This window comes from Rhamphochromis sp. 'chilingali', assembly GCF_963969265.1.
Source record: "Rhamphochromis sp. 'chilingali' genome assembly, chromosome: 13".
Taxonomy (NCBI): Eukaryota; Metazoa; Chordata; class Actinopteri; order Cichliformes; family Cichlidae; genus Rhamphochromis; species Rhamphochromis sp. 'chilingali'.
In genome coordinates, this window is record NC_137940.1 from 11,227,381 (window position 1) to 11,299,469 (window position 72,089).

The 72,089-nt window shown below is 42.1% G+C and overlaps 3 long non-coding RNA genes and 1 pseudogene across 4 annotated transcripts; all 4 read left to right on the forward strand.

Moving 5' to 3' along the window:
- Positions 1-29,813: 29,813 nt before the first annotated feature.
- LOC308408978 lies at positions 29,814-30,751 on the forward strand (annotated as a pseudogene). Its single transcript has one exon. The product of its transcript is annotated as an uncharacterized misc_RNA (transcript).
- Positions 30,752-39,711: 8,960 nt separating this feature from the next.
- On the forward strand, positions 39,712-40,336 carry LOC308408844. Its single transcript, XR_013973856.1, has 3 exons — positions 39,712-39,879; positions 39,968-40,088; positions 40,167-40,336. It is a non-coding gene; the product is annotated as an uncharacterized lncRNA (long non-coding RNA).
- A 2,530-nt stretch (positions 40,337-42,866) lies between these two features.
- On the forward strand, positions 42,867-43,386 carry LOC308409314. The gene is made up of 3 exons (XR_013974002.1): positions 42,867-43,026; positions 43,109-43,174; positions 43,325-43,386. It is a non-coding gene; the product is annotated as an uncharacterized lncRNA (long non-coding RNA).
- A 339-nt stretch (positions 43,387-43,725) lies between these two features.
- Positions 43,726-44,698, forward strand: LOC308409080. Its single transcript, XR_013973932.1, has 3 exons — positions 43,726-43,829; positions 43,915-43,985; positions 44,513-44,698. It is a non-coding gene; the product is annotated as an uncharacterized lncRNA (long non-coding RNA).
- Positions 44,699-72,089: the final 27,391 nt, after the last annotated feature.

Below are 72,089 nucleotides of genomic sequence, written 5' to 3' on the forward strand. Positions count from 1 at the left end.
TGTGTGTGTGTGTGTGTGTGAGAGAGAGAGAGAGAGGGGCCGGAAAAAGGCCCCTTTTTGGTCATTTCTTGGACATTCTGGCTTTTACTTGAAGACAAAGCTCAATATTCACACTGTGAAGAGGTTTTCAGTGTAAAATGAAAAATTCAATCTTAACACTTACCCATCATTCCTCCTAATATCTAAAGGATCATTTGGAGGAATCTGTGCGATAACTGAGCAACAGCAGGCCTCCTCTGAGAAATCGGCCACATGGCAGTCCGTTTCCCTCTGTCACTCTGATTTGTGAAATATGAATGTCCATTTCATATTTATCTTCTTCTGTGGTAGTGGCAGGCTGTTCAGGGAAGCTGCAGGAATGGGCTGAGCTGGGAGGTCCGGGGGAATAAACTTTAATTATACATGCCAGTGTCAGGGATACAGAGTGGCGAACGGATGGAGTGATTGATTCGCCGTCAACAGGGAGGGGGGAGGAGGAGGGTGATGGAGGTATCCGCGGCGACAAGCAGCAGGTCCTTCATCACTTGAGAGGCAGCCGGCATTAAGGCAGCTGTCAGAGACTTTGATTTGGAGTGGGAATTACAACACACACACACACACACACACACACACACACACACACACACACACACACACACACACACACACACACCCTTACATAACACACATTCTCAGACAATACCCCAGTTGGTTTACTATATATGATACACACACACACGCACACACACACTGAGGCTGTCCCCGCAGGCAGATGCTGCAGCAGCTCCTTGACGTGACACCACATGAATAATTTGTGCGCAGTAGTTCAGGCTGGAGGTGAAACAGAAACGCAAGGCTGAAAAATCCCACGCTTCCCAAACACATCTCATGTAATGCTGATGGTGCCATGAAAGGAGCGCAGGCCTGACATCTCACCTGCAGGCTGAAACCTGAAGCACAGGGAAAAAAAGTGTTCACATTTGAACCAACATCTAGAAAAAAAAAAAGACCAAAGCAGCCGAAGGCAGAGTAAGTAAACTGTCACTGCTGGGCTGCCTATTTCTGATTGGATACACCCGCTTCAGGAAAAAGCAAAGTTAATATTCCTGCTCTTGTCACATAGATGCCCTCAATGCCCCCAAATGCTTTTAAAATATAAACACTGAGTCTGCATGAAAAATTTTAATTTAGTGGCTCTATTAGTGATAGCGTGGTGCAGCCAATGGGACCAATCCACCAAAGTTAGCAGGCCTACACATCAGCTGACTCTTTTTAAAAGCAATATGTTCAAAATTGGAAGGAATAGTAGCGCATTTATGCTGAGCATCCCCAACCTCTTGGCAAAGAAGTTACCATATCATTAAAAAAAAATCAGTCCAGTTGTACTGGAGGCCGCAGCTTTAAGTGGACGTAAGAGACAACATGTAATAAGGCCAATTTCCATTATGGAACTGTCATTTATTTAATGTTGTTTGTGAAGCTGGATTGAAGAAATAACTGGTTTAAGATTTTAGAGTATAAGTAGTACCACCTTGTATTATTAGAATGCTAACAGTTAGTTAGCATTAGTTTATGTTAGCTAACTAGAGACACTTTTGCACTGCCCCTATCTGCAGCTATGAGTGTATGATCAAACCGAGAATGTACTGTTCACGTTTCATTCTTCGCCGTTGGCTAGCTGCACTGAAACGGAGAAATCCACCACTTAGCTGTAATGTTAGTGTTTGCTATATCAGGGTTGAGGGGTTTCTTTTTCTTTTTCCAAGCACACACAGACAGTTTCTATGATGACAAGTTCCTACACATGCATCACAAACACACCACAAACTTAACTAAGAATCTTGCCAAAGCACGATCAGGAATCCTGATTAAATTGATGTGTGCCTGAGCCTCCAAGGAAGATTACTCTTCTTTTCTTTGGTAAAAACATTCTTACCACAAAATATCCATTTTCTCACTGAGTGGATTACTTCATGCTAGACATGAGGAAAAGTGAAGCCCAAATGTGAGCGAAGGAGAATGTAATGTGGAGATTTTCCCCCTGTGGATGTGCTCAGGGATAACGGGTGCCACTGATATTCCGTATTTGGATGCCTTACCTTTGCTCCTGATACATTCATCTGCACATCACTGTGTGTGAATGAGACATGTTGTACAAAGTGCTTTGAGTCCTCAAGTAGAGTAGAAAAGCACTACATAAGAATCAGCCCATTTACACTTGTCAGGGACCAAGCAGTAAAGCATAAAGGATACAGGTGGTTTTAATTCAAAAAAGGGGTTTTATTGACCCAAAAATATGAAAACATATTTAACAAAGCCAAAACTTAAACAGGCAGACCAATAAAAGAGGTCAACTCACTAGACTAAACTCAAGAGAATAATTAACAGAACCTCAAACAAACATATGACCAACTGACCTGCTGAAATGACACACAGGGGGCTTAAATACTGGTTTAGCTAAACCAAATGACACACACGGGGGAAAACAAGATGGCTGCCATATTACCAACTAATACAAAACATTTAAACAAACATGAAACACCCCCCAGGCAATGAAGCATGTGGTGCAATCCAATTAGGCTGTCAGTAGTACTTCAGGTCTCCCAGCCCTTTGCCACACCTTTTGCCAGACAGGAGGACACCAACCCCCAGGTAACTCAAACAAAGATGTATTAATATAACATAAAACAGAACTTTGACCTTGCAAGGTTAATATGTGTGCACGCCATATAAACATTGGAAGGTGTGATGGAAAAATGAATACATTTAATAAAGAAACGATATTGAACAATAAATAGAATATTTTAAAGTAGTGACTGTAAATTAAACTAAAGTGAATCAACGGGTGGTGAGGTGTGGAGCTTACCATGTGTGGCATGCCATCACAACGCTTTTACTTCAATAAAGAGTTGATATGTGTGCCACCGCACAGCTGAAACTGTTTTTGTTGATCTTTACTGTGAGCATGCGCAATGTGCAGCAATGTGATTGGCCGTATCACCCCTGTCCCCAAAGAGCAGAAGTCTCTCTGCTGCTGTGGAAGTCGCCCACTGCTGCCAGATATAAAGGATCCAGAATCTTCATCTTTTATATACAGTCTTTGGGTTTAGGCCAAGGGTAGCCCACCTATAAAAACAGCACAGGGCACTGGTTCAACAGACACAACCACTCATGTAATTTAACAGCCAGCACCAGGAAGCCCAGATGTAGTGTGCACTGTAGTAAGCTCCCGTTGTATTTATACTAACATCGCTGTACATGAGCTGAAAATACAAACTATATATAGAGTAACATTGCACTGTACTGCGATAGTGGGGCAGTCTCTGTAATAGAATTATCTTTCCTTTACACTTGCTTGTTCACTTATGTTGGTACTTTTTCATCTGGAAAGTGGAGCTGAAATGAGCTGAAATTTACTCCTTCTCTTTCCCCACCTCCAACATATTGAACGATGCTATCAGAGCAGAAGTGACAGCTCGGCTCTGCTTTATTTACTTTACTCGCTGTGGTCAGAATGTGAAGCTCCTCATATTCAGGCTGATGAGAGTCTGCAGATCAGCGTGTCATCAATCAGCCGGGCCGAGCAAACATTAGCACAGAGTGAATGAGAGTCGCCTCATTTGCAAAGTGAATGCACTCGTGTATTTATCCTGACATGGTTTATGATTACCAACCCTACCAATACACCCACCTCCTCCCCCCCCCGAGATTGATGAAAGAATAATGAAACTCAGGAGGCAGCAGTTAGATAAAAAACAGACTCAAGAATCAAGTTTGGTGAAATTAAAGCTCAACGGCGTTATTAAAACCTTTCAGCAGGAGGAAACTTTGCTTCAGCGGTGAGCCACCACTGAACTGCTAATTAATAGACAACCCTGCATACTTTAGTATACTGTGGAGTGTACCATATTCACAATACAGTATGTACACTGTGCACTACGTGGGATAGCTTATAAAATTATTTCACAATTTAGCACACAGTGTCAAAAATATATGGTTGTATGTTTTGGTTTGGAGCATTTTTCAGTATGTAAGAAAAAAAAGATGAAAAAAAACGACGCAAAGGAAAAGAAAATCTAAAGGAAAGGAAGAAATTTCAATAATAACAATATAAATTTGCTGGAAAAAGTCTCTGAGATTGAAACTGTAAATTTCTAAAATTATAAAGTCAAAACTTTCAGAGTGGAAAAAAAGCCTCAAAACTCTGCAGCCATATTTAGAAACAGGGAAACACGTAGCTAAAAAGCATTTTATTTTTACCATTTTGGAGAGACATTGTTGAGGCATGTTGCTTTCCCTGCTCTTTGTTTATGTTGGGGTCTGTATGTATTTAAAAAAATGAAGATTACTATTTTATAGAGCAAAGTTGTCAAGAATGAAGCTTTAACCATGTAATGCATCAACAAATAAAGAGGGGAAATTAGTGACCACTCAGGAGGCAGTGATGTCACTTTGAGGTCAAAAAAGACAAATTTGCAAGAATCAGTACACTAAGCAAAATGAACATATATAAAACTACAGAAAAATGTTTCTGTAAACAGTTTCTTTAACTCCACATTTTACCAACTGTAGTTTGGAATCTTAGTGTCCTGTTACACATATGAGGTCTCTGCAGATATGAGCCATTGACAGCGATCTCCCATCACTAACCTCCATGCATCTGCAGCAGAACAAATGCAAAACAACGTAAAACACACATAAAACATAAAATATAATGTTAGAGATGAATAAGATTAACTTGGTGAAGTAACTTTGTCTTTAAAGTTTGTAAGATCAGATCGGAACCTCTGCAGCACACTTCAAACACACCTTAGAAGAAATGATTTCAGAACCAGAAAGAAAAATGAAGAAATAAACAAAGAAAACATTCATATGCAACCCAACAATGTGAAGCAATACTCACGTGACCCAACCTGGAAACTAAATTATGAAATAAAGTTTCTTTCTTTGATCTGTCATGACCTGGGACTGTAGGGCACAGTCTAATTAATTTGTCTCTGTGCCAGACACCTGTACATACCTCAAAATATTCTTGTTCAGTGACAGCGTGGAGTCAGAAGTGAAATGGATTTCTTTCCATTCCTGGTTTTGGTAAGGTTTCATACTTTGGGGAAGTCTTCTGTTTGGCTTGGTGAGACTGTGGACACACTACGGAGAGTAGAAGTGAGGGGGGTATGAAGCCTAGCTTAAGGTGTGTATTGTTTTCTCCTTGACATTATGCTGGTGTTGTATAATTGTGTTTGTATTTGAAAGCATAAAAGGTGCAAGTCAGGTCAGGACATTTGGGTGAATCCCTGCAGTGAGATCAGTTTCCAGCTACACAATGGAGCACTGCATGCTCAGAAATAAAAAGGGAAACTGTGATTGACTTGTTTGATTTAAGAAGAAGCGTTTCAGCTCTAAACTGTCATCAACATTATCAACAATCCATAGATGAAGCTTTAGCGAAAATTAAATCTGAGAGATTTTCTGTAACATTTAACCTTTGTTTGTCCTCGGGGAATTGCACTTTTTCCAATTATCTCCTTTTCTAAGCCAATCAGTTACTCGCTGTTCTTTAAATGTCATTTCAACTATTACTATTGACACCTGAACCAATCAATCAGCACACGCTCTCTCTGTTACTAATCTAAATAAATATTATCATTGATCAAATTGATTTGTATGTAGTGAGTGCTCTCACTTCTTTTAAGCATCAGCACACCTTGATCTATCTAGCCACTTTCTTAACCAATTTTTCCAAATTAGGATCATGGCAGGGCTGCTGACATAGTGCAAAATGTATGCAATACCCTGGAAAATAAACTGTCACAGAGCTAAAACATGAAGACCAACAACTATCCACACACCTCTGATCAATTTAGCTTTTCCACAGAGGAAGGCCTCACCTGGGTGGCAGGTTTTAACCCAAGACCTCTGTGCTGTATACACTGATGGCAAATCAGAACTTCTGTAGTCAAAAAACTAGTAGCTGTGAGATTTAGGCATGCCAAACACACTGAGTGGCCTGCACAGAGCCTGAGCCTCCATCTGTTCTGATACTCCTGTGGTGAACCGCAGAACCTGGCAGCCAGCCCTCGTGACCCAGCATCGCTGTGGTTGGTCTGGTGTCTAGATTTATGTCATGTTGGAGTTTACATAACACACAAACGCACAAAAAAAACCTGAAATAAGCTTCCTTGAAAGGGTGGCTGAACGCTGAGCAGAGAGAGGGTGGGGAGCTGGAGTTTGGAGGAGAATCGCTACTCCTCAGTTGCTGTTGGGGCCATCTGACAAGGATGCCTCTTGGGTAAGGTGTACTGGGCATATCCCACTGGGAGGAGGCCCCAGGGCACAGCCAGGGGCATGCTGGAGAGATTATATCTCTCAGATGGCTTAGGAACAACTCGGTGTACACCAGGAAGAACTGGGGGGAGGACAAGAGGTCCAAGCAGATGAGGTCTGCTAGCTATTATGGATATGGTTACAACCATTACAACGTGTTTATTAGCAATAACTTTCATCAGAAGTTAAACTGTAGTGGAAACGGATAAGAAAATATTGTTTAAAGTCAATACAATGTGACGCATCATCTTTGTAACAGTCATATTCTGACTTTAAAGCAAACGTAACATTCACCAGGAAGGTCTGCAAAAAGAAACCACTCTGATTGGTTACAGTCACGTTTGGCTTTCACACATGGATGTTTTTCTCCACATACTTTTGGATGTGTGTCATACTCCTTGAACATATATGCATATGTGTCTCAAGTACACTCCAGCTCATACAGGCAAAAATGATCGAAAGTGAACTTCACGAAGCCTTCTCCTGCATATTTAATAGGAAGACATGAAGGACACGACTCTTCCTGCATGTGGTACAATGTAGTATCGCCCTTTAATTATTGACTCAATTATTGACTATTTATAGTAAATCTAACTCTTTGATTCTGGTAGTTTCCTTTTGTTTGGATTTATGAATCAAATATGCAGCATCTGCTGCCAATATTGGCTTCAATAAAAATGTTCTCTCATCCTCGCAGGATGTCTCTGCTGCATCTGAGGCTCAGATCTTGCCTCTGCAGGTAGTAATGGAAGTATTGAATATTGATGTTTTTATTATTCAAGGACATGTGGACATGCAAGTCTGTGTTTGTAAGACTAGTAGCTCTTTTGTTGAGAATTGATAGACTGTGAACCTGGAATTAGTCTCCCAGCCATAGGAGACACTCTGAATTATTAGTGTACTGCATTTCAAATGATAGCCTTTTTTTCCTGTGTACATTCAAATGTATAGTGTTCATATATTGAGGTTGGGCACTTTGCATTGAGAAGAGAGGGGGCTTGTAAATTGCCTGGGAGAAAGTGATTCCCTCCTTTGATTTTACCGCTCTCCTGCTGTGTTTATTTTTTTAATAGATTGTCTCCACACGAAAACGTTAAAAATATATCTCCTGGTTTTGAAAGTGACATTCAGGATGGTTCATAGGAAAAAAGATATTTGACTTTGGTGGGACTGAGACAAATATTTCTGCTTAGTTAAAACAGACGCAGGAAACATCGGCTTTAACGATGCAGAAACAGGTCAGGGTGGACGGACTGATTGACAAATGTGTCGGCAAACGTGTCCAAACCATACATCACGACAGGTCTCACTAACACCTTTGTTCCTCTGTCATGTTTGACTCAATCCTTGGCTACCATCAGTATCACTATGACCACAGCAGGAAGTCACGTGACATCACAGAGTCACAAATCCCTGAAGGGAGCAGGTGTGAGCGGATGGATGCGTCGAGAAAACATCATGTTTTGACAGCCTGTCCATCCACCCTGACCTCCTCCATATACAGACCAGTCACTTAGCAGTTCACCACAGCTCTCTTCCTTTAGTCAAATCAAATCAAATCACTTTTTTATTGTCACATCACATGTGCAGGCACACTGGCACAGCACATGCGAGTGAAATTCTTGTGTGCGAGCCCCACAAGCAACAGAGATGTGCAAACACAACAACACAAACGAGCAAAATACAAGAATGGCCAACCTGAAACTAGTGATGACGGCTTCAAGGATGACTGAAGTAGACCAACACTAACATCCTCCACTGTCACACCAGCTCTCTGCATGTCCTCTTTCACAACATCCATGAATCTTCTCTGAGGTCTTCTCTGTTCCTCTTACCTGGCAGCTCCATTTTCATCATACTTTATCCAGTATATCCACTCTCCCTCCTCTGCACATGTCCACATCTCAACCTGAGCAGTTTGGCAATCTTCAGATTGTCCTCCTGTCTGCTTATCATCATCACTGTGTCCAAACCATACATCACAACAGGTCTCACTACCACCGTTCAAACTTATCTTTTCCTGACTGATTTCGACTTCTGTGGTGAACTTTTGTGGAGCCTATTTTGCTTGTGTCTGGTGTATTGTGTGGTAATATATGTGATCGTGTCCTAGTGCTTTATATGTGGTACTAGATGGTGCTAGGTCTTCCTAGATCCCCACTCTATGCTGTGGTCATTTTTTTCCTCAGAAGCAAACATGGTCTTTCCATTTCTTTGCCAAAACCGTTGGAATGTACAATCTCCCACCAGAAATGTTTTAAGAGTCCCGTGAGTCTCTATATTAAGGCTATTATTATCATTCTCTCACAAATCTGTTAAAAACTTCAGTAAAAAAGTAGCTGGAAATGCTATGGGACAAAAAGGCCAAACACAAAAGGTTATGTTTCAGAGGCATTTTCAATTATGATGTACCTATAACATAGATTTAACACAGAAGAATAAACCCAGTTAATCTTGCAGGTATCATTTATTGTGTTTACGCTCAGACTGCTAATTTAAAACCTACATATAATGTCCTAATGTTAATCACATATGGATATTCCCCCACCTGCTGACTCCCACTGTAACCCATTACCCATTATTCGTTTTACTGTTTAGCTGTGGAGCCAAAATCACCCTTCTGTTGTGTATTTGTAGGCAACCGAAGGTTTCTTAGAATTATCTTTCATGGCACGTGTCTTACATAACAGAGTCAAACAATTAGAATTTAGATTGAAATATGTGTATTCTCATGTACTAATATGATTTTATTCTTATATTAATATTGTGTAAAAACAGAAAATAAAAAAAATACCTTCTTGAAGGACAATTCTACTTAGTTTGAGTACATGTTAGAGTACTTTCTCACTTTCACCTGAGTAAAAATGTTGCTTCACTTCAACTTTTACTGCAGTATATGTACTTCTACTTAAGTAAGGTTTTGCTACCTCTGACTATAACACAGAAATAGGTGAAAATAACCTGGATGAAAAAACAGTTTAAAGACAGGTTTTTGAATTCTTTTGCAGTAATGTTTTAGGTACAAAGGTTTCATCTTTAGTTTAAGACCTAACTGACTCATTTTGGAGGCCTTCACAGAAGAAGTGAGAACTTTGGAATAAGGGAATCTGCACCAACCATTTCCAAATCTCTTTGCTCACATCCAGGTTTCTTTTGCTAACTTCCCTTTCTTGTTGTCACTCTAAAAAACAACCACTGTCTTTTTATGCCTATTTTTTCTTCTTATTGTTGCCTTTTCTCTCCCTGCAGTACATTATCACAGCACAATAACAGAAATGCTGTTGGAAGTGGAACAAATTGCTGTCTTAATGGGATTATTTTGAAAATGGCGCACAAATGTTGTTTTCTGTCACCTTTTCTTCCCCACGTCCTTCCTTGGATTGTCATTTAAATTCATCCAGGCAACAAACTTTATCCCACCTTGTGTTTTTGTTCCTTCTGCTGATAGACTTCAGGCACGTGTGTGTGCGCCGACATGTTTGTATGAGGACGGTGTGCGTTTGGCAGCGAGGCGCATTGCTTAAGGACGTCTCCAAACTGATTTTTCAGAGAGAACGTGAAAATAAAATCCATTAAGAAGTAAATAAGTTATTTTTTTCTCAGCCCCCCAGCAGACAGCCGTGCCTAAACCCGTTGCCAAGCCCTCTTAATCTCTTAATAAGCTTATAAAAGTGAAAATTTGTCTGTACATGCAGTAGCTGCGGATAATTACATGTCTCGTCACATTGTGGAGCCGCCCTGAAATCTGCCCCGAATCGACTCGACGCTGGTTAGAGCTTTAAATCACGGCAGAATGGATTTCAGAGAGTTCAATTTGTGTTTAGAGGAGAGGCTAAAGAGTAAATCAACCTCTGAGGCCTCACAAGCTTCTCTTCATGTTGCATCTTTCTTTTCTTCCTTCTTCCTTTCATGCTTCTCGTTTTCCCTTTTCACCTGTAATGATTATTCAAAGTAGCTACTTTTAATCCCCTTCTCCTGATTGCACTACTTTCCTGTTTACTTGCCTGTTCTCATGTCTTTAACATCTCCCATCCTCTTGTTTCTCTCCTCGTTTTCATTTGGGTTTCCCTGCCTTCTTATTTCCTTAGCCTCCCGGTTTCCTCCTGCACATAATTGCCTCCTCGTTTCCTTACCTAGCTCATTTTTTCCATTCCTTTCACTAGCACCTGCGTGTGAAATCTGAGGTGAGGACCCTCTCAAAATCTGAAACATTTTAGGAGGCCTCAGATATGCGCCCAATTATTTTCTGTTTATCTGCACAACTAGTTTTATTTTTTTATGCAGATTTTGAAACAGCTGCTATCTGTTATCTGCCCAAATGTAACGCAAGCTCAAAATGTCAGTGAGGAAACAAACCATACTCTCAGCAAACGATGGTTTCACTGCCAAAAGCAAAAAAAGCAAAAATAAGAAAAAGTTAAGGGCTGCACAGAAAATGCCAACAGCAGTGAGCAAGCAGCTAATGAAGATTGTGCCGGTGCTTCAGCTTCCCACTTAATTCTTGGAGGATCTGTAGCAGAAGGTTGCAGCTGAAGGAGTGTGTTGACGTGACCTGCCCTAGCACCAAACACAAAAACAAATGGAAGGGTGCTGGATTTTGCAATGGAGAGCTTCATGTCATGTCAAATTAAGAGAGCGAGCAAAACGTAAATGTTATCTGCTTCCCCAGAAAGAACTTGAGACACACCTGGCAGAAAATGAATAAACACATGTGCTGTTATCCATCAAGATTGTGTTGGTGTGAGTTGCACAGTTTTGGGAGATATTAGCTGTAGAGATGTCTTCCTTCTCATAAGTATAATGAAACTGGATGGTGCTTGCCTTGTGGTATAACATCTAACCCATGAAAAACAAGTCAGCTGATGGGGACACCAGTAATTTTATATCCAGTCACACTGTCATGCCCCTCACATCACATTTCCTTCTTCACAGTCCAAAAATACATAAAGACATGGCTACTAAGCATTAAGTTCAATTGGAATCAAGAGAAAGGTAGGCTTCAACAGTCAATATCTCCAAAATTAGGCAACTTAAAACAATCTGGTTTAATGAATAGTACAGCTGGCAAGAAGAAAAATGTGTAAATTTGATTTAAGGGTTAAAGGTCCATTAATGTTTGTAAAGAATGTCACTTTATGGTTGAGAAAACAGCGATTGAAAGTTAATGATAAGATCCTGTTTACCAATTCAGCTGATGTGGCCTGTGTGAAACGTGGCCTATAAACATCATCTTGTAACAACAAGTCCTAGTCTGCTTGATTAGAATCCAAAACATTTACTAGTTGTTTTGTTAAAAAGAATATTACCATCACAAGTCTTTTTTTAAAAGGACTTTGCCATAATCTGACACATAGCTTATCTACATCTGATCTGTTTAAACTTGTTATCGGATTTAATATTTCTTGAACAATCAAGATTGTAGCCCAGGATTTCACACTGGATTAAATAATATATGTAGTTAATTAGAAAATATTGCTACATTTTTTGTTACAGATTATGCATTTCTACTGTCTATGCTTCTCTGTAATTAAAGTGCTTGGGAACACAGGCAGTCTATACACAGATATTGTCACTATGCTTTTCTGTCAGTTCCAGTTTTGTTGTCTGTGCTACATAGTCAGAAAAAAAAAGAAATTGAAAACATTTCACAGTTTGTCTTGTACTTCAAAAACGCATATCATTCTTACAGAAGTGGTGAGTGTTGCCAAAACAGCATTTGAATGAACTTGCTCTCCATCAACAGGACAGGTGGGTACAGAGAATTTAATATCCAGCTGATAAAATCAGCTTCAGGTAGATTAATTATCTGAAATAATAATATTTTTAGACTGAGAAACTTGAGTTTACAAAAATGTCAAAGTGGCCCGGGCCCCCCTCAGGTTCTGATGCCCCTTAGTACAATTTTGTGTAGCCTGCCAGTGTGACAGTTCACGTTATAGTATATATAAAGCAACAAAGCAAAACAGAACTTCTCTTCAATTTTAACCTATATTCTAGCCAACATAGATAACTAAATATTTCAGTCATTAACAGCTGGTGTCAATAAATGCTAACTCAGTTTAAAAATATTGATTATTACAAAATACTCAACATAAACCACCTTTATCTGAGTAAATACTGTACATTAAAACTCCTAATACATTAAATAAAATAATAATAATAAAAATTTCGACATCAGTTTTTCCTCTTAAAAATATAAGGCAGAAACTGGCCTTCTCTTTCAGCCAGTTACTTAGACAAACTAGCCTGTTCACATTTTCAGAGCTCAAGGCAGCTCTCTTTTTTGTTACTATGTGACATGTGATGTCTGCAGGACAGACAACTGTGGGTGGCTCCCTGCTCGATTGGACCACCACTGCAGCGGACAGTCTTTCTCGCTGATGGTGGATTCTGTTCTGTACAAACTCAGGGCCCTGTTACACAGGGCTTCCTCGTCTGAATCAGAGTCTGAAGACAATGAAGAGAGGAGGAGGCTCTTTGTCTTTGCTGGCTCCTTTGTGGTGGCATCTTTACACTGTTCCTGCAGCAGGGCCTCAAGGCTGGTTCAAAACTCTTCTTGCTCTCCCCTTAAAAGACACTTTATATCCTTAAAGCGTGGGTCAAGCACAGTATCTATCTTGAAACACTGATGGTTGAGTGTACATTGGGATAGGTCCTTTGTGAAGACAGTCTTAAATTTCACCATGTAGTTTGAGTCATCACCTCCATGGTGTCATGCAGGTGGCAGAAAGCAGGTAAAACCACTGAACATGAGACGTATGTCTCACCTCCAAGAAGCTCAGTCACAAACCTGTAGTAGACAGTTAAAGAAAGGAATTATTAATATATACAATAACTATCAACTGTAGAGCTTTTTGAAGAAACAGGAACAATAAGTTAAAAAATTGTTTTATGTACCTGCATGGCTGAAGGACAATCGCCAGCTTTTGGAGTTTTATCAGCTCTGATGGAGTTAAAATGACTAGCTTGTGCTTTTGTTTGTCTAAAGCAGCAAAAACTTCTTCAGTAGAAAAGAAACCATATGCAGCGTTGAATTCCAAGGTGTGGAAACATCCTGTATGAGTGGCTCTGTTGGCCCAGTCTTGTTTGCTCCTGGTGTAGTTCCTCCATATTAGCAGGGCTGTGTTTAAACTGACCCACTATCTTGTGACATTTTGCTAATCCATCACTAAACACTATCAGCAACAGTGACAGTGATGGTTCTTTACAAGATGTGAGAAACACAAGGCATGTGTTGAAATGGGAGGTGTCTTACTGCAGCCACCATGGTTCGTGCACTGTCTGTTCCAATTGTGGTGACCTTATGTTGAATTCTCCATTCCACTGCCACAGAGAGAAACTGGTCAGAGCAGTTTTCGCCATAGTTTCTGGTGTTTGTCTTCTGCACAGTCAGGACTGTAGATTCCATGTCCCATCAGTGACATCAACAATATGTGCAGTGACTCCCATGTAATTAGAATTACTAATTGAGTCCAATGATTGCCAGTAAGAGCCACAAAGTCTGCTTTCTGTAATGCATCTAATTTTTCTTGCTTTTCGGTGTCATAAAGCTGTTGAATTTTACTTGAAATAGTCTTTTGGCACAGCAGTAGGAAAGTTGGATCACCTGACGCTAACTGTAGTACATTTTCTAACCCCCATCTTCTACCACTGATAGTGGTCTACAGTCCAGAGCAATCCATTTGGCCAGAGAATTTGTGAGTTTGCCCGATGTTGATTTACTAATTTTGGTCCTAAAGTCAGTCGTGCCATCAAGATTGGGCTGCTGACACCTTTTTTTGATACTCAAACTGTGACTGCTAGCACTAACAGCTCCCACAGTTTCTGTGCTCGCTGCAACATGTTTTGCATTTAGATGGTACCGTAAGTTTGAAGTGCTTCAGTGGTATGCAAACTCCTTTTTGTACAGTTTGCACAAAACCACGCTTTTATCAAGGCTTCTTTCAGGTAGTCTTTTGAAATGAAATTTGCCTCCAATCAAACCTAGCATCGTGCTTTCTTCTGATTCTTCCATTTTTGTAACACTGATGTGTGCATCAGTGTGATTGCTGTATTGACAAAAGTTCCCCTTTGCTTGGAATGCAAAGAGTGATTAAATGTGTTATTATTATTTTTTGCGTTATTTTTTTCAGATTACTGAATCGTAATTAATGCGTGGGAGTGTCATACATATGAACAGTATTAACAGAGAAAAAATATATAAAATGTACAAATATACAAACCAGTGTAAAAAAGTTAATATGTAATAAATAGTGTTATGTATGTACAGTTGGGTTGTTGCACATAGAATTTGGTATTGCACAGTGGTGGTTCATAGAGAAAATGGGAAAAATTGGGTGGGGGGTCTGTGTTATCGGTGCATGTGTGAGTTCAGGGTGGTTATGGCCTTTGGGAAGAAACTGTTTTTGGGTCTGTGGGGTTTTGTGCTGATGCACCTGTAGCGCTTCCCTGAGGGAAGCAGGCTGAACATGTTGAAACCAGGGTGGGAACTGTTATTGATGATGTTTGCTGCTCTGCTGAGGCAGTGGGAGGAATAAATGTCCATCGGGGGGGGAGAGGGCAGCCGATGATCTTTTACGACAACTGAGATGTTCTCTGTCCAGGAGATGTCAGCAGAGATGAGGACACCAAGGAACCAGAAGGAGAGAAGCCATCTGTCCCACTTTAGATGGAACAGCTGTCATAGAAATCTGGCCAAAATGTGACTATCCAGAGTTGAGATCAGGAGGCAGAGTTGCTGCCTTAAACACATATCTGCATCTTCTCTCCTCTCTCCATCACCCCAAAATCTCACCCGCTTAGTGATGGTGTCTGCTCCCAGAGCATCAAAAAACAAGCTAAAATGAGGCTTCCACTTTGGTGGTTTCATCTCAGCTTTTTGCAGATGATGTGATTCTGTTGGCTTCATCAGGTGGTGGCCTCCAGCTCACACTGGAGTAGTGAACAGCTGAATGTGAAGCAGCACCTATGAGAATTACCACTGAAGCTAAGCTTATAAAACACCCAGCACGCCCCTGCGGGCGGTTTATCCTTCAAGCTCGGGTCCTCTACGAGAGGCCTGGGAGCTTGAGGGTCCTGCGCAGTATCTTAGCTGTTCCCAGGACTGCGCTCTTCTGGACAGAGATCTCCAATGTTATTCCCGGGATCTGCTGGAGCCACTCGCCTAGCTTGGGAGTCACCGCACCTAGTGCTCCGATTACCACGGGGACCACCGTTACCTTCACCCTCCACATCCTCTCGAGCTCTTCTCTGAGCCCTTGGTATTTCTCCAGCTTCTCGTGTTCCTTCTTCCTGATATTGCTGTCATTCGGAACCGCTACATCGATCACTACGGCCGTCTTCTTCTGTTTGTCTACCACCACTATGTCCGGTTGGTTAGCCACCACCATTTTGTCCGTCTGTATCTGGAAGTCCCACAGGATCTTAGCTCAGTCATTCTCCACCACCCTTGGGGGCATCTCCCATTTTGACCTCGGGACTTCCAGATTATACTCGGCACAGATGTTCCTGTACACTATGCCGGCCACTTGGCTATGGCGTTCCATGTATGCCTTGCCTGCTAGCATCTTGCACCCTGCTGTTATGTGCTGGATTGTCTCTGGGGCATCTTTACACAGCCTGCACCTGGGGTCTTGCCTGGTGTGATAGACCCCAGGCTCTATGGATCTTGTGCTCAGAGCTTGTTCTTGTGCTGCCATGATTAGTGCCTCTGTGCTGTCTTTCAGTCCAGCTTTGTCCAGCCACTTGTAGGATTTCTGGATATCAGCCACCTCCTCTATCTGCCGGTGGTACATACCGTGCAGGGGCCTGTCCTTCCATGATGGTTCCTCGTCTCCCTCCTATTTCTTGGGTTTCTGCTGCCTGAAGTATTGAGCACTCGGTCAGTTGGGGCCATCTTCCCAATGTATTCTTGGATGTTTGTTGTCTCATCCTGGACTGTGGTGCTGACACTCACCAGTCCCCGGCCCCCTTCCTTCCGCTTAGCGTACAGCCTCAGGGTGCTGGACTTGGGGTGAAACCCTCCATGCATTGTAAGGAGCTTTCTTGTCTTTATGTCAGTGGCTTCTATCTCCTCCTTTGGCCAGCCTATTACCCCAGCAGGGTACCTGATCACGGGCAGGGCGTACGTGTTGATGGCCCGGATCTTGTTCTTACCGTTCAGCTGACTCCTCAGGACTTGCCTGACCCTCTGCCGGTACTTGGTGGTTGCAGCTTTTCTAGCGGCCTCTTCATAGTTCCCATTCGCCTGCAGGATCCCCAGGTACTTGTAACTGTCCTCTATGTCTGCAATGTTGCCTTCTGGTAGTTCAATCCCCTCAGTTCTGACTTTCTTCCCTCTCTTTGTTACCATCCGACTACACTTCTCCAGTCCGAATGACATTCCAATGTCATTGCTGTATAGCCTGGTAGTGTGGATCAGTGAATCGATGTCTCGTTCACTCTTGGCATACAGCTTGATGTCATCCATGTACAGGAGGTGGCTGACAACTGCTCCATTCCGTAGTCGGTATCCGTAGCCAGTCTTGTTAATGATCTCACTGAGGGGGTTCAGGCCTATGCAGAACAGCAGTGGGGACAGAGCATCTCCTTGGTAGATCCCGCACTTGATGGTGACTTGTGCTATGGGCTTGGAGTTGGCCTCTAGTGTTGTACGCCACATCCCCATTGAGTTCCTGATGAAGGCTCTTAGGGTCCCATTGATCTTGTACAATTCTAAGCATTCCAGTATCCAGCTGTGGGGCATTGAGTCATAGGCCTTCTTGTAATCAATCCAGGCAGTGCACAGGTTGGTCAGTCTGGTCTTGCAGTCTCGGCTGACTGTTCTGTCTACCAGTAGCTGATGTTTTGCGCCTCTGGTATTCTTGCCAATCCCTTTCTGTGTCCCGCTCATATATTGACCCATGTGCCTGTTCATCTTATTCGATATGATGCCTGACAGGAGCTTCCATGTAGTACTGAGGCAGGTTATTGGTTGGTAGTTGGAGGGGACCGGTCCCTTCTTGGGGTCCTTGGGGATCAGGATCGTTCGACCTTCGGTTAGCCATTCCGGGTGTCTCTCGTTAACTAGCAGCTGGTTCATTTGTGCTGCCAGACGCTCGTGGAGTGCAGTCAGCTTCTTTAGCCAGTAGGCGTGAACTATGTCGGGCCCTGGTGCTGTCCAACTCTTCATACTGGAGACCCTTTCTTGGATATCTGCCACTGTGATGGTTACTGGACCCTGTTCAGGGAGGTCGCTGTGGTCTGCCCTCAGATCCACTAGCCACTGAGCATTGCCACCCGGGATCCAGGTTTCAAGCTTGGCCATGATCCTATTTTTCAGGTCAGTTCCTCTCACACTCAACGATCCTTCTCCTATTGCACTTGGGGCTATGTACCCAATCTCGGGTGGGTGTGATGATATCTCCCCTCTGACCTGGCGTCCTGACTCCTCCTTGCCGTAGCATTTGTGTTGTACCTCGTCAATCTCTAGCTGTGAGAGCAGTCCCAACATTCGAAAGAAGGGACTGCTACCGGCAGATAGAGGAGGTGGCTGATATCCAGAAATCCTACCAGTGGCTGGACAAAGCTGGACTGAAAGACAGCACAGAGGCACTAATCATGGCAGCACAAGAACAAGCTCTGAGCACAAGATCCATAGAGGCTGGGGTCTATCACACCAGGCAAGACCCCAGGTGCAGGCTGTGTAAAGATGCCCCAGAGACAATCCAGCACATAACAGCAGGGTGCAAGATGCTAGCAGGCAAGGCATACATGGAACGCCATAACCAAGTGGCCGGCATAGTGTACAGGAACATCTGTGCCGAGTATAATTTGGAAGTCCCGAGGTCAAAATGGGAGATGCCCCCAAGGGTGGTGGAGAATGACTGAGCTAAGATCCTGTGGGACTTCCAGATACAGACGGACAAAATGGTGGTGGCTAACCAACCGGACATAGTGGTGGTAGACAAACAGAAGAAGACGGCCGTAGTGATCGATGTAGCGGTTCCGAATGACAGCAATATCAGGAAGAAGGAACACGAGAAGCTGGAGAAATACCAAGGGCTCAGAGAAGAGCTCGAGAGGATGCGGAGGGTGAAGGTAACGGTGGTCCCCGTGGTAATCAGAGCACTAGGTGCGGTGACTCCCAAGCTAGGCGAGTGGCTCCAGCAGATCCCGGGAATAACATCGGAGATCTCTGTCCAGAAGAGCGCAGTCCTGGGAATAGCTAAGATACTGTGCAGGACCCTCAAGCTCCCAGGCCTCTGGTAGAGGACCCGAGCTTGAAGGATAAACCGCCCGCAGGGGCGTGCTGGGTGTTTTTTTTATATATATTTAAATGTGTTTTGTTTTTATTTGTTTTGGGAGGGGTTCATTATTATTTTTTTCTCCGTTTCTCTCTTCAGACCTTCAACAGCTTGTCTGTGGGAAAGAGGAGGCTCTGACAGACCAGCAGGTCTGTAAACAGGAGAGGAGCTCCAGTGCAGACCAGGAGGACCCAGAACCTCCACAGATGAAACAGGAACAAGAGGAACTCTGTAGTAGTCAAGATGGAGAGCAGCTGGAACTGAAGCAGGAGGCAGGCGCCATCAGAATTGATGAGGAGCGGCTCAGACCGCTGGCGACCTTCTGGAAACCCGAGATAAAGCTGCACAGAATAGGTCTGCAAAACTGTTTTGATTCACAGGAAGAAATAAAGGTCCAACTTCAATAAGCGGCATGAATGCATTTCTTTTCTGTTAAATTTAACACTGAGTCTACATTGTCTAAGTCAAAAAAGACACTGAAGTCTGAAAACTAATTAAGCTGTGAGCTCAGTGATTTTTTTTGTGTTAAACTGTTGTTGCTCGTTTTCCAACTGATATTAAGTTGATGTCTGTGAAGGTTCTCAAACATCCAGGTTATTGTGGTCTAAGGAGCTTGGAATAAAAGCAGAATTGGAATTCTTTAAGTTGAAGACGTTTCATTAGAGAAGCATCTTCAGTTCTAAGAGCAATTGGTGAAGAGTCACAGATTTAAGCCCTATGGGAGTGTCCCCCAAGAGGGTCATGGACCCCCTAATGATCCTTTACATAATCACACGAGCCAAGGTGTGAAAACAGGTGTAGGTCACAATCAGCCAAGGTTTTGAGCTCATTGTGAAACCTAGCCCTATCCTATCACCCCTCACCGTCATTTGTTCCTGAATTTCTTTTGAGGATCTTTTGGTCTACTCTGCTTTGTCAGGCAGGTCCTGTTCAAGAGATTTCTTGATTGAGAACAGGCGTGGCAGTAATCAGGCCTGTGTGTATCAGTGTGCCTGTGCCACTGATACATTGATACACATGTTAAAAAATACAGGTTGTGCGCACCAAACAAGCCAGACAGGAAGTGATGCTACAATTATTCCTAACTTCCATCCATCCATTCGCTTCCGCTTATCCTTTTCAGGGTCGCGGGGGCGCTGGAGCCTATCCCAGCTGTCATAGGGCAAGAGGCGGGGTACACCCTGGACAGGTCGCCAGTCTGTCGCAGGGCCAACACACAGGGACAGACAACCATTCGCACTCACATTCACTCGCACATTCACACCTAGTGACAATTTTGATTATCCGATTAACCTATCCCCACAAGCTGCATGTCTTTGGACGGTGGGAGGAAGCCGGAGTACCCGGAGGGAACCCACGCAAACACGGGGAGAACATGCAAACTCCACACAGAAAGACCCCGGCCTGATGGTGGAATTGAACTCAGGACCTTCTTGCTGTGCGGCAACAGTGCTAACCACCGTGCCACCATGCTGCCCTATTCCGAACTTGTGTTTCTGAATATGAACATTTCTGAACAAACAGTTATTTCATTGCACTGCTAATGTTCTTACATAAAATGCAAAATCACAATGTAAATGCGTTCCAGTTCTGCAACAATGTGCGTGCCAGAAATATGTGGCGCTTATTAATGGTGATTAATAAGGTCAGTGAAATTCTGCTGTAAGAGTGAACCAGGAAGCTCTGGTACTCTGCTTATAACTGCTGGCAATTCTCTAGCTTTATGCTCTCCAAATAAATTAACAGACATAGTGGTACCTTTATTTTAATCCTGGTTCAAAAATGTTGTGCTGGATTTGGACACAAATCCAAATCCAACAACTGGTACACGTCCAGCAAATAAGTGTCCAACCTGCAGCGTATTTATTTAGTTACAGGTCAAAAAACTCCATGTGCTTACAGGTAGGAGAGCACTAACAGTTAGTAATGTTACACATTTATACATTTTCTATATTGTTTCGTCATCATCCCATGACCCCTCAACCTGAATGTAGGGAATAGACCAGCAAAATTTAGTGTAACTTACAAACATGCATTAGGCTACAAAAGAAACAAAAGATTTTTCTCTGTGTTTGGGCCTTTCGTCCACACGTAAACAGCGTTTTCGATCACTGAAAACTGAGATGTTTAAAAACTCCTGCCAGGGTGGAGATTTTCAAATACTTTGTTTTTGCATTTACATGTAGACGAGGAAAACGGAGATTTAATCACGCAACGTCAAAGGTGTGCACCATTTCTGACGTCACGCTGTGCGCCACGTTATTGTTTACGTGAGATAAATTTCTGCAATGGCAGATGTAGACAAAATACAGTTACTGTCCCTCCATTTAGAAAGACAGAGGCGTCAGAGTGAACTTCTACATTCAACACCGACACTCTCACAACTCCCGACGCCAACGTCATCATCGGTTTTGAATAAATTAATTATTTACATTTGAGATGATGAAGGCACTTAAAAAGTAGCACAAAATTAGCTGCCTTCGCAGAAAAACAGAAAAGAAAAGAAAAAGGAAAACTTTTCAGAAGTACTTAAGGTTTGCATAAAACCCCGCTCACTCTTTCCCTCCCAGGCTTCTAGACTTCTGATTGGCCAACATCTCTACACGGTTAGGATTTGGCGTGTTCTTGACAGCGTTTGACTGTGTTTTTGGCGTTTACCGTATTTTCACGACCATAAGACGCACTGTACTAAAAGGCGCAGTCTCAGTTATGTGTGCCATTACTGTATTTAACACACACATAAGGCGCACTGGATCATAGGGCGCATACAAGTACCGTATGCGTATTTAAAAATAAAGCGGGAGCAAACCTGAGTTCGGTACCTTACTCACATTTTTATTACCAGTAATCGTCATCATCAACAACACACAAGCATACAAGTGTGCGTATTTAAAAATAAAGCAGGAGCAAAACGAAGTTTGGTACTCACATTTTTATCATCAATCAAACCCATCGAAGTCCTCATCCTCTGTGTCTGAATTGAACAGCTGCGCTAAATCTCCATCAAACATGCCAGGTTCACTTTCTTCACTGTCAGAGTCACTTTCCGTGCCGTGCGGCTCCTCGGAAATGATGCCGGCTTTTGCGAAAGCTCGAACAACAGTGCCAGCAGACATGTTAGCCCAAGCATCTACAATCCATTCGCAAATTGTGGCGTAACTCGCCCGGGGCTGCCTTCCACTCTTGGTGAAACTGTGGTCTCCATCGGTCATCCATCGCTCCCAGGCCGCTCGCAGCCTTACTTTGAACGGGCAGTTCACACCGATGCCCAGCGGTTGGAGTTCCTTTGTCAGGCCTCCCGGAATGACAGCAAGCTCACAGTTCATTTGTTTCACTAGTTTTTTCACATCGGCTGTGAGATGGGCACGCATAGAGTCACAGATTAAGAGCGATGGTGATGCGTGGAAAAAACCACCTGGTCTCCTTACATACACCTCCCTCAGCCACTCTTTCATCATTTCCTCATCCATCCAGCCCTTTTCATTTGCCTTAATGATGATTCCTGCTGGAAACTTCTCTTTAGGCAAAGTCTTTCGCTTAAAAATCACCATAGGCGGCAGTTTCTGTCCATTAGCATGGCAGCCAAGCACAACAGTAAAAGAAGACTTTTCGTGCCCCGTTGTGCGTATCGCTAGCGTGCTGGTCCCCTTCTTCTCCACAGTGTGACTCACCGGGATGTCAAAAGTGAGCGGGACCTCGTCCATGTTTGTGATGTGGCTGGGCTGGATGTTTTTGTCGCCGATGTGTTTGCTGCAGTAGGAGCGGAAGATGGCCAGCTTTTCCTTATAATCCGCTGGAAGTTGCTGCGCTACCGTAGTCCTGGTTTCATAAAAAGTGAACGTGAAACTGCTTTTAGCCGAATGGTGACCGTCGAAACGCTTCTCCCGCTCGTTCTTTGCTCAATGATCCAACTTTCCTCCAACTCGGGCCACCTCGCCTTATGTCCGCGGAAACTCAGCTGCGTTTTCTTGACCTGCCAGAGCTTATTTTCTAGCTTCCTCCATTTGCGAACCATCGATTCGTTAATCTTAAATTGTCTCGCCGCTGCTCGATTTCCATGTTCCTCCGCGTAGCTGATGGCCTTCAGTTTAAACTGTGCTTCATAAGCATGTCTCTTTGCCATTTTCAGGGTTGCGCCCACACTTCACCCTTTAGCGTTCTCATGGTGTTCTCTACTACGTCCTCCTTACAACACACAGGGCGCACTGCGCTATAGGGCGCGCCGTACTTTTTGAAGAAAATCTAAGACTTTTAAGTGCGCCTTATGGTCGTGAAAATACGGTACATGTGGACAGATATTTTTTTCAAACTGAAAAAGGAAAGTCTCCGTTTTCAAAAATACGTACATGTGGATGTAGCCTAAAAAAGGTGCAGGAGGAACTCTGCAGCAGTCAGGATGGAGAGAAGCTGGGACTGAAGCTGGAGTCTGACGGTATCTGGGCTGATGGAGAGTGGCTCAAACTCCTGGCGACCATCTGGAAACCTGAGACAGACCTGCACATAATATGTCTGTTCACTCACATGTGCTGTACCAATGTACCTGCACATGTGATGTGACAATAAAAGTGATTTGATTTGATTTGATTTGATAAAACTGTGATGATTCACAGGAAGAAATGAAGGTCTAACTGTTTCAGATGTGGTGGAAATTTATTTACAGATGTATTGATCACATATTTAAATCATATCGCTTTAGTAATTGTAAAATTACATTGTCACCAGTTGTGTGCATGGAGGATGGTATCACACATATGCACACACACTGTGGGGCCATTGTAAGTTCATGGGAGATGTTAAGCATATAATGAGGCTCCTTCTGTTTATCAGGGATGTAAATCTCTAGGTCATAGGTGTCAAACTCTGGCACGCGGGCCAAATTTGGCCCGCAGCCTAATTATATTTGGCCTGCGAAGCCATACCAAATTACTATTAGAGCTGGCCTACTGGTATTATACAGCTAATATATATATTGTTTTGTATTAAGCTTTGCTTGTTCCATATTCAGTTTTCCAGCAAAACTTATTTGAGTCCATAAGAAAAGATTCATTCTTATATCTGGAGGAAGATTTTTTTTTCAATAAATATTAATGTTAGCCCGCGACTTTGTTCCAGTTTTGAATTTTGGCCCACTGTGTATTTGAGTTTGACACCCCTGCTCTAGGTGATGCCTAAGCGGAAAACAAGGTCATAATTCTTTCTCTCTCACTCTGAAGAAAAGGTTTCTGGGATGAGTTGAGCTGAAGGTACAGACTCATGTGATGTGTTGAGGAAATTTCATTGTCTGTGAGTTTGGTCAAGATATAAAAGGATCAGGGCAGTGGCCCTCCTCAGAGACCACTTGGGCGTTTGGCTAGAGTGTTTCTCTCCACATTGCAATGTGTTGATTAAACACACTTAAAATGATGCCCACAAAGTGTTTGCAGGTTATTTTTAAAAACTTCCGTGACAATATGGCGCTGCGAACAGGGTCCCACTCATGAAGCTTCGCTGTGTGACGGGTCCACGGGGGCTGATCACACCAGCCAAACTACGGCACAGCACTGTGTTTGAAAGAAAAGAAACTGGGAACCGCGGAAACCCAAGAACCTTTAACTGCAAAGAATCTGCAAACGGTGAGCTGTTTTTGATTTGAGGAGGGTTTTCAACCAGACTGACCGGAAAATCCTCACTTCCTTGCTGCTGAAATAGTTGGGTGCAGGGTCCTAGACACACAACGAGTTGGGCGTTCTAGTGTATGGTCTTTAGCACGTTTGCACCAGTGAAAAAAGGCACTTTTTGTTCGTACAATGGAAGCTGGGCCCAGCATAATGGCTAGTGGAGCCGCAGGGGGCGTCCCTAGAGGTGGTCCGGGTGAAAACCCAATTTTTAATTCTATGGTCAAAAAGGTTTGGAATTGAATGCATGGAGTATTTTTTGTGAGAGAAAGGGAAATGTCAACAAAGAAAAGAGTCAGGCTGGCTGATGTGCGTGGGATGAATGATGGAAAGAGATGTGTTAAAATGTGGAAAAAGTAGTTTTTGCTGATTTAGAGAGGGCAAGTGTTAATGAGCAGAAAAAAACACTACCATACACCTTGTGTCACTGAAGAATGCGAGTTTGATTGATGACCAGTGTTGGTCAAGTTACTTGAAAAAAGTAATCAGTAACTAATTACTGATTACTTCCCCCCAAAAGTAATCCAGTTACTTTACTGATTACTTATTTTCAAAAGTAATTAATTACTTAGTTACTTTTTAAAAACATGATTTACAACCTGAATAGGTAATAAAGCGATAGATCTCTCAGCCCAATTCTACTTTTTCTACATAATCCATCATACAAAATGTAATCAAATGGAAAAGTCCCTTTTTAAAACTTGTTTTATTAGTTTTAATCTTTTAACTTTATGCATCAAGCAAAAATTTAATTATATGCAACATTCACTGACTGGAAGAAATTTGCTTAACATTTTAACTTATTTTCTGCACATTCCAGCACATAAAATATTTTTTTTTTTTGTGTTTACACTCACTCTTTCAAATATATGCAAGTAAAACACAGCAGAAAATAAATAACATCAAAGACTAGCGGTCCTGTTGCTCTATTTTCACCTGTAAAGCAGGAGTAGGGTAGGCGGAGGTTTGCCCTGGTGCAGGTGTGCCGCAGCGGTCAGTGGAAGAATCTGCGAGTTTCTAAGTGCACTTGGTGCTTGCCTGGAAGTTTAGGGGTTTTTTTCGCTGTAAAGAGAAGTTTTCTTCCCACGCACAACGGACGCTAATGTTTTTGTCACTTTTTATGGACTTAAACTCAAAATAAGGTCAGTACTTCCACGCTTTAAACGCTGCATGCTCATACTCTCTCCTGCATTTGATATATGATCCATTGTTGATCTGCACACAGCTTTTGTCACGACCATTGCACTTGCTTACGTCACTGTCATGAGACATTCTGGCAAAAAAATCACGGTTTTAGTAACACAGTAACGCAGCGTTCCTACGGGAAAGTAACGGTAATCTAATTACCGTTTTTGCAATAGTAATCCCTTACTTTACTCGTTACCTGAAAAAAGTAATCAGGTTACAGTAACGCGTTACAAATAACGCGTTACTGCCCATCTCTGTTGATGACCCCAGCCTTGACCTTTTGACCCTACCGGAAGTACTCTGGAAGTGACTAATTGATTCCAGATGTGTGTAATATGATCCATAAGCGCGACGAATTGCATCCGGTGAGGGGAGGGGGGTACTCCGGAAGTGTCTAATCGATTCCATATGTGTGACTAATCGCATCCGGTGGGAAAAAAAGAGGGGTGGTTCCTGGGGGGATAATTCTGATCAGAAAGGGAGGGCTATGGTTCTTGGGGCATGGAGAGTTCAGGGGGGTAACGCAGCAGATTTCTGATGAGTCATAGAGAGACAGAGCGGCAGGTAGTTTTTCACAGACAGACTCATAGTTTGAATTCTGTTTAAATGCTTCAGTATTATGACAATGATCTTGATATCCTTTTTCTCAGTAAAGAGCTATTTCTTTTTTCAATAGCGACTTTATTTTGCTTTCTTACGTTAATCTTATTACAGGCGCAATAAAATAAAAACCTTTAAGATTATCCGACTAGTAACGGATTGCATTTATATAGCGCTTGGTGGAGGCAAGCTACATCCTTGTGTGTGTTAAAAAAAATAATATCCCTTAGTGAAAAGAGCACCGCGCACATATTCAGAACTCGGTCCTACTTAAACAATTAAAACACCCCGATGAGGTATTTTGGTTTTGTGCAGCCACTCTTTCTCAGACCAAAGTAAAGAGTTTTTCTTCATTTCTTTGAGCTACTTTTACAACGGGTTTTCTCAATAGACAGAAAAACAAAAACCCTAAAAGAAAATGGCCTTGTTTTACGCACATCAAGAAGGAGTCAGACGACAGTCCCGGTCAATGCTTCCTCCGTCGGGGTACCATAAACGTTTGAGAAAAAAACAGTGAATTTATTATTTTTGTAAGAGTGAGAGAGGGCGAGAGTGAGCAAATTGATCAAACTTTTCTAAAAAATGTTATACCAATCCGGGTCGGGAGGGGCGATATAGCATGGACCGGCTGGATGACTACGCAGGATGGAAGCATAACCAGAAGCGTGGCAGGGACTTTCCCTTTGACCTTCATCCTGCTCCATGATCAACCGTTAAATGTTTCCTCAATATTGCTGTAATGTAACAACAAAGTTAGTTTTTTTTTTAAGATCAGACAGGTCCCAAAACATTCCTTACACATTCCCACAGTCACTGAATTAGCATCTGTGGCACAAATAAGCTTCAGGGACTGACTTGTTTTTTAGAACCGACCTTTGACACTCTAATGTTGGCTTAATTTTTACCCAAAGAGAAATTTGACCCTAATAAAAAAAAAAAAAACACGATACTGTGGTAACCACTTACCTCAACTTTGATGTTTTTTTCACAGCTATTTATTTTGAAAAAAGTAAACATGTTACAAGGACAGTTTCGACACAATGAACATTGCAGAGTACACGAATGGGAAGTAGGAATTCCTCCTCTCTATACTTACACTCCTCCCTAACAAATGCCAAGTCATCATTTCCATATTGTGTGTCCCACTTTTCGAGTTTCATTGAAGTGTATCCAAGTGCACAAGATGTAAAACAATGTATTAGTTTTTTAAGCCATTCACCGAGTCCCCGTCAAGATGCCATTCATTTAAGAGACTAATCATTTTTTGAATTTAAATTGTGCTAACTTCAACGCAGTAACATGAAAAATAAAACATATTAGAACTCATTTTTGTCGGACACAAGAACAACTCGAGCATATTTTTCGGGAGCTGAACTATGGCTTACAAGTTTGCTGTTCCCCTGGGGACCAGTGCGAGGTTGTGCGGCAGATCCCGGCGTGGAGGGTCCAGACACTCCCACAGCGCAGACTTTGCTATCTGCACAGATCGTTTCTGGTGTGGCTTATGCAAAAGAGACACTACAGCGTGTTTCTCTGCTCCCGGTAAGCATGTCTGTTGTAGCCTGCGCTTTATAAATATCTCTTTGATTATTCAAACAGTGTTTAAAATGTGACTCGTTTGTTATCCAAAAACTTTTTATCTATGTTACTGATTTTAAATATACATATATATTTCAAGTTTTTAGCTCAGACTCTTGAGCATATTCATATAGCAAAATCCACATAACCAGTGTGCACCCTAATGTAGATCTTTGAACTGTATGTTAATCAGTACATGAAGCGTACCTCTGAAAAGAGTCCATCATTTGTGAATTCACTGATTTGTTTTTTTTAACTGCAGTTTTCACAAACTGTGGATGATGAAATCCTCTTTATTTTAGAAAATGTCTTTAAACTATCGCTGTTCCTACTTACTGAGTTCCCGAGCTATTTCTTTACTATGTGAATAAACTATTTGAACAAGGAAGGATGTAAAGACACATTGAAGCAAAGGCGAAAAATTTGGAATGAAATTTATGTGACTGTTCTTCTGAAATCCAAGAGCTGCTGCAATCCTCTGCATTAATGATCTCTCTGTTTCTCTCTTTCTGCGTGTGTGTGTGTGTGTGTGTGTGTGTGTGTGTGTGTGTGTGTGTGTGTGTGTGTGTGTGTGTGTGTGCTCACAGAGGGGAGGTCACGGCAGGAGTTCCCTGAGTTGACACGTATGAACCATAAAGTCAGTTTGGACTGAGGAGCAGTTCTTGTTTATCCAATGCATGCACAAGAATCCAAATCTCTGTATCACAATGATTTCATTAAAGCCTTATTATTTTATGGGGGCAATAAAAAAGGAGGATCACATAAGCAATGGGAGACAGAAGTCTTGACACGTGCTTATAACTTAAAACACAAAGAACCCAGTTACAGCTGGTATGGTTTATGGAATAAACCAGACTTTCACAGTCTGCATCTTTACAGGGTTTTTTGTGCTTTTGTTCACTCCTAGTGTGATTAAAAAACAACAACCCACAGAGCCCACTAACTATTAGCTGCTTTTCCCCCTAAACAGTCAGTTGACTGAGAGAAATGCAATCCATTATTGTGAACGCTGAAGGAGATGTAGTCAAACTTATATTTCCTTAACTTACATCCTATGTTCGGTTTAAATCCGGCATCCCTTTGATGGAAAATTGGTTAAACCATTGCTCAACTTCTCTGAATGACGGCAGATAATTCTGATGAAAAGGAAACTGAGCCCGTAAGCACTTTGCAGCTGAGTCGAGGGCTCGTGGAAATAAGGTCAGGAGGTGTCCGGCGTGAGTGCGCGTGCGGCCTGACATTCCATTTGGGACGTCTGACAGACACATTAGTGCAACTCAGGGTGTGAGCAGCAACTCCTGTATACTAAACATAAGAAAAGTAATGTGTAGTGCTTCTTTTTTTTAAAACCGAGATTCCAGGGCTCATGCTTATATGGTTTTCTTTTATCCAAAAACAGGTTAGTTTAGCGATCGTGTAACTGTGTCCTTGACCTTTTTACCGGTTTGAGGAGTTGGATCCCTGGTCCAGATATTTGGGATGGTTCCAAATGCAAACAAAAGGATATTTTCCACGGTATTTCTTAAATGTGCATAAATGAGATTGGATGATGTCCAATAAAAGTAATAAACAATAAACGTAAATCTGTTTTTTTTTAACTTTGCAGACTCATTTACAGTGAAAGCGATTGTTACGCCCCAGTCTAGGGGTACAGGAACACAACATAAGTTTGAAAAGATTGCCCCGCCCTGGTCCCCAAAACCATACACAGAGGGAAAACCGATTTCTTAGTGAACGGTGGTTTATTTTTCTACAATGCAAAATGAAGCTCCGGGGTGAACAAAGGCCAAAATAACAAACAAAACAAGCTAAGTCAGGAGGAGGTGCTATCTAAAACTCTATGTGAAATCAAAATTCAAACAAAAGACAAGCGCTACACCTAACTCCCTAACTGAGATAAATAAACAGGAGAAAACAGTGTAAGGGAAAACAATAAGGCAGCTCACCCCTTCTGTTCCAGTGCTATTTACAATGAAAACTAATGTAAACACTATATACAGAACTCAGAAAGTTGCAAAAGTCACAGGCACAAATGTCACAGGTTTTGGAGGCCAGGGTCAGGTCTGCTGCTGCTGTCAGTGGCTGCCCTGGGACAACTGCTGGTGAGGGATTTTGAATGAGACCACATGACCAGGGGACCAATCAGCAGCTGTCAGCTCATCCACTCAGGGACCTGCAAAGACTTAAAGACACAGACAAAGAAAGAGCCACCAAAACAGATTATGGCCAGGGCCATAACAACGATAAAAAAAGATCGTGGCTTTAATGAGATTATGAACAAAATGCATTACATTTTGTTTTTTGCTACATTAACAACTTTTCCAACTCTGATTCTCTCCAGGACCAACACGGACATCAGTTCAGACAGCACATGCAACATGTTCAAGCTTGCACGGAGGCCTTTCAATAAATATAAGAAGATGGTTAAGGTGAGAGATTACTATTCTGTCTTTTACATCAGTACAAAGGGAGGACTAAATGCCAAAAAAGAGAAGTTTTTTAAAAAATGACGCTTTAAAACAGTTCAAGTATCTTTGTGTTTACGGGGAGAAGGGAATAACTGCAGCCGAGGCTCTGAAAAGAGACGGTCGCTTCGTCGATGACCTGGGCTACTTTCAGCTGGTTAACATCAACGGCGAACGTAAGACTGAGTGCACAGACATAATTGATTGTCTGGACAATAAGAAATTCCAGATGCTTTCCACAGGGAGCAGATACGGAAATAAAAGATATAGCCATCCCAGGGCAGCAGAAACCTCCACACGCATCAAATAATGCAAAGCGCCGCGGTGGAATGAAATCAGTCTTAGATGTAGCACAGCAGAATGGATTCAGTCTAAAAATGGCAATCAAAGAAACGGGCACCACTTCCCCTGCCAGTGGCGGACTCCCTCAGACGTCGGTGCGTTGGTGGTTCTTTGTGTCCGGGGATGGGCGTCCAGGTACACACCGGCTCACTCCTTGGCGGCCGCTTATCGGGGCCTGGAGCCTGGGGCTTGCTTGGGCCACTTCGGAGGTGGGGTGCCCCCGGCCTCTCGGCCTGGGGCTCGGTCACTCAGGTACGGCTGGCTGCCGGCGGAGCTCACGGGCGCGTCACTGCAACTCCCCCTGGCTTCTGCTCCGCAGCTGCTGAGTGAGCCCTCATCTGGGACTCTCCTCAGCTCTTTCTGGGACAGTGGCGCGGCTGCCCCTCTGTTGGTCTTCCTTGGTCTCTTGTGTTCTGGGGGCCTCTGGATGTCTGGAGTTTTGATCTCCTCCATACCTGCTTCATGCCCTGGAGGACGGGGCTGTGGCCCCCCCACACCCTCTAGCAGATCATTACATGAAGGAACCTTTTAAAAAACAAAAAACAAGCGCGTCCATGCTCACAGGTGTACACACGGGTGATCACACCCACAAACTACACCCTTTTTGGCTCCTACCTCAAAGCACACTGTGTTCTGTTGATCTTATGTGCTGCACAATAATGTTTAATATTTAGTATTTACTGTCATATTCCCATATATCATTGTGATGTTGTTTATTCTATTACTCTTGTTCTCTTCTGCTTGCTTTCTTTTTTCTTTCTCAGCAGGTGATCCAGGTGATTGATATATGCATTTTTTTTTCTCTGCCCGTTCTGTTGGTTTTTGGTTTTTGCCCTTCTCCCCCGTCCCTCTTCTCAGCTGTTTCTCTTTCCCTCTTTCTTTCTCCCCTTCTTTCCCCCAGTCAAGTCTGTCCCATGTTCAGTAAGTAAAAATAAAATAAACAATAAAAGGTGAATCAAATGGACCATTATGGCAAGGCTGGGATGGTCAATTTGGTAAAGTAAATCCGTTGGGCATCTTTCTTTGCCTTTAGACAACAATTCTGATGGCAAAAGAGCCAAACGGGACAGGCAAAAAGAAAAAAAAAAAAAGAAAAAAAAGAAACGGGCAGCAGTATTGACCGTAAGGAGGTTTACGATCTACTTTGTCAGCAGTATCCGCGTCTGAAACGATGAATGGAGAGTAGATTCCCTAAAAATTCTTTTCAGGAAGCACTGAAATTCAGGAAGGAGACCTTTGGAAAGAGCCGACAGTCTTTTACTGAAATTCGCAGTGTTATGTTGCTGCTCGAACTGAGCGAGTCAGTTTGTCTCATAACTGGTTCCTTCATAAAGCAAGGCACAGGCTTTGTGCTATTTGACAACTTTGTCTTGACCAACGCCCACTTATTCGACTACTGGGTTAAATCAAACACACCTAACTGGCGTGAATTTGTAAACCTTAATAATTCTTGTCATTCTTTATCATGTTTCTGGTAAGTTACAATATTTCTGCTAAGTTCTGCTATGCTATTGCATTTCTGCCAAGTATTGTGTTTCCTCTAAGATATTGCAGTTCTGCTAAGTTATTACATTTTAGCAAAGTTCCTTTGCTTCTGCAAAGTTTTTACAATTTCTGCAACTTTTCAGCTTTTTCAGCTAGTTTTAGCAGACAGCTTCCGCTTTAGAGCATCCACACAGCATTTTCGCAGGATATGCAAATTTTTCTAGTTCCATTTCTGCTAAGTTATTAAATTTTTGTTAACTTGATATTGTTCTGCAAAGTTATTAAAATTTCAACACCTTTTCAAATACAGACTTTGATTTCTTCAGCTTCTTTAGCTATTTTCAGCTGTTTTCAGCAGACAGCTTCAGTGTTACAGCATTCACACAGCATTTTTGCAGGAAATGCAAATTTTTCCAGTTATTATTTTTCTTCAGCCTGAAATTATGAACCGAAGCTTTCTGACAACCCTCACATATGTTACACCATTTCGTGCGGCTCAATCGGGAATGGTGTGCTATGACTTTTGGTAGGGATTCGTCGCTCGGCTTACCCAAAATTCCCTGTCAGCTGAGTACTGATGACTCTCTACTTAAAACTCAAAAAAAAAAAAAAAAAAAAAATCCCCATTCTGTCATGTGACAATCTGATTGATCTGATTGGCTTACTGTCACAAGGACATCTTTAATACCTTTGATCCTTTGAAGTTCTTAAGTCCTTAAATAGGGATCAGAAGCAGCAATTTTAAAGCAGTTTGTTCGCAGCCTTCAAACGTTCGACCAGAGATACATTTGGAAATATTTTTAAGCCTTTTCAGAGTCACTGTGCACAGGCTCCAACATGTGTCCACGGAAACGCAGACAAAGAAAAGAAAAGAAAAAGATAATGCTGCCTCTCCTTCGTGGTCTGGCCAGCCAATCTCTCCAGGAGAAATGACCATGGATGGTGTCTTATAAGTCCAAAGGGCATTACAAGAAAGTCAGAAGGAAAACTCCGACCTACATTACAAAGTTAAACAAATTGAAGAAGAGAAGCTTCAACTAGAGGAGAAGTGCAGACAATTGGAAGCACGGAATAAAGACCTGGAAGGAAAACAGCAACGCCAGCCTGATATAAAAATGATCAATGAGGGCTGGGGAATGAAGTTTCGTCAAGGACGAAAGAAGCTTTTTTCCTGTTTTCTTTCATCGGGAACACAGAGTGCTGAATTAAAAGAAACATCTGCCCAGCTTCAAGGAAAGAAAGCTACTATTGAGGAGATACAATGGGATCTCCAAAACATGGAGCAAAAGAATCAGGTGCTTCAAGGAAAGCTCAATGAAGCTGAGAAAACAATTGAAAAAATCCACCAACAGAAGACTGAACAGGAAATACAAATGGAGCACAAACTGAAAAGCATGAAGGAAACTTACGGAGATCTGATAGTCAGGTTTAATGAAACAGAGTGCAAAATAAAGAGCTTCTTGAAGAAAAAAAGCAACAGGAAGAAGAAAAATGTATTCTCCAGGACTTTGAGAGAAGGAATCTAGAACTGCGAGAATTTTGTAATAAAATGAAGGACAAAACACCTGAACTGGAAAGAGAAAAAGAAATACCAATGGAGGACAAACTCAAAGCCACGAGGGAAATGTACATAGATCTGAAAGTCAGGTTTGATGAAACAGTGCAAAAATAAAGAGCTTCTTGAAGAAAAAAAGCAACAGGAAGAAGAAAAACGTATTCTCCTGGACTTTGAGAGAAGGAATCTAGAACTGCGAGAATTTTGTAATGAAATGAAGGACAAAACACCTGAACTGGAAAGAGAAAAGGAAATACTGGAAAAACAATGTTCAGAGATGCAGTGTACGATCGATGGAATAAGGAAAAAACACCCAGAGCTCATGAATGAGATGTTGTTGAGGGTCAGTGACTTGAAGAGCCAAATAACTGAAATGGAGGCACAAAAGCAACAACGAGAGAAAAACTGTGAATACCTGCTGCGTATGCATCAAGAATTCAAGAGAAAAATTGACCTGATAGAAGAGATGCACAACAAAAAACAAGAGAGAAATACAGACATGTGCAAGGCAAATCGAATGGAGGAGGCAACATACAAAGATCCGAAAGAAAAGCCTAGAAAAAAACAAGCAGAATTAAAAGAAATGGAGCAAAGATGCAAGCAACTCGAGAAGCAAAATGCAGAAACAAACGATCAGTTGAGAACCCTTATCCTGGAGAAAAAAGCGCCCATGGAAAAATACCTGGAAACGAAGAAAAGAAGCTTCTGCTGGTTATTCAGATGATTTAGCCTCGTCCTCCTCCACCTGTGATCCATCTTAATTTTCACCTCTCCTGTCCCCCCTCTCCCTTTCTCTCCTAACACATATTCCCTACGTTCTTAATCTTTTTTTCACCCTCACCCACCAACCAGTCCCAGCAGTTTACTGCCCCCTCCTGAGCCTGGTTCTGCTGGAGGCTTCTGCCTGTTAAAAGGCAGTTTTTCCTCCCCACTGTCGCCTAGTGCTTGCTCAGAGGGGATTGTTTGGGTTTTCTCTCCTCCCCCCCCCCCCTTCATTTACTTATTTGATTGTTTAACTTTTCTTTTATGTTGTTTCTGTAATTACTTGTTTTACTTTTTTCAACTTATGTAACAAAATAATAAACCAATTGAATTTATCCTTTGAGTATTTTTCATCTAATCTTTACAGAATTAAGCTCTGTCTTTCATTTTCTTGTTAAAACTCCATAAATGGTGAAGTAAAAACCCTGGGATATGGTTTAAAACATTGAAATAGACTAACCAACTAGTCTAAAACTAAGAAATACTTAAATATTACGTTAAATTGAAAACAGTTAAAAAGAAATATCCCCATTCAAAAATGGCATGTGATAATCTCATTGGCTTGTGGAGTGATGATGACATCATCACTCCACAAGCCAATAAGGCTGATAGAAGGGTACAAAGAAAGGGGCAAGGCAAACTGATGCAAAACTAAACTTTAACCTAAACTGGGTGAAAAAATACAACATGAAGAACCCTGACATGAACATGAACAAACCTGGACATGAATACATGAGACCTGGAAACATGGTGTGAAACAACAGACAACCTGATAAGGAACGAATGAAAACAGACTAAAAGCACACAGGAGGTGATCAGGGGTAGTGGAAAATGTTGGAGTCAAATTGTTAAATGTTGCCATTATTGACCCTGTGCACGAGAAAATGCTAACTTCCTGGTTTGAGACCGGATGTGGGGTTGTACATTTCCGGTAGCTTTACTTTGCGGTCAATCGCTACTGCGAAGATATACTCCAAAATCATGTCCAAAACTCGAAAACGGAAAGATCGCGTTAAGTTACAAAGAGCAGATGGGAACACTCACCACTGTTGTGTCATAAAAAATCTAATGATCAATTTTGACGTTTAAAGAGTTTAGATCAATCGATTGTTTACATCACTCAACACAAGCAGAACTGCATTACAAAATCAGAAGACACATCGTCCACATTCAGAAGCACATCTCTGTATAGTGACAGTTCTTATGATTTAAACAGGCAAATGTTCAGCATTCAAACTACAGGTGAAAGAGCCAGATGTTTCCCCCGTTATGTCAATATCAGGACACACCTACACAGCATGTTAATAAACCGTGAAAAAAAGCCACACAAAAAATGAATGATTGCTGGTAAGGGTTTCTATACCTTAGTATTTACGAAGGGTATGTTGTGACTTACCTTCAAAATTACAGTGGTCCCTCACTATAACGCGGTTCACCTTTCGCAGCCTCACTGTTTCGCAGATTTTTTAGTGCAAGTTTGCATGCTTTTTTTTTTTTTTACACTACATTGTGTCCTGCTTCATGATCGGCTGCAGACCATTGTCGATCTCCTCCGTGATGTCTCTCCTGTACAGTACAGAATCGCTGCATCGATTGCTAGCATTCTGACTCTGAAGTGCAGTCCTGTATGTTTGTATGTTTTTTCCCCAACAAACACAACAATGTCGACGAAACTTTTTGCACCGTCAAAAAATAAAATTGGCTACTTGATTTCACCTATCGCTGGTTATTTTTAGAACATAACACCCGCGATAAACAAGGGACCGCTGTATACAAATACTGAGAAATATAGAATTTGAATCCTTTCTCTGTTTTGCTCTGAGGGGAAGAATATTCTATGAACAGCATCTACAGATATATTCCGTAAATGCCCAAGACATCTCCAGAAATGTAAATCGCCACTTGATTCATCCATTTGGTTGACTTGTTTTGGAAAAACCAGCAGTAAACAAGGAGCGAATATCACACCGGAAGCGAAACGCCATACAGGAGTTTCCCCACCGGGAGTAGCATATGCTAAGGGTCTATCTCCTGCGTTTTGAGAGCACCTGGATTTTAAGACAGGTGACTACAGTGGCATAGGTCACTGCTGCACCAAGTTCCACTCTCAGTGTGGGGGCGCTACTGAGCTCTTCTTGGCAGGAATGACGGTCTCTGACTGAGGGTGAATTTACACCACTGGTCAGCAGAAGGCTCCACCATCCGAACGCAGCAGCACTGCTGCCTGCAGCTGTCTGTGGTGGTGCTCAAGCATTTTTTTAATCTATACATAATAAATAACATGCTGCGTGCTGAGCCAGTTGCATTGTAATTTTTAAACTCTCAGAAAAATGTTTCATTTTTATTTCTTCTCGAGCTCCAGTGAGAGAGCAGTGCACCCTTCCTGGGATGTTTTGGGTGACGTGTTCAGCAGATGTGTTGCGCAGTGCTGATTTGGTGCTATATAAATAAAACTGAATTGAACCAAACCAAAAAGTTTTGGTGCCTCCAAATCAAACAGTGAGCAAAAATGAAGTGAAACTAAGATCTTTCTTGGGACTCAAACTGCAGCCTGACAATCCTTTTAGCGCAATTTTTTTTGTTCTTCCACGGAGGAGCATTTGATCTCGGCGTTGAACCTCGTTGTCGTGATGTGTTACCGTACTAACACCACGGCACTCCCAGACAGTAGCGCCTTTGAAAGAAAAGGCAGTATTTAAAGGGGTTGACTACCTTTCACTCCTCATTACTGCTGTTGTGTGATTCCTGCTTGTCCTGGCTGTTTTTTGTTACCTGCCAGCCTGCCTCTAAGAGTGATTTTGATCTTTAATAAACCACCAGATCTGTGACTGCCTGCCTGCCTGGTCATGTCTGCACCCGTTCCTCCTTCCTGCTCTTCTTATTCCACCTAATACAGAAATTTTCTTTCACAACCAATGCGCTTTGATAACAAAAGCTGGATAAGTAAAACCAGTTTCACCAAAATGACTGAATCTTTGCTGTTTTAAAAGGGAAAAGTGACAATGGCTTGATACAGATCAGCGTGGCGACACAAAGAGCTTTGAGGGGGGGAAAAAGAGACTTTTGTCCAGGGCACAGGCAGCATTTTTCTTGTTCTAATACTAGCTATCTATGTTCCAAAAATAATATGATAATAATATAATTTATAACAAAAACCAATGCTCCCCATCCTCCTCAACCTTGTAGGTGTCCCAGTTTCATTTACCCTAGAGCTTGGGTTTTGTCTAATACGTTACAAACATCTATCTAATGATATCTAATGACAAGTGTTTGGTGAGAGCCGTTAATGCCGTGTCGGACAAAAAAAGCATCGTTTTTGTGTCTTTGTGTTGATGTACAGTAAATGTTTTTATGTATAGCATGTTATTGGATGTTCAAAAGCTGCATGTGAACAGATGGTCCGGTCTATTTTTGTTGATGCCGGTTAACCTTTTACTCAAAATAAATGAAAACTGACGGCACCATCTGTTTGCAGCTTCAACACCATCGACTCTGTCACTAAAAGCTCCCCAAAACCCCCAAACACTCTTCGTTGCAGCTTCACGCTCTCCTTGCCAAAAGGAGGCTGTAAGTGAACTTTGCTTACATGTTGTTATTTTAGTGACAAGTAACATGAGGACTTGATTTTTTTCCCCTTTATTATCCTTGGATAAACTGTCCTTTCACAATGTGCTCTGGCTTGTTTTTAATAGTTTCTCAAGGTGCAACTCTCAAAAAACATTGCATCTTGAAATTACAGAATTCCTGAGGAGGAATGGGTACATTTATTTCCTCCTTAATAAAAAACTTACAGCAGGATATTTGTCTTTGCTGTTTATTTTATTTTATTTTTTTTGAAGAACATACAAGTTACAGTTTCTTGAAGGACGCGCGCGTGTGTGTGTGTGCTTGTTACTGTCACTGTAATTTAGTTCTTAAATTACTCAATCAAAATTTGAGTCTTAATGCGGAGCTCCAGGAAGCACAGATGAGGAGAAAAGTAAGAGACAGTGAAAGAAAGTGGAAGACGGGAGACTTAAATAGAGGTGGAGGTAAACAGGAAGCTCATTTCTTGAAAATCTTCAGATTCTAAATGTCCAGGACTGAACCCAAGACTCTGAAAATGAAGCAGAAATCTATCCAGGCTGCTGCCATTAAAAAATAATTCCAGTTTATTTGAACCTACGTGTTTCTCATAAAAGAGCCTGTTCGGGTTCATTTCACACTCTGACATAGAGCAAAACAGCAAACACTACCTGTCTAAAGGTTTTACGGCACCTTCCTTTATAGAAAATTAAGTTGTGTTATTGTCAGGGTACTCTTAAAAACATTTTCTTCTTTTTCTTGGGTCAGCTGCCGAGAGTCACAAACATATATGTGCTCCAACTTTCAAAGCTCATCTCATCACTGAAGCAGAAGTTCCAGCAAATGCTTTGTGTAGTTTATCCAAAACCAGCCTGACGGAGTTTAAAGTGCCTCCTTCTAATGCTTTGTGTGATTCCCTGTATAACACGGGGTGTAAGAGTCCTCCAAATCTATATACTAATTGGCTCAGTGGTATAAGTACAAATGTATTTTAAAAATATAGGCGAGGGTAGAGCCACTAGTCCTAAACATTGAAAAAAGCCATATGAGGCGGTTTGGCCATCCTGGGAGTGCCTCAATCCTCCGTCTTGGTGTTTCCCTGGATAAGCTGGAGGATGTAGCTGGGGGACGGGGAAGACTGGGTTTCTCTGCTTAGATCGCTGCCCATGTGACCCGGCCCAGGGTGGAGGGATGGATGGAAGGATATATTGTATCCAAGCAGGGCAGGTAGTGAGTGAAAATTTGTCATTATAACTTTTGTTGGATATTCTTCCTCAGACACTCGAGGATGTATCGAACTCTGATGTTGTGAACCTCGAGGATGGATTCAGTGCAGAGCGCTGAAGGAAGGGATCAGCATCCTCCTGGTTGAGCTCCTCAACCTGGAACCTGTTCTTACTGATGCAAATGAGTGTTCATGATAAATGGAAATGTGTGCACTAACGTTTAGAAGATACCAACAAAACATCTGTTTGAACTAGAGATGGACCGATCCGATATTACGTATCGGTATCAGTCCGATACTGACCTAAATTACTGGATCGGATATCGGAGAAAAATAAAAAATGTAATCCGATCCATTAAATATCACGAAAGCACCTCACAAAACTTGCAACACGCCGTAACTCGCCTCAGAACGTTAGCACGTCGGAGCAGTATGCATCACGTGATAGAGCGGCTGTGGCATACGGGACCTGTCGGTGGTCTGGATAGCATTTGGAGCTTCGCTAGCAACCCGGTGTTCTGGGAATTTCTCCTACCCCGTAAACGGTCCTACCCGTTGTTCCTGAGCATGTGCGTGCATGCGCACAACACAAAAAGGGAAGCTAAGCGCATCCGGCTGTGATTTCACGCTACTCCATTGTCATATTTGCAGGAGAATAGGTAAGTAGTAAGTATTAGTACTTTTTATTGACGTTGATACTTGATTTTTTAAGCCTTTGTGATTGTTTGTCAATATTAAAGTGAAGTCGCTATCTGCTTTCTGCACAAAACTGTCAAATTTGCAGATTCGGTGAAGTCTGCTGTCAAGTTACTGGACACGTGGTATTTGCACAACACTTTTGAGTCCGCAGCTTCAGTGTTTTAAGGCTGTTTCGGTAATGTCGTTATTTAATAAGTTAAATTATTTGCATTGTCAACTGCACATATTGAAGCTCATAAGAAAATGTTTACTGACATTCGTAGATATGGAGAAGAAGTGGGAAGAGATTTACGCGTTCATTTCTGCGGGCTCCTACCCTTTCAGGATATGACAAGGCTCAGAGGCAAAACCTCAGAAGATATGCCTCAAAATTCAAACAAAAGGGTCAGTAATTTATTGTTAATACTAACAACTCATATATGTGGTTAAATTAATTTCTAAATATATATTGTTTTACTGCAGATGGAGAACTCTTTGTTGGAACCAGAAGAGTAGTAAAAACCATGGATGATGCCAGGAAGATATTTCATGAGTTTCATTCATCTCCAATTGGAGGACACACTGGCACACACAAAACGCTAAATGCAGTGTGTTCCAGATTTTACTGGTTTGGTATGACAGTTGACATTAAAACATGGGTATGTATTAACTGTTTGTATTGTTGTTAAATAGTGTTTAAAATTAGCAAATTTTTTGATATCAGTTAAAAGAGAAACTGTACACTTGCAAAATATAAATAAATATGGTTAATTAGTGATATTACAGTAATAACCTGTAGGCCTGACAGAGATTTGAAGATGCGCACACAAACTATTGTTGCTAAATAGTTTGTTCGTTAGAGAATATGTCATTAAGTGTTTTTGTTTTTTGTTTTTTACAAATGAGAATGTTGAACATTTACGTGAACTCCATAAATATTTTTACCTTAAAGATTCTGGAATGTGACCAGTGTCAAAAAGTTGGGAAACCACTGACTGCTGTGCAACCGTTGCAGTGTATTCAGGTAAATATTATGCCCCGTTTACCCATCAAACTATGCTTGTAGCTCATATTCATAAAGGCAGGAGGGTTTGCCAACTAATTTTAACCATCAATGTTAATGTGTACATTATACAAATTGTTATTCAAATTATTAATTTTTCCTTGATAGGTGTCTAAAGTGTGGGAACTTATTGGTATAGATCTTACTGGACCTCTTCCTAAAACTTCAAGCGGCTTCCAGTATATACTTACTGCAACTGACTACTTTTCAAAATGGGTTGAAGCTTTCCCATTAAAAACGAAATCTGCATCTGAGGTAGCCCAGCACTTGTGCTCCATTATATATAGACATGGCTGCCCCAAAAGGATTTTGTCAGACCAAGGCAGAGAGTTTGTGAATGAAGTAAGTGTTAAATAATTTTCAGTTACATTTTTTAACTTTACTTCACTGGGGTCAAAGATTTTTTCTTGTGTGCTTGTATAAGCAGTATAACCTTGTCCTTATCTGTTGAAGCTCAACTCTGATCTTTGCAAGTTATTGCAAATTGAAAGAAGTGTCACAGCAGCATACCATCCACAGACCAATGGTCTAGATGAAAAGACAAATGACAACATAAAAAGGTATGCCTAATTTTTATCTATCAGTTTTTAATAACATTACTTATGTTATTCAAACTTAATTGTTACTTAATAATTTATTAATTTCTTTACTTCTAATTGAACTTTCTGTCTTACTTCCTGTGTTTACATATTTCTATGCCTGCATTTAGAGCCCTCCGAAAACTGGTGAATGACCAGCAGAATAACTGGGATCTGTATCTAGAGCCCACCCTGTTTTCACTTCGGTCAAAAGTACACACCACAACAAAATACACACCTTTTTTTCTGATGTATGGAAGAGAGGCAGTATTTCCATCAGAAGTGCCTGCTCAAGTGCCGGTGAGTGTTTGTCAAATTCTTTCTATGTTAGAACCAAGAATTGAAACCATTTAAGAAAAAAACCCAGTAATGTCTTTATGAATATGATATCATCTTGTTTTAATTGCTAATATCTACAAAATTTTAGATTTCCAACATCATTCTGCCAGACAACAAAAGGTACAGTGACTATGTACAGTCTGAAAGTGAAGCACAACATGCAGTTAAAGAAACTGCACAAGAAAACATTGCGAAGTCACAAGACAAGCAAAAGGTTGCATACGCCAAGCGGGCCCTGAAAAAGTACAAAAATGTTGTGTACAATGTAGGGGATCAAATTCTGCTTCTAAATATGAGGAAACGTGGGCGAAAAGGAGGAAGACTTGAACCGGATTTTTCAGGTTCCTACACAATTGATGACTTCAGTGGAAAATGTGTTAGACTGAAAAACGCTGAGGGAAATACTTTAAAAAGTCTATACAGTATTGACCACATTAAACCCTATAGAACAAGCCACCCTGTCCAAGTCTCAACTCCAACTGAACCTGTTGAGAGTAGCCCATCTTCTGAGATGTGGCCTTGCAGTCCTCAGCATCAACATGAAGCGCTGCAAAATAACAGATCCTCTGTCATTCAGTTTGGACCAAAAATAGCTCAGGTAAAATCAGTCCAAGCACCAGAAGAGCTTGTACCAGTGACCCCCCAGAAACCCAGCACGCAAGAAAAAGGTGGCATAGCTAAAAATCTCATTCTGACCGGTTGGTCAATTGTTGCCTGTTTGGCTAGTCTAATGTATAGAATGTTTTATTTTTTTCTCCCCTCTTGCTAATTTTGACCTGTTGGTCCAATTTTGGCTAATTTCTGGTTTACATAAAGCTACTCCCCTCTGGCATGTTTATGTTGTTGGCCCGTTGGCCCTTGTCTGCTTGTGGCCCGTTGGCCCTTGTCTGCTTGTGGCCCGTTGGCCATTGACCGTGATTTTCAAATGGTAACTGTTATTACTAAAGAAACTTATCATATTTTGTTTTTTAGTGAAGTGGCTTTGGGCTGCAAAAGACACCGGGTGTGTGGAGGCAGTCGTTGGGCCATACAAATTGTATGACTCTTCTTTTCGCACACTGGAGGACAGTGGGTGGCTTTCTGATGAGGTAAGTGAAATAATCATTTTTGGTCCTAGTGGTGGTCTGTAAAAATAATCTTCTTTTAATCCAAACAGGTCATTGATGCATACCTGCACTGCCTCATTAAGAAACAAAAGGCAAGTAAGAACGTATGCCGGTTATTTCACAAAGGTATTTTATACAATTTTGTAATCTTTTTAAAAAAGAAAAAAAAATCTTGCATTTTTCAGAAACCCGTGTATCAGTTGTCTTGCGTTGTTGCAACCTCTCTGTTTTCTGGGAAGTTTAAATGTGTCAGCAAGGTAATGTAGATGTTATATTGGTTATATAGTGTATGTTATGTAAATAAATCTAAACCTTTATAAACTTAAAAATATTCCACAGATGTTGTTTCCGGCTGAGGACATTTGGTTGTGCCCACTGAACTCTGGTGCACACTGGATCCTTCTGGTACATGTTCACACCTCATGTGTTTTTTCTCTCTTTTGTTTTACTGTTCTTTTTAGCAGCATATTCTTATTTTGAAAATGCTTACAATTGATTATGTTTACTTAAGTGAGTGTAATACACATATTCTACTAAATACAATTTTTATTTTAGGTTGTCAAAATCTCCTCACAATCTGTACTGCTGTTAGACCCTCTTGGAAATGAAGGTTGTTATGAAAGGAAAGTTATGCGTAACTTGAGGTATTCATCATTCATTAATTATCTGTTTTAGGTTGTTTGGTTTGTGGGGTTTTTTTTCTTTTTATTTAGAGCAAAATGCTGGCTACATTTTAAAAACTTGTTTTGTTTTTATTAGGAATTTTCTGAAGATGAAAGGAAAGGAAGAGTCCCGAGTGGATTGGAAAATGGAGACTCTGCCACACAGCAAGCAGATGGACTCCAGCAGTTGTGGAGTTTTAGTGTTGAAGGTATTTAATAAGCAATTGTATTTAATGTATTTAACTAGAATTAAGTTAATCATTTGCAATTACTGTAACATATTTTACAGTTTGCCGAACATTACCTTCTGAGTGGAGAGGTTACTAGGGTGCTGTCCACTCCAGAAGCCATTGGGCTGCACTGCACTGAAATTGCTTGCGAACTGCTAGAGCATCAAAGTAAGTTGAGTCATGTGCTTTTGTATTGCAATAGCACTTTCAGTTTTGTTTAAAACTGTTAGGTTTAATGTCAGTGTGTTTCTAGGTAATGCTGATGACTACTGTGTGGTTTGTTTCATGCTGGAAGCCGATCCTGAGTCCAGTATGATTGAAATGGTAAAACAAATAAACCACAAATGCAATATACAGTGGCTTGCAATAGTATTCGGCCCCCTTGAACTTTTCCACATTTTGTCACATTACGGCCACAAACACAAATCAATTGTAATTGGAATTCCACATGAAAGACCAATACAAAGTGGTGTACACGTGAGAAGTGGAACAACAATCATACATGATTCCAAACAATTTTTACAAATGAATAACTGAAAAGTGGGGTGTGTGTAATTATTCAGCCCCCTGAGTCAATACTTTGTAGAACCACCTTTATCTGCAATTACAGCTGCCAGTCTTTTAGGGTCTGTCTCTACCAGCTAGAGACTGGTAGAGACATTGGTCTTTCACGTGGAATTCCAATAAAATTGATTCATGTTTGTGAATGCAATCTGACAAAATGTGGAAAAGTTCACGGGGGCCGAATACTTTTGCAAGCCATTGTAGTAATTATTTTCTCATCAAATTCATAATGTTGGTTAACACACTTACACCCCCCCCCCCCCCCCCCCCCCCTTCTCCCTCTTCAGGTGCAGTGCGAGTTTTGTTCCACATGGGCACATTTTGGATGTGCTCAATATGAGAGCAGCCTGGTCAAGTACCTGTGCGACAAATGTGCATAATTTGTACACCGTTTCTTTTTCAGTTCTTTCTCCCTGTGTTCTGTTGGATCTATAAATGTCAAATATATGTATCTGTAAATATATTCAGTAAATATATACTGTAACTATAATGGAGTGAGTTCATTGTCAAAGTTTATATAGTCAGGTGTTCCAATCACTTAAGCACTTTGGCATGCAGACTGCTTCTACAAACAAGTGCCAAACCATGCTACTGTTGTTATTATAAACTAGAAGCATAATTCTGATGGGAAGAATTACGTGCCAAAACATGCTACCTTTGTTATTATAAAGTAGAAGCATACTTCTGATGGGAAGAATTACGTGCCAAAACATGCTACCTTTGTTATTATAAAGTAGAAGCACAATTCTGATGGGAAGAATTACGTGCCAAAACATGCTACTTTTTTTATTATAAAGTAGAAGCATACTCTGACAGGAAGAATTGTGTGCCAAAACATGCTACCTTTGTGAATGTGACCTACAAGCACACTTTAATGGGTAAAGTGTCAAACCGAACTGGCTTTATGAATATCAGCTACAAACATACTCTGATGGGCAAAGTTAAGTGGCAAACCATCATACCTACTTAAATTTGTGCTGGAATTATTGTTTGGCAGCAGAAATGTGCATAAATTACATACAGTAGGACATTTTGCCAAAGTAGGGCAGTTTGTCATATGGCAGCGTAAAATTATCCTACTGGTAGGACGGTTTGCCAAAGTAGGATGGTTTGTCAGAACACCGGCATTTCATCTTCGACAAAGTTATCCCGAGAGAAGTAAAGCAAGTCTGTAAGTCCATCTCTGAATGTTTGTAAAGCATTCCTGCGTTAAGCTTAACAAGCGACTGCCTCTTCTTGCTGCTACTTCAATCATGAAACTGCTTAACGATCAGCTGATCGGCTTTTCTGTCGCGAGTCCGTCTCTCTAGTTTGCTACGGAGGGAAAGAAAGCAGAAGAGGGGATGCCGGTCGGGCTCAGACGCTAGGCTACGCAAACATCCACACCGGCCAGCACTTCCGAGCCTTTTCCTATCGAACGCCAGATCCATCACCCACAAACTTGACGAATTGGAGCTACAGATAGCCAACACAAGCTTTGCACGTAACTGCAGCATTATTCTTATTACGGAGACGTGGCTTCACCCGCTGATTCCCGACGCTGCAGTCGAGTTAGCAGGCCGCACGCTACACCGGCATGACAGAAACAGCAACTCAGGTAAAAGCAGAGGAGGGGGGCTATGTGTTTACGTGCATAACGAGTGGTGTTGTAACAGCAGGATCATTCACACACACTGTTCTCCTAATTTGGAGGTTCTGGCAGTCTCGTGCAGACCTTTTTACATCCCGAGGGAGTTTACAGTAGTTATTGTGATAGCTGTTTATATACCGCCGGATGCTAACGTTAGCACGGCTCTCAGCCTCTTGCTCAACACCATAAACAAACAACAGCTTGCCCACCCCGATGGGGTTTTTATTGTCGCCGGCGACTTTAACAAAGCGTGCCTAAAGACTGTGCTTCCTAAATTTGTCCAGTTTGTGGACTTTGCTACGAGAGGAGAACACACTTTGGACCATGTCTATTCAAACATCAGGCATGCTTTCAGAGCGACACCCCTCCCCCACCTGGCTGGATCTGACCACCTCTGCATGTCCCTCACCCCCACCTACACCCCCCTGCTGAGAAAAACAAAGCCCCAGACAAAGACAATAAAAACCTGGCCTGAAGGAGCCCTTTCTCAACTGCAGGACTGCTTCTCAACAACTGTATGGGATTTATTCTCCAGCCACAACCTCCAGGAGTACACGGACACTGTACTCTCGTACATCAGGAACTGTGTTGACAATGTCACCGTCAACAAAAGGGTCAGGGTGTTTCCAAATCAAAAACCCTGGATGAATAGCGAAGTGCAATCCCTCCTAAAAAGCCGCAACACTGCCTTCAAATCAGGGGACAGGGCTGCGTATAGGGCGGCCAGGGCAGACCTGAGTAGAGGCATCAGGAAAGCTAAGGCTGCCTATAGGAGGAGGATTGAAGATCACTTTGCTGACAACGACCCCAGAAAAATGTGGCAGGGGATCAATCACATTACCAACTACAGAAGCAATAACCAGGCAACATCTAGGACTGATGCCTCACTGGCTGAGGATCTAAACCGTTTCTTCGCCCGCTTTGAGACGACCAAGCCCTCAGCTGCCACACCACTTCCACCCGCCCCCAGCACTGGCACACTAACACTTAGGGAGCACCAAGTGAGGTGTGTTCTAAGGTCAGTGAATCCCAGGAAGGCGGCAGGTCCTGATGGAATACATGGAAAGGTTCTCAGAGCATGTGCTGACGAACTGACCGGAGTCTTCACTAAAATCTTCAACCTTTCCTTGTCATCAAACACCGTCCCGCCCTGCCTCAAAACCTCCACCATCATCCCCATCGCCAAGAAGACAGCTGTGGCCAGCCCAAATGACTACAGGCCTGTTGCACTTACGCCTGTAGTGATGAAGTGCTTTGAGAGACTGGTCTGTCAGCACATCAGGGCCGGTCTGCCTCCCACTCTGGACCCCCACCAATTTGCCTACAGGACAAATCGTTCCACCGAGGACGCTATCACCATAGCGCTCCACACTGCGCTGAGTCACCTGGAGCACCGAGGAAGCTATGTGAGAATGCTCTTTCTGGACTTCAGCTCAGCATTCAATCATATCATCCCGGAGATCCTGGTCCAGAAACTGTCTCACCTGGGACTCTCCACCCCCATCTGCCTCTGGATCAAGGACTTCCTGACAAATAGACCACAGTCTGTCAGACTCGGCCCCCACTGGTCCAGCACCATCACACTCAGCACCGGGTCTCCACAAGGATGTGTTTTGAGTCCCCTCCTGTTTACGCTCTACACATCCGACTGCTCCCCTACCCATCTCTCAAACACCATCATAAAGTTCGCGGATGACACCACAGTGGTTGGACTCATCTCAAGGGGGGATGAGTCGGACTACAGAGATGAGGTCAACAGACTGACTGAGTGGTGTTCAGTTAACAACCTCCAACTGAACACCACGAAAACTAAAGAACTTATCTTGGACTTCAGGAAGGGCAGAGCAGACCCGGCCCCACTTTACATTCACGGGAGCTGTGTGGAGAGGGTACACTCCATGAGGTTTCTGGGCGTGCAGATCTCTGATGACCTCTCCTGGACTGCAAATACTACAGCGGTGGTTAAAAAGGCCCAGCAGCGTCTCCACTTTCTGAGAGTGCTCAGGAGGAACAACCTGGAGGAGAGGCTGCTGGTGACATTTTACAGAGCCACCATAGAGAGCATCCTAACGTACGGCATAACAACATGGTATGCAGGGTGCTCAGCTGCAGACAGGAAAGTACTGCAGAGGGTCATCAACACAGCCCAGAAGATCACTGGCTGCTCTCTGCCCAGCCTGGAGGTCACTGCAAACTCTCGGTACCTCAGCAGAGCTGGCAATATCATCAAGGACCACTCTCACCCCAGCAACCAACTGTTTGAACTATTACCGTCAGGCCGACGGTACAGGTCACATAAAACCAGGACAAACAGATTCAGGGATAGCTTCTTTCCCAGAGCTATCACCGTAGTAAATAAGCACAAAAACAATTGAACCTATTCCATACCGTCACTGTCATTATATTATGCTGCTATTCATACTGTCATTATATTAATGCTGCTATCCTGTATATATTGTACATACTATTGTTTGAGTACTTACGATTGTTTTTTTTGTACTTTTTATATTTTACATTTATATTTATTATTGAAACTTGCACCAAGGGAGTGGCACTCCAATTTCGTTGTACTCTGTACAATGACAATAAAGGCTATTCTATTCTATTCTATTCTATTCTATTCTATTCTATTCTATTCTATTCTATTCTATTCTTTTGGCCCACTTTGCACCAGAAAGAGGAAACCAGCGGCTGAGCAACAGCAGCACGTTTAAGCTTGATAAGCTGTTGTTAGAATTTATTTAATATTACTTTCTACTCGAGGATCTTTTTCTACGTAGCTGACGGCTGGTAACTGTGCAGGGGCGGATCTAGCAAAGTTTAGCCAGGGGGGCCGATAGGGCATTAACAGGGAAAAGGGGGCACAAAGACATACTTTTCTTTCTTATTCTCATTTAAAATGTCTAGCTTTTAATAAATAATTATCTGACACCCAAAGTTTTAATTTGATGCAAAATGAATAGAACTCCATTACTGTATATAGTAACTAATAAGTCTAATATATATACCCTAGTAAGCTATAGTACTTTTTCATTTGGGAACGTACCATCTGTGCAGTCTGCAATTTTGTTGAAGAAAGATGTTGAATCTATTTAATATTTCTTGAAAAATTATTGATTTCTGTGCATTTTTTTTCACACTGCATCAAATTAAGGTTGATTACGTCGATTAAGCATCATGAGGTGGAGCGTGAGGGGTGGTTCCCTATTTTTTATTTATTTATTTTTGTTGTTGCTGGGAGTTGGAACCCTATTAGTTAGGTTGCTTAATATTTATGCTAAGTACTCTTTAAAATACCAGAATAGGGAGGATGGTGTAGGTTTAAGTTTATTAGATTGATCAGTATTGCTGAACTATGAAATATTTTTTTTTTCCATACAGGTATAACAGAATAGCTTTAGTGTAGTTGTTGTTTTAAACTTGAGTATGAACTTATACAAAATGCAGCAAGATATTTAAAAAACAGTTTTGTTGATTAAAAAACACTATATCGGATTCATATCGGTATCGGCAGATATCCAAATTTATGATATCGGTATCGGTATCGGACATAAAAAAGTGGTATCGTGCCATCTCTAGTTTGAACACTGATACAGTATTTCATACAGGTTTTCAAACATCCATCCATCCATCCATTCGCTTCCGCTTATCCTTTTCAGGGTCGCGGGGGGCGCTGGAGCCTATCCCAGCTGTCATAGGGCGAGAGGCAGGGTACACCCTGGACAGGTCGCCAGTCTGTCGCAGGGCCAACACACACGGACAGACAACCATTCGCACTCTCATTCACTCGCACATTCACACCTAGTGGCAATTTGGATTATCCGATTAACCTATCCCCACAAGCTGCATGTCTTTGGACGGTGGGAGGAAGCCGGAGTACCCGGAGAGAACCCACGCAAACACGGGGAGAACATGCAAACTCCACACAGAAAGACCCCGGCCTGATGGTGGAATTGAACTCAGGACCTTCTTGCTGTGCGGCAACAGTGCTAACCACCGTGCCACCGTGCTGCCCTTTTCAAACAAAATAAAAAATTAGAAGAACTTTTATTTAACTGCCCATCAGCCTTCAGCCATCAAAATAATGAGTCAGATGCATTTAACAGTGTCGAAATATTGTCCCCTATTGTCGGCTTGTCTGACGTGCGACAACACAACACCTCCAATTATAGGTCGGAAAATACTTTGCTTCCTCTCTGATTTAGCTCCGTTTTTTTTAATAAACTCATTAATTGCAGGTCTCTTCCATCTGAGACACATTTTCCAGATCAGTGTGTCATCTGAAAAATATTGCCACAGGTTTTATTTCTGCGCTGACAAGAGAAAGAAACGAAAGAAGTACTGTAGCTTAATTTGAGGTCATGAACTCCTGAAAATATCTGCTGGAAGCAGAGTGTGCCATATCAGTTATATCATCACTTCATCCTGCTGCAATCTCCTCACAGGACATTTAAGGAGCAATAAAGAGGATAAAAAGGAAAATTAGAGGAAAAGGGAGAAAAATTAATGGCGAGATTGTTGTTTGAGGAAGTCGGGAATTAAAGAAAAACAGATAAAGAAAAGAAAATGAGAAATAAAAAAGAAAAAGGAGAAAAAAGGTGGCTAGGAAAAGGAGAATTATGGATTAAGAGGAAAAGATAAGAGATTAAAGGGCAGAGATCAGAGAATGGAAAGCAAACAGTTTTTGGAAAACAGTGGAGTGATGAGGAAAAGTGAAAGAAGGAAGCTGGGATGGTAAGATAGACAAAACAAGGGGACATGAAACAAGGAGAAAGGAGAAGCGGTAAAGAATGAACAGACAACGAAGAAAGTAAGAAGAAACTGATCTGAATGTAACTAACAAGGCAGAAATAATATCATGCCATAGCATGAAAGAATTCTGCTGGAGTGCGTGTGTGTGTGTGTGTGTGTGCGCGCGCGTCCATGTGGTTACTGCGGGGAACCTCCAGTCCCCGTCAATGTCGATTATCAGCCCTACTTCCCATCAGCTGAAAGTAATTTGATTATTACTATGTCTCCGGGGTTTTTCCAGTGATCAGTGATTTACTTAAAGAAAAGAAAAAGTAGAAAAAAAATTTCAATTTCTTTCTCGCTGAAGGAGGCCTTCAGTCTAATTTGATAACGAGCAGGACGAGCCGCCGCCTGACAATCACAGGAGCCGCTAGAATAAATGCTGAGATGAGATGTACGCTGATGGAAGCGTGACAGGACTTACTCATTCAATCTAAAGTCAGATTAACTGCTAAACATCTTTCAAAGGACCGAGCTGCTGGTTTTTACAGTTTCGGGCACTGAACTGTGAGCGGCTGACCGGTTTAGGATTGATTTCCTGCTTTCAGGATGACAAAAGCTCAGCACAGAGACTTGAAACTTGAAGCAGTATGATTCATCACAGACAGCATTTTAGTCACTATTATTTTAACCTCTGTCTGCAGGATGCCCCCACATCTGGGATTTGAGAGTACAGAATGAGGCAATAAACAAAAAAAACAACAAAAAAAATTACATAGGTAGAGGCGTTTTCCCAGGCCCAGTTCTCTGTACGATGAGCGAGCTGATTTCAGTAACAGGATTAGTTTATTCAGAAACTTCCAAACATGCGCTATTTTGGGGTTAAATTTCAAAGAAATTGATCTTGGGCCAGTTTTAAGCAGCAGCGTTCAATCAGATGCATTATAAAAGCGCTGGGAAAAAAATACTGGGCCAAATACCAAAATGTCAAAGCACATAAGCCCTGCCAGAAAACCCTGAGAGAGCGTGTGTGTGTGTGTGTGTGTTTGCGTGGAACCAGGAGGTCAATGTCTGAATATTGCTCTACTTTGATTAACAGCAAGATTTCAGCCACTCCGACAGTAAACTTTATCCTTGAGCATTTCACTGTAACCGCTGCGGTGCAGGGGGGTGGGGCTCCATCAGGGATCCATGGGCACAGAAATGAGGCGCCCCCTTGGCCGAGCACTGATTAGTATTTGACGACGGCTATCTCCCCGAGGGAGGTTTGGACGGCTGACCTACACTCAACAAAAATATAAACGCAACACCTTTGTTACTGCTCCCATTCCCCATGGGATGGACGTAGAGACCTAAAATTCATTCCAGATACACAATATAACCATCCCTCCCAAACAGTGGTCACAAATCAGTCCAAATGTGTGGTAGTGGGCACATCTGCTATATTGAGATAATCCATCCCACCTCACAGGTGTGCCACATCAGGATGCTGATCTGACATCATGAGTAGTGCACAGGTGTACCTCAGACTGCCCACAACAAAAGGCCACCCTGGAATGTGCAGTTTTTTGCGCTATTGGGGGTCTGGGGACCCAGAACCGGTCAGTATCTGGTGTGACCACCATTTGCCTCATGCAGTGCAACACATCGTCGCATGGAGTCTATCAGATTGTCAATTGTGGCCTGTGGAATGTTGGTCCACTCCACTTCAATGGCTGTGCGAGGTTGTTGGATATTCGTGGGAACTGGTACACGCTGTCGTATACGCCGGTCAAGCACATCCCGAACATGCTCAATGGGTGACATGTCCGGTGAGTATGCTGGCCATGCAAGAACTGGGACATTCTCAGCTGCCATCTGCCCTGAACAATGTGAACCATGATTCATCCGTGAAGCGCACACCTCTCCAACGTGCCAGACGCCATCGAATGTGAGCATTTGCCCACACAAGTCTGTTACGAAGACGAGCTGGAGTCAGGTCAAGACCCAGATGAGGACGACGGGCATGCAGTTGAGCGTCCCTGAGACGGTTTCTGACAGTTTGTGCAGAAATTGTTTGGTTGTGCAAACCAATTGTTCCAGCAGCTGTCTGGGTGGCTGGTCTCAGACGATCTTGGAGGTGAACCTGCTGGATGTGGAGGTCCTGGGCTGGTGTGGTTACACGAGGTCTGCGGTTGTGAGGCCGGTTGGATGTGCTGCCATATTCTCTGAAACGCCTGTGGAGACGGCTTATGGTTGAGAAATGAACATTCAATGCACGGGCGACAGATCTGGTTGACATTCCTGCTGTCAGCATGCCAATTGCACGCTCCCTCATTGCTTGTGGCATCTGTGGCATTTTGCTGTGAGACAAAACTGCACATTCCAGGGTGGCCTTTTGTTGTGGGCAGTCTGAGGTACACCTGTGCACTACTCATGATGTCAGATCAGCATCCTGATGTGGCACACCTGTGAGGTGGGATGGATTATCTCAATATAGCAGATGTGCCCACTACCACACATTTGGACTGATTTGTGACCACTGTTTGGGAGGGATGGTTATAATGTGTATCTGGAATGAATTTTAGGTCTCTACGTCCATCCCATGGGGAATGGGAGCAGTAACAAAGGTGTTGCGTTTATATTTTTGTTGAGTGTAGTTCAACCTCGATGGTCGGAGGAGACGTTTGGTCCCCTGGCCTGAAAAACCTCCGTCTTATTCAAACAGCTTCAAACACACGACCCCGACTCTCCTCAAAATCTTTCGCTCCTCAGCTCAAAAGCAGCCCGGCAGCTGCAGCTAAAGGCCGTGGTGGATTGTGGTTTAGTGAGGTCGGCGCTGAAATGCCGTCTGCAGCTCCCTGGCAACCCTCTCTGTTTGTGCATTTGACAAATAATAATGTACTTTCAGCCTTTGCGTTTCCTCCTGAAATTGCTTCTGGTAATTTGGGACCGACGGCCGCTCTACATTCTGTACATGCACGTATGGATTGAGTGCTTTTCTCTGTGCAGAACGTTTACTGCTCAGGCTATAATAATAAATGTTCATCTGAAGCAGACTGAGAAGGAAATAAGGTATAATAAGACAAGTTATGAGCAAAGAAGAAAGCAAGAAAATTACACGTCACATTAATTTTTACTGGAACTCTCGGCTTCTGGGACAGTACAGACCTCAGTGTAGGCATAATCTGTGTCACATAATTCCATTAAAAATGCTCCAAAAGACCCAAACAATACAAACATGGACGAGAGATCCAGTTCTGGGACAACAGAATTAGCAGCAGGCTGCACTGAAGAGCACATGGCAGTTAGCTACAGCCAAAGCAGCCCCGCCCCGAACTCGAAGTCTTTCTAAATTCATAAAAACCATCTTGCATTGAGTGTTTTTCATAAATTCATCGGGGGTCTGCCAGTTCTTTCACACACGTTTATTTTTGCTGTAACGTTTAACGTGTTAATATGTGACTCTATGGCAGTCCTTCTCAAATAGTGAGACACACCCCCCGGTGCGATGCCGGGGGCGCGCGTGTGACCCTGGGGAACATGCTCTTTTTGCCGTACTAGAATAAAGTATAATTGCACATCCACTACAGTAGGTGGAAGGGTTTTTGCACTGAGCATGCACGCACATGCACACACAGAGCAGGAGATGTGAAGTGCAGTCAACAAACCCTCAAGAAAAATGGAAAAATATTTAACAGCGACAAAAAGAAAGGCGCGGAGAGACGGAGATAGACAACCGATAGTCTCCCGAAAGCTTAGACGAGGAAATTTGACGAAGCATATGTAGCGCTTGGCTTCACGTGACTACAGTGGGAGACGTAGTCACAGTGAGTAGTTAATGAGTAGTAGTACTTAATGTTGCTGATTGATTTAAATGTATGTATTGACTTTGTTTAATTTTATTTTTCAGAATCAAGTCGCCCAAAAATGTTTATAGTGTGAATAAGGATTTTTTTTTTTAAATTTCATGCAAATTGATGCAGTTTAAATGTAGTAGTAGTTTAGGGAGTTGCAGTACTACTACATCACTTCATACAAATCGTTTCTGTTACAGACTAAAACACAATGATAATAAAGTCATTCTTTAAGTAGGTCTATATTTCTTTCTTTTTTCCTTTCTTTAATATTAATAATGAAACAATGTTATGCAGAGATGAACTTATAATAACAATTTTATAGCCAAAATATACCATTTATAGTTTTCTACCTGAGAGGGACTAACAGAAAGTAATTGAAAAGCACTGCTCCATGGGAACTGACTCAATTTTGGAGCCTCAAGTGGACATTTGGGGAATTACACTTTACGGTGCCTCCAAGGTCGGTCCTTGAGTCTGGTCTAGGCTGTGGGGAACTAACAGGTGGTCTGATTTGTATCCACATGATCACCTTTGAGCCTTATCTGTGATTATTCTCTATACACATCTTGTCTTGTGTCTAAATTAAAAAATGGGCACATTCATACTTGTATATTTAAATTTATGTCCAATATAACTCCTCATTTCTGCCAAGAACTCTCTGGAGTCAAGTCTCTTTTTTTCTTCTGTTGCCTAAAATCTGTCACTATAAAATCTGCCTGTTCTGAAAACCAGAGCATGTAACTGTGCAGAGGCCCAAAGGCTTTTATTTCTTCTTTTCCAGGACATGTGTCAGGCTGGAAACTCAAATACTGAGCTGCTCCACCATTAACAGCCACAGAGGCATGAAATTTGGCAGAAGGCACCCTAAAACAAAGCTAAAGCTGAATAAATATAATCCAGGGGCTTGTTGGCCTTTATTTTCAAGATATCATTCTGAATGTTCCCAAAGAGACAACAAAAAATCTGAAAACCTGGCCACACAGATGCATATTGAGTTATGATACTGCTTTTAGTAACCTTTGCAGGTGTAAGAGCTTTTAGCTTCACAGAAATAATCTTTCTCTAATTTGCGTACAATTTGGAGCTTTTTAACCCTTTCACACATAGTGGTCACTACAGTGGACAGCTATTCAAAGGCTGTTTTCTTGTATTTGTGTCAGTGTTGATGGTGTACTTGCACATAAACTACTACACTGGACACTGATGTGTCACTCCATACCCTCCCACTCACAGGTGTTTAATGTTACTATAGATGTATGACGTGTTTCATTGTAATTATTGTTATTTAACCCTGTCATGCATGAATTATGACAACCTCAATCAGGATTTTTATTCATCTTTTCATTCCTAAAGATACAAAATACTAAAAATACTTGAAAAAAATCCTGATTGAGGTTGTCATAAAGTTAAACTTACATGTGATGCAAATCATCCTTTCTTTTCACCTGCTTCAGACACTAAGAGAAAAAACTGTCTTTGTTTATGAGTTGGAAACCTGGAGGAGGCAACGTGTGCAGGACCTTTAATGATCCTGCTCACATTTTAAAGGGTAAAGCTTTAACTGGGCTTCAGCTGCTTTTGTCTCAAGCAAACCAAACTTCTACAAAGTCTCAGAGTAGTTTGTAAAACCCTCGCAACCTGTACTGTAAATATTCATTTTCATTCAATTCATCAGAAGAAGAAAGTTGCATAAAGCCAGCATGGCCTTAAAGAGAAAATATCAAGAAATGGCTCATTTTAAAGAGAATAAACTGAGGGGCTGACATGAGTTGAACTCAGGCGCACTTTTAGAGTGGTAATTTGCATTTTTATTCTCTTCAGGCTTCTTACCAAACAACCAGTTTTTTTATACCATACTTTTAATTGACCAAAGTACCTTTGGGAGTCCCTAACATAACTCCTTTAAGGCAAAAATCTATTTAGACTTACACAAAAACAAAGAGATAAAAACTCTGAGAGGAACAAATCTATAAAACAGTTTCATTTGATTTATCTGCTCGCAGTTGTGTATTGCCGGGTTTTTTTTCCAGGTTTGCGGTATGTTGTTAGTCATTACTGTCCAAATGTTTTCATGCCTGAAATTAGGCGCTGAATGTTGAATGTGAACCTCGGTGGCTTGTTATGGCAGATATTTTCCGTGGTGTGTCAGTTTTGACTGATAATCAGACAGGATCCTGTGGCGCTCGCATTTGTCTCCATATGCTCTTCATGCTCTGCGTGCGTGGAGCTGATGTGAACATGCATGAATGCCTCATCAGCTCCAATACAATTGCCTCTGCTCACGTTGTTTTCCCATCGCGGGTTTCTCCGCTACACGGAGGACTTCCTCCCCTGTGGGCTTCTGGGTAATGTTACAGTCGACATGGAAACCGAGCATTTGATTGGGTGTCTGAATGAAAGCCTGAGAGGCTGTAGAGTGGGTAATCATGTTTCATATAAATAAATCACTTGAGTTTTTTTTTTTCTTTTTTGCTGCCATGCTGCGTTATATGTTTTATAGATACTGGAGATTTCATGTTTTTTGCTTTATTTATTTTAGATGTAGCGTCCTCTCGGCCCATCTTTTTTTTTTTTTTAAAGGTGAATAAAGTGGAACTTTGAGGGGTTAATGACATAAAATGAGGTTCTATCATTATGAATATAAACAGAATGAGCATGACTTTAGTTGATTACTCTAATAAACAAATGTGGCTGTTTTTAGGGAGTGTCATATATGCACCAAGCTATATTGAATAAAAAGATGGAATTTAAAAAATGATTTTCTTTTGGGTGTTTAATGTTTTTAAACATCATTTCTTGGATTCAATTTGAAAAAAATGTCCCAGATCCAAACACACTTCCACGCAATCATGGCAACTTTTGGCACTTTAGTTGTGTGGGCCAGGTGTTGCCAAAATGTCCCAACACATCTGGACATGTGGCTGATATAATGCAGAACTGCAGCTGAGGAGTGGCAGCCGGCGTCCCAACCCGACATGCCCTATTGTGCCAGTCAGTTAATGTTACCTGCAGGACGGATGAATAAGATATAGCTCTTGCTTTTATTAATAACCCTAAAGCATTTTTATTGCACCACAACAACACAACAGTTGTGGCAAGGCGCTTATACTGCAAGGTGAAAACCCTACAATATTAGAGCAAGAACACCAATAATCAGACAAGCCCTGATGAACAGCACATGCTAATGCTGACTTCCTGTTAAAAACAAGAGATCTTCAAGGCTGAGGATGTCTCCACTGATTGGATGTTGAGGAGAAAGGAAAGAAGAGCGCAGAGAGACCCCGACAATGAACAGGAAAAAACACAAATTACAGGAGAGAAAAACAAGACTTAGTAACACGCAGTAGGCGTACATACATAAATACATCAGGACTTAAAAGCCAGGGGGTGGAGGAGGAGGTGGAGTGGGAGGTCTCCTAGCAGTCTGAGCCTGTAGCAGCATAACTAAGTGATGGATCAGGGTCACCTGATTAAGCCAAATCTACAAGTTTTATAAAAACTAGACGTTTGAAGCACGATTTTTACAGCACAGAGGCAACAGTCTCCCGAATCCAAACTAGGAGCTGGTTCCACAGAAGAGGAGACCCTATTAGTTTCTATGTATGGGGCTGATTACCACTAATAACACCCACTGAATGGACTGATAACATCTGAAGCGGGTGAAGCCGAAGGCTCTGTCTCATTCTACTCATAAAAAATCTACAAACCATAAGTAAACATGCAGTCTGTTAGGCTAACTAGTACATGCCCATCCTACAGTGGAGAAACTTTAACTTCTGAGTTAACTTCTGAGTTAGTATGATGTCATGTAATACTGATATTGTTGACATTAGAATTATTAAAAAATATTAAAATTTGTATTTGCTAAAGTGGGTGTAGATGTAAGGTGACATCATAATATGTAGATAAGATGGATAAGATTCCTGACATGTGTGTCAAGTTTGGTTGCACAGGTCCTGACTGGAGTTCTGAGATATGATGCTGTGAGGCCTGTAGGATATGAGGGGAACTGATCATTCAGGACGTTGTTACTTACAGTCCACACATTTGTCTCCAACACATTATCAGTAATAGCCAAAGTTTCATATGTGTTATCCACACATCAGCCTACTAACGTATTCTGGCCTGTGCAGACAGCACACCACAGTTTTGCAGCTTCTTTGTGAGTCTGTGTTAGTAGTTGAACATGTGTCACATGACCTCTGTGCTCTTCTTGGCTTCAAAAAGCTCACAGTTTTGTGTTTTTTAGATGTGCAGAAACACACAGTCTGGTTAAAACTCTGAACAATGACATTTTTTCTTTACAACACTAAAGTAATGTGTGGTTAGTTTTAGCACTGCCACTTCAGCCTCCACACCCACTTAATCTTTCTGCAGAATTTGTATTTAAGGTGTTACGTGCTGCAGCACTAAAAAGCTCGAAACAACATAAAATCATGTTGCTTTTGCACTTCGAGTTATGTTGAAGGGCTGGAGCCTTCAATTATTCATGTTGTTACAAATGTCAATGTGATTATTGTTTGTTAAAATTCATAACCTGTGTACGTGACCTCTAAGTCACATCACAAAGTTCAGCTGCACACAGCACTTAATGTACTTTATGTAAATGAAAATTCAGTCAGCATTTGCATACCTCCTCCTCCCCCCGCCTGCTTTGTTGTGCAAGCGTTTCAACCTGGATGACAGTTGTGTTTATTTATAGTCATACAAAGTCTGCACAACAGTGAATTCATGTGGGGCATCCTCCCATCATGTTTACCCAGGCTGTGTTTGCTAACAGTGCTAAGCTAACCACACATGATAAGATAACACACACACGTACGCTCAGTCAGTCAGTTGGATCGGATGCCACAACAAAACGCAACCAGACAGAAACAAACACGGGAGCACGTTAACCTCTGCGTGCTGTTCAGGTCAGATTTGGCCTGTTTTGACAGTTCATAACAGTAAAATGATGGCTTTCTGTAAAGTGACCCAAACATTTTAATATTTTTCATGATTTATTCAGCTCTAGTAGTGTGGGTCAAATAAAGGAAAATGGTGTTTTACTTTAGAAAAGTGTGAAACGTGGCCAAAATCACACCTGAGCAATGCCGTTTTCCATACAGGAGGCATCTTGAAGCCATAATCACCAACACAGGCTTTTGTACAACATATTAAATACATTTCAGTAAGCTTGCTCAATACTTTTTCCTTGTGCTGTTTCTCATTATTACACATAACTTCATTTACAAACCTGTGGTTTGGTTTGCATGTGTGGATTGGCTGGGTTGTTACAGGGAGCTGTCTGCACCGGGAGCCGGTCATAGACCGCAGCCTCCAGGCTGGGCACACAGCAGGAGGGAGGCAAAGAAGCCCCTCAGCCAGGCTGAGAAGACCGACAGAGCCCAGCAGCCACGGTCGATCACAGCCCTGGTGCAGAGAGCCCCCTCCAAGGAAACACTGGAGATATGACCCCATAAGAATATATACAGGATAAAAAGATAAAATAAATAAGAATGGGATACAGTATAAACATAAATAGAGTAAGAAGATAAAAAATGAATAAGAATAAAATCAATAAATATTAGGTAAAACCTAAATTAATAATATAAATAGAATAACAGGATAGAATAAATAAGCATAAAATAAATAAACGTTAGGTAAAAGCTAAATTAAAAAGGTGGGTCTTGAACCTGTTCTTAAAAACATGTACGTTCTCTGCGGCCCTGAGCTCCTCCGGCAGGCTGTTCCACAGTACCAGAGGACCTCAGGGCCGCGAGGGTTCATATGGTAAACGCAAATCTGAGAGATAAGAAGGCCCAAGACCATTAAGACATTTAAAAACCAATAAAAGAACTTTAAAATTGATCCTGAAACACACGGGGAGCCAATTATAAAACCGGTGTAATGTGGGCCCGCTCTCTGGTCTTCATCAGCACACGAGCTGCAGAGGTTTGTAAAAGTTGTAAAGGTCAAATATTCCTTTTGGGGAGACCAGTGAGCAGGGCATTACAGTAATCAATGCGACTGGTAATAAAAGCATGCATCAGCATCTCCGTGTTGGCCCGCGAGAGAATAGGGCGGACTCTGGCTATATTTTTTAGATGATGAAATCCAATTTTGGTTACATGTTTAATATGTGGGGTAAAACCAAGCTCAGAGTCAAAAATAACACCCAGGTTTTTCACTTGTAGCGAAGGACATAGTGAAAATGCCTCTAATTTAGACAAGAGTTTCTCTCTCTGAGCCTCAGGACGGATGATTAAAACTTCAGTTTTGTCCTGGTTAAGCTGTAAAAAGTTCTCTGCCATCCAAGATCTTATATCTAAAATACAGTTAAAAAAGGCATCCATTGGTCTGGTGTCATCAGGAGACACGGAGATGTACAGCTGAGTGTCATCAGCGTAACTGTGGAAGTTCACTCCATGCCTCCTGATGACACCGCCAAGAGGGAGCATATACAAATTAAAAAGTACAGGGCCTAAAACTGACCCTTGAGGCACCCCACATGTCATTTTATGGATCTTAGAGGAGCGTGTATTCATACTCACCATAAAAGTTCTGTCTGAGAGATAGGAAGTGAACCAGTTGTGTACAGCACCAGAGAGGCCCACCATGTGTTTCAGTCTGTTTAAAAGAATAGCATGGTCTACTGTATCAAAGGCTGCGCTTAGATCCAGTAGTTTAGATCTCAGCTTCATAAAATCCATAAAGTGTTTTAAAAAGTGAAGAGGGGATTGGATCTAAGAGACATGTGTTGGGTCTCACTGTAGAGAAAACTTTCTTAAGGTTCTCAGCATTAACCAGGACAAAGCTGTCCAGTGTCTCCTCAGGTACAATTGAGCCCTCAGATGTGTTTAAAATAATATCACGAGAAGATAAAATATTGCATCTGATGGCGCTGACTTTTCCCCTGAAGTGGTCTGTAAACTGTTCACAGAGTGAGTCTGTGGGTTTTTTTTGGGAGCTGTTAAAATCAGGGTTAAATAAATGATCTATGGTGGAAAAGAGGACCTTGGGATTATTTTTGTTATTACTGATTATTTTGGTAAAGTATGAATTTCTTGAATTCCTTAGTGTATTATTGTACATTTTAAATTGCTCGCAAAGTATTTGATGGTTAATTGCATTTTTTATTTTTCCTCCATCTCCTTTCTGCTGCCCTGCAATTTCTTTTGAGTTTTTTGACTTCTTCGTTCCTCCAGGGTGATAAATGTTTTACGTTAATCTTTTTGGTGGTGAGTGGAGCAAGGGAGTCAAGGCTTTTCTTCAGTTTGCTGTTAAAATGATTACAAATAAAATCACAGGGTGCAGGTAAAATCACAGGGGGGCATTTGTTTAAAACCTTGGTAACATTTGCAGCCACTTCAGAGGTTAGATAGCGCCTCCTCACAGTTCGCACTGAGGTCTCCCGCTGAATAAAACCGTGAGTGTGTTGTTGGCTAAAGATGCAGTCCCACCACCTCTCTTACCACTTCTAATAGAAAAAGAGAAATTAAAATTTGGTGCATCCGAGCCCAGCTATGTTTCAGTTAAAAATAAACAGTCCAGTTTATTATCTAAAATTAAATCATTAATAATAAAAGACTTATTCAACAGAGAGCGGACATTTAAAAGTGCCATGCTGATCGAGACTGGTGGATTTTTGACAGTAGAGTTCAATGGATGTTAACATTTTTGAAGAGGCCGGAGGTTATTAATGTTTTTGGGGTTACTGGATTTATGATAATTCTGTTGCTCTCTGTTTGTGATTATGACGGGTATTGTGTTGACTGTGGGAGAGAGAGGTCCGAGTCCAGAGTTTTGTGTATTACTGTCAAAAGTGGAACAAATATAGGAGCTGGGACTGGGGGGACATCAGTCAGTGGCGGACAGATCAGCAGGTAATCTCGGTTTGGGGTAATGACAGGGCCATGTGCGGGAGTGCTGTACGCCAAATGCCAAATTGGCGGACAGCAGATGGCATCCCCAGGTGTTGAGGTGGAGCCCGTCTGCCCCAAAAAGATTTTGATGCCTCCTCTCCCAGAAGGCATCAAAATTGTTAATAAAACTCACACCGTGGGAGACACAGGCGGAGGAAAGCCAGGTGTTAAGGCTGAGCAGCCGGCTGAAACGGCCTATCCCTCTGCCGCAGGTAGGGGTGGGCCCGGAGATAAAAGCACTCACCTGCAACTGACCAAGGAGGCTGAAGAGTTGGAGAAAGTCCAGCTTCATCAGCTCGGATTGCTGTTTGGGGATGTCATTGGTGCCGATGTGGATGATGAGCCAGTTGGCCTGTGGGTGGGACGCCAGGATGTTAGGAATTCTGTCCACTATGTCGACAACGGTGGCTCCCGGGAACGACAGCGTGAGTGCCCCCCTCATCCGCACGTTCCTGATGACGGAATCCCCGAGGACCAGCGTGGAGAGAGGAGGTGCCACCGGGGGCTGCTGGCCATCTGAGACGAACACCCCCGGTGCCGTAGCGCAAGTGGAGATGCACCAGCCGGACCGCGTGAGTGACTCCCAGGTAGCCGTGCCGCGGGTCTTTTTCTCTGAGGAGCCGGGGTAAAGCACAGCTCTCCGCGGTGAGTTTGCTCCACAGCATCGGGCTGCCCGCTGAGGCTCCGGGGGCGTAGTGGTGGATATGGCGCAGACCTCAGTGACGCAGCGGGATGGCGAGGGCTAGCGGCCAGAGGAGGAAAGTCCACAGGATCCAGGACATTGAATTTATTCTCCAGTACTACCGCACCAGAGGGATGAGGGTGCGAGAGACAGATCCTCCTGGCCCTTCTGCAGCCACCGCGCGTCTCAACCACGGTCCATGGCGCTGGTTGTGCCATTTTAAGCCCCCTGCTGTACTCACTGTACACTTATGACTGTGTAGCCACATCCGACACCACCTCCATTGTCAAGTTTGCTGACGACACTGTTGTTGTGGGCCTGATCTCCGACAACATCGAGACGGCCTACCTGGAGGAGATTAGGAACCTGGAGACCTGGTGCCAGGAGAATAACCTCCTCCTAAACATCAGCAAGACTAAGGAGCTGATTGTGGACTTCACTACAAAGCAGGCGAGGAATTACAAACCCCTCATCATCAGTGGCACGCCAGTGGAGAGAGTGGACAGTTTCCGATACCTGGGTGTCCACATCACTCAGGACCTGTCATGGTCCTGTCACATCAACACCCTGGTTAAGAAAGCCCGTCAGCGTCTCTTCCTCAGAAGACTTAGAGACTTCCATCTGCCACTGAAGGTGCTCAAGAACTTCTACTCCTGCACCATCGAGAGCGTCCTGACGGCAAACATCTGCACCTGGTTTGGGAACAGCACCAAGCAGGACAGACGAGATCTGCAAAGGGTGGTGCGCTCGGCAGAACGCATCATTCAATCAGAGCTCCCTGACCTGCTGTCCATCTACACCAAGCGGTGCAAGTCCAAAGCTAGGAAGATTATGATGGACCTCTCCCATCCCAACAATGGACTCTTCTCACTGTTGAGGTCTGGGAAGCGCTTCCGCTCCCTTAAGGCCAAAACAGAGAGAATGAGGAGGAGCTTCTTCCCCCAGGCTATTCGGGGCCTGAACCAGGTGTAGGACTGGACTCTCCCAAACACGTCACTATAAGACTGGACTCTCACACACGTCACCACACGCACCACCACACATTTCCTATAATCCTATAATTCCTATAATTTATAATCCTTATCTTTATAATCTCTTCTGCTATTTGCACATTCTTTACTGTAAATTCCTAAGTTAATTTGTAAATTTTTGTAGTAAACTAAATTGTAAATATTGTAAAACTTTTCTTCTGTCATTTAATGGTCGGGCATTGTACAGCTACAAGCATTTCACCCCCATGTCATACTGTGTATGGTTGTGTGTGTGTGACAAATAAAATTTGAATTTGAATTTGGTTGGACTGGAGTGGAGCTGACCAGAGCCTTGGGTCTGGCCCCTAGTTGAAACCAGCAGTTCTCGTCCGTGGCAGAAACACCAGCGACGCAAGTTGAGAGCCTGGGTTGACTGTTGGCGGGATCTTGGGACACAACAGCTGGTGGTACAGGTGACCTCTACTCCCCCCTATTTTCTCCTGCTTTGCTCTTGAGGAAATTCTGGTAAGAATTTCATTAACTTATAAAATTGGGGATGTGTTGAATACTTATTTTACCTGCTGTATATTAGATTAATGCGATGGCATGTTGGTTAGCACTGTTGCCTCACAGCAAGAAGGTCCTGAGTTTAATTCCACCATCAGGCCAGAGTCTTTCTGTATGGAGTTGACATGTTTGTACTCCGGCTTCCTGCCACAGACCAAAAATATGCAGTTAGTGGTGATAGGTCACTCTAAATTGCCCGTAGGTGTAAATGTTAGTACGAATGGTTGTCTGTGTCTTTGTGTTAGCCCTGGGACAGACTGGTGACCTGTCCAGGGTGTACCCTGCCTGTGGCCCTGTGGTAGCTGGGATAGGCTCCAGCCCCACCCGTCAACTCTGGAAAGTTGACGGTGACTGTGCGATTTTTTCAGTCACGCGATTCAGCTCCTGCTCAAACTGTACAATTGACTCGCAGAGGTTAGAAGTTCATAGGTCACGATGCAGGGTCTCACACTATACGGCCTGATGCTCTGATGCGACCTGAGCGCTCACACTGTGCGTCCATAAAAATGAAGGTTATAACAGAAAATCTGTCGCTCTCTGTCTTTCACTCACACAGACACACCACCACCATCAACTTTGCTAAATTGCTAATGAAAAACATTGATCAGGCAGCTGTGATTGAGCAGCAATGTCCATCCAACTATTTTCACGGTTGTTGTGGTCATGATAATTTTGTGAGGTCACATCGAAAAGGCTCGGATGAGCTTTCCAAAGTTCTACAAGTGCCTCCATCGCTTGTGTCCAGATCACAGGCTGCACTGCCGTGCTACTCCGTCTTTTTCACCGACGTTTATGTGTTTGCCCGTGCGCGTGTGACAAGCCTCACGACGGTTGCGATGCTTGTTCGGGAGGATTTCAAACCTGTTTGAAATCCTCCCGAACAAGCAATTGATGATCGAGAGCTGGTCGTGAGGTGTTAATCGCTTCTCGTTACCCATGTTTACTACACGATGCACGACGCATGATGAAGGCCAAAATCGGGCCGATCGCCAAAACAATCGCACGACTCAAAAATCGGCTCAAAATGGGCTAAAAATCGCACAGTGTATGCCCAGCTTTAGAGAACGAATGGATGATCCTGAATTAATGCTAAATTGGGCATGGGTGGGGCATAGATAAAGTGCTAGCTGGACGGTAACAAAATAATCTAGAAAGAAACAAATTGTTGTTTTTATTATAAAGTTAGTGAGATTAACCCTTTAGAGCCGGTCAGAGCGGGCACGCTCTGTTTTGCGTAACTATTTTTAAATCCCGGTAGCTCTGCAACCACATAAGCTAGCGCAATAATTTTTTTTGCATATGAAACCGGAGGAGTTGTACTTACATCTTATGCCATCAGCTTGTCCTAGGTCACAGTTTCCTTCCACATATATCTTTGCAAAAACTGCATAAAAAGCACTTGCAGCAACAAAAACATAATATTCCAGAAAAACGCTTTGCCGATCCGATCAGCTGTTCATAACACTTCCTACGTTGGAATAGACGTCAACGCAAACTTTTGCATGTCCGCCATTACCTGCCCGAAACTGGAAGTGATGTCATTTTCGCGGAAATGTAGTTTTTTTTTTTACCATCAGGGCCTCAGGGCCTCTACTGCTGTTTTTAAAAGATATCTTTGACTTTATGACTTTCTGTGTCTTTTCTGGGATGCTTAGGACTCATATTGCACTGATGGAAATAGTTTATTTTGATGCATATGCTGCTTTTTTGCAAATTTGCAGTATAATATTTATTTTTGTTTTTCCTGCAGTAGATAAAAATTGGTGTATTTCAAAAATAAAACTATGAAGACACTCAAAATAATTTTCCTGTGGTGGGAAACTATTTTGTGCAACTTTTTTGTATTTACGGTTTTGAGGGATAAGCCTCTTAAATTTCTCTAACTAGAAATATATGTTAAAAAAGCAAAAAACGATTTTCAATTTTTTTGTAGTTTATTGCACTTTTTTGCAATTTATGTAATTACTATGCACTTAATGAGTACATATTATTAAAATCTGGGCTATAATTGTTGTATTGATGGATAGCAACTTGAATTGCTCCCAAAAATGGCACCACACCATGTAAAAATATAATATAAGCTCTGGCGGACTTGGTTCTATGGTAGGTCTTAAAGGGTTAAACTAACTGAGAGCCAACTGAAACAGATGAAAAGGTCGGGGGTGGTGATGATATCATTAAGGCTCCTGAGCTGCCATTTCACAGAGTGTATAAAATACAAGGTTTGTATCACTGCTTAAAATCCTTAGACAGTTTCCAGTAACAGGTTTTGTTTTCTGAGTGTTAATTATTGTTGAATTCATATTCCTATTTGAGATGGAAGTTTTTTGATGATACACAGTAGCAGTGGGGACAGGGTTTAATAGATTGTATATGGTTATATAATAATAATAGTAATAATAATAATAATATATCATTAGCAGCTGGATATTTGCGCTATTTTCACTTTCAATAAAATATATTTAAATTGTTTTGGCTGTTGTCATATTTTTGGTAAAAACAGAAATGGTTTTGTGTGATAACAATGTTTTCTTTCTCCAAAAAAAAGACCAGTGTTAGAAAACTTGTCTGACTGCTCTCTGAAACTTTCATTACAGATTAATTATCCATCTGTCAGAAAGGGTATTTTCACATACTGAATAGATCAGTAGTATAAAACGTTCACTTACCATGAGGGAATTTTTGGTTCATACTGTGAATACATCAAATATGAACAGTAGGGTTAACGCAGCTTTCTGTCTTTATATCCACTCTGAGTTTTCTGATAGAGCTGCAATCAAACGCAGTGGAGGATCACAGCAGGGTGCCTTACTTATCCCTAACCTCTAAAAGTGCAATAATGCACTATTTTCAGTAGCGGTTTCTGTAACACTGGGTATCGAAAAATTGCACTGCCATTTGGCACTCACTGGTTGGTCTCATTAAAATTTCTTTTCATTAGTCCTAAAATGGACTTTCCTTCAACAAACGTGAAGTAAATAATCTGATAATCAGACACAGTTTCCACCTCCCTTCATTATTCCACATGCGTGTGAAGTGATGAAACCCTTAGTATTCAAGGATTCTTGTATGGTTTATGATTAGTTTTCTCTGATATATTAAATGCTTTGGTAGACAAACCCATGTGTGAAGTTGAGCTTCAAAACTCTTTTTGCAAATACTTAGTTACTTGGCTTGTTAAACTGTTTGTCTGTCACCATTTATGCAAGCCGGGCCAATTGACTAGGAGCTTCAAAAGCAATCAGTGAGTGTAGCTCACTGTGTAGGTGACAATTCACACATTCTTTGCATGAATAATTTTCAAATCCAAATGGCTTGTCTGCTCAAACATGACTGGCCTGTGAATGAATGAACCATCTGTTTATTCTGAGACTGAAAACACACCTGTAGTGATGACTTTGCTGATCACTGGATCCTCATGTGATGCTGATGGCTGGCTTCCTTTCAAAGACCAAAAGCATGCATGGCATGCTACTGTGTGTTTTTGTAATGTCTTTTAAATAAAGTAGATGGACACAGCACACTAAAGTACAAGAGATGTGCAGCTGAGTATGAGCAGATGAGACGTCAGTCTTTTATACAAGCCTGTGACTCACATAATTTGAACTGAGGGCTTCCATTATTGTGTATTTTGGTACAAAAAGCATTTTAAAGCAAGATAAGATGATCTGCATTGCTGTATTACCGTCTTTTCTTGTTCTTAACTGAACAGGAAGGCAAATTATGTGCCACATAAGTCCATTAAGGTCCAGAAGGTCCAAAAGCATGTGGTTTTGGTCCAGAGGTCCAGTTCAGGGACTCCAGTTAGCTGAAGACTAGCGACTCAGAATAAAAAATTAATTCTGAAGACGTAGATTTCATGAAGGGGTGAATTATCTATAGGGGCCAGAAAAGGTTTTGCATCAGGCTGTAAACATGTTTCTGCTGTAAAGTTGCATTTTAAACATGGGGACTGATACGCTGCTGGATCCTCTGGTGGACGTTAGAGGTACTGCAGGTCCTTAGATTTTATCCCTTAGAGTAGGGCTGTCCAACTCCAGGCCTCAAGGGCCAGTGTCCTGCAGGTTTTGTTCTTGATCCAACACAGCCAAATGGCCAAATGACCTCCTCAACATGTCTTTAAGTTCTCCAGATGCCTGGTAATGAACTAATCATTTGATTCAAGTGTGTTGACCCAAGGTGATATCTAAAACCTGCAGGACACCAGCCCTCGAGGCCTGGAGTTGGACACCCCTGGATTAGAGGTTGCTGCTTGGTTAGAGCTCTCTAATTAACTTGCAACCAGTTCAGGGTCCACTTAGATTCTTGCCCAGTGTCAAATGCAGAGACTTGAGCCCTTGACTGAAAGTTTAGCTGTTTAACTTTCTTTACTTTCATAGTTTCTGTCTGAATCTGTGCTGTTCAGAATTCCCTTTCCCTCTTTGAATTGTCTTTATATTGTGCATTATTAGCCAATTTTTCTGCTTTCAGCCCTGAAGGATGTCTCTGTTTTAGTTCACCGGGAGCGTGCTTTTATTGTGCAGAAGTAATAGAAAATTCAGTGTGTTTATCACAAAGGTTAGCAACATTTTTAATATAGCGGGAAACACTAAAGTGAGCAAAGACAGCTTGGCTGTGATTCTCCACTATTGCAACAGTCTGTGTAACATTTCAGGGAGAGGAAGTCAACTGAGATTTCATAATCTAGGATATGAAGCGGTAATAAATGTACACACACTTGTCCATGTTTGTTATATTTGTAATTTGTGACAGAATTTATAAAATTGGGTTAATCTGGTCATGCTTGTGTCACAGTGCCGAAAGAAATATGAGTTTAACAGATATGATATTTATTAACACCATAAAAATATTTCTGAGCTGGATAATCACAAGGGGCAAATGGGTGCAAGCCGAAGGTAATGAATTTCTTGATAAGGACACCTGCAGGTCTCATAATTTCACAGGTTCTCTGGCATTTGAGAAATTTGTTTTAGAAATATGATGAAGTCCTTTTATTTGGCTATTTATGAAGCCTTCTGATTCTTTGTTTTGTTTTGTTTATGGCAGACCTGTAGCAGGGCTCAGAGAAATGGTCATAATGCTGGCAGTCGGTTAATGGTACTTTTTTCAGTGCTGTGAGTCCTCAAATCGCCTCTGAAACATTTTCCTTACTAAACTAATCACAAGCTGTCCTATTGGCTAGATTAAAATCTGTCCCACTGTCTTTCTGTTGTTGTTGTGCACACACACACACACACACACACACACACACACACACACACACACACACACACACACACACACACACACACACTGTCAGGTTAGCAGGTGGTGCAGTGAAGGTCCTGGTGTTGTTTGCTGGCCTATGCTCCCTCCTTTGCCAGGGATCACCGATGCAGTCACTCAGGGTCAGGCAGGTTTAATCACATCCAGCTGGATTCAATGACTCTGAAGAAAGACAAAAAAAAACACCCTCTCAAGCGCCGTCCTCCTGAATGTCAGGACAGTTTAAACTGAAATTTGTGTGATCCACACAGACTCTGCACTCAGATCATTAAAGTCTTAAATTGAGTCCAATGGGAAGATTCAAAACAGGACACTGAACACCTGAAACTAACGAGCAGCTAATTAAAAGAAACCCATTATGCTATTTACTGAGATAAGATGCACTTTCTTGTGCCAAAAGATGGTAATTCTTTTGTTACAGGAGCTAAAAAAGCAAACAACTCAGCCAATAACAAAATATAATGCTGGCTTATTGTCGAAGAGTAGCTTGTTAACTTTTCTGATACAAGTTATTTGCACTATTTTTTTTACAATTAAAAGTAGTTGAACAAAGTAAACCTGTTCAAGCATAAAAGAGTTCAGAAAGAACTAAACTAAAATAAATTCGAATTAAAATACAATAAAATGAATAAGAAATATAAAATTCTTCTGGAGTATCTTAGAACAACATTTCTGGGCCACACATTATGTGTAATGTGAGCATCCACTGTTTCAATAATATATACATGACAGGTTATAAGAAAAGGCAAAATAGCCCCCAGTTAAACATAAGGGGACAGTAAAGGTCATCTCTGTAAACTGGGTTATGCTTCAGATTCAGTTTGGCTCATTATGCCTCATCTGCTATAAACTGAAGCAAATGTCCACCATGTGACCCTCTGCTTGGTTCACTGATGTCACCGAACCAGAACGACTGCAGGCAGAAAGCTGTTCCTCTGAGCTGTTTGTATTAGAATAAATGCAGGAGTCACGTTTGTCTTCCTCTTTGCTTCTGACAGTTGTGCTTGTCCTCTCCAGTCAAACATGTTTAGAGTAATGCATTTCTTACTGTTTATGACTGATGGACATGACATACTACATCCTGCTTCCTCAGGAAATGAAGGAGGTGCTAGCTAACAGTTAGCTCAACATTAAAGGTCTGTGTGACTGTTTGTATGTGTGGCCAAGTTAATCTTAATTGCACACTTACACTTTTGTCTCCACACAGAAGCTCAGCAGTTGAGTTTGGGAAAGATCACTATGAGAGCGAGGACACTGTTGAGAAAAGGATTTGTGTCTGTTTGCCTGACCTGGACCTCGCTAACTGGAAACTTTTGCTCAAATCGTCTTTAAAATTCCTTTCAGAGTCCTGCATTTCAAATCCAACCCAGTCCTTTAGTTATGAGATCTACAGTGTCCTGTCTAAACTTGTAAGGTGTACACGTGGTGTGAGCTTACCCCTAAACATCCCTTACTCTTTAGGCTTGCACAGCTAGTTACATTTGTCTTTGCAGAATCATAATTCCAGCAGTCCGCAACCCCTGGGCCGGTCCGTGAGTCATTTGGTACCGGGACACGAGAGTTGAGGCTCGGGTGTGAAATTCGTGGTTTTCAGGGTTGTTTTTTTTGTTTTTATCGTTAACTTGTCTGGTACCGGTACTGGTTTTATTTTGTTGTATTTATCCGCGACACCTTAAAGGCTGCTCTGCGAAAATATTGTCAGACATAAACCAGTCCGTGGCGCAAAAAAGGTTGGGGACCGCTGATAATTCCAGTGCATGAAGTGTGAGGAGAGCGAGCAGAAGTTTTATGGTTTTTAGTGATTACAAGAAAATAACTAACTAATAAAACTCCCAAACTTAGAGTACTAGTTGAATCTACTTTGTACTGGCAGAATACAGAGTAGCTTATAAAAATAGCTGCTAGACCTTTACTATGTGTGTGTGATGGTAAGGGGTTGTTGTGTAACTCACTGTTGTCAATCACTGCACCATGCAGCGCACAGATCAATTCAACACCTCTCAATTATTCAACCTGCGCTCCTCACAGGAAGTCTGAGTGAGAGCGCATCATCAGGTCCCCCGCGCTGCCCCCTCCCTTTCTCTCTGCCGCGTGGTCATTAACCCAGCAGCTGAGCTGGAAAGTGGCCGGCAAGTGGCAAGAGAGTGGAAGGACCCCCAGCAGAGAGGCAAGGAGGGGGGGACCTTCAGCACCCAACGGATCCTGTTTCCAGTCTTCTTCCCCTCAGTGCCCCCAGGTCGCCTCCCTGGCCCAATCACGGCTTCCTGAATAATTC